Below are 57,284 nucleotides of genomic sequence, written 5' to 3'. Positions count from 1 at the left end.
TCCTAATCTTATTCCTAATCTGCATCAAAGAATTTACTCCTCTATCCAACTATAGGTATTATCTACTGCTGTCTAAAATACAGTTAGTATTTCTAATAGTATTCTGATTGAGATAAGGAAAAAAACACTGAAGGTTACTCATGAAAGCGCTTTTCCAATGCTCCTCATTGGTCAGAATTATAAGTTTTAGCAAATAAACTCACTGTTTCAAATTATAGGAGAACCTGTGCCAGCATTGTATGCGTTGATTAAAAAACATGCATTCACATGTGCATAGGAAGCTCCAAAAATGGATATATCCTAAACAAGAAACAGGAAATAATGTGACCTTCATGGCAACAAATATTCAACTGAACACAGAGATTTTAAGCTGTTTTAGGAAAATGCTTGTTTCACATTCACCAGTTTGGAGAGGGATTCCTCTTCAGCAAATGTAACTACATCAGCTCTCCAATGGCAGATGGCAGGAGTGATCATAAACAGAATGATTTTACTTTCTGGTCAACATCCAGTCGTCGGGATTATTATATAGGTTCCTTTTTCATTGAAATGAAGGAAGAGCTGCATCTATTTCTTCATTCACATACAAAATATTTAGGAAAAATTAGCAGGAAACTCTCATAGAAACACAGCATCTTCCCTCCCACTCCCTGCCTTAGCATCTTGTACAGCAGCCTGGGAAACCAAAACAGGTCACGCACTGAAAAACAGTTTTCAGAACAATTCATTAAGAACACTGAAGAGTGCTTGTTGCATTTATGTTCTCCCCAGATGATATGTTGACTGTACATCATATATGCAAGCCCTCATTCCTCACAGACCGAGTCCCCAGAGAGAGTTAAAAGTGAGAAGACACATTACTCATCCAAGTATGAGAAGTTAAAAACGTTCAGAGGGGATTACAAATGTCATTTTTCCCACTGAATCTGTTTCACGCTAAATCCTCTTCACTGCACACATTCTCACAACTATCCCCTTTGGCTGCACAATCACAGAACCATCTCAAACTCAGCTATCTTCCTTGAGGGAAATGCAGAACATTTCTCTTGTTTTCAGTGTGTTGGGAAAGACATGGAACTTATAAAGAAATTGTTTCTTCTCTCTCATATTTTTACTCTCACGTGAAATACCACTTTTACGTCCTGCATATATAGGAGTTGGGTAGAATTGTGATTTATAGCACTTGTTTCACCCACTTTCATTGTAGTTTTTTTTTTACTCTGAACAATTTTTTTGTTTGTTTTGTTCGACTTTGTATTTAAATTACTGTTTTTTCTCCTACAGTGTATGAATTTAAAGATGGAATTGTGTGACAGTATTTGTTGCAGAGGCCTGTTGCCAGTAGATGGCAGCATGTGGCTGCTTAGCACACAGACTGCAAAAATTCTTACAGGTGAAACAAATTCTTATACAAACAGCTGGGGTTTTGTAAACCCCTATCCCTACATATCTTTCCAGCAAAATACTGCAGCCATGTCTCTTACAAAATCCTTCAGGACCTGAGTCAAACTGTGAAGTTTTCTTTGATTTTTGGTTTGGCGTTTGGTTGAGATTATTTTTTTTCCCAAACAAAAGTGCAGCAGAAATTAAAACATTTCTGTAAAGCAGAGATAATCTGGACAAAGTCTCTTGGTACAGATACTCAGAAAGGTTTGTAAATTTGGAATTCCAGCCCTGTATCTGAAGTTCAACACATCCGTTCTAGCAACAAAACCAATTCTTGTATCCCTGCCTCTTCACAGTTCTTGACTACACAGCTACACTGCTATCAAACACCACACACACATATATAAATATTTTCCCTCTTTCCTACCTGTATAAAAGGATGCAGCACTGTATCCAGGAGTGTACACCTAACAAAATTTAAAATAATGAATTCCAAAAATTCACTCCTCTCTTCACAGGTTTTCATATAATAATTTAAATTGAAACAAATTCCAAGTTAGTACCATGTATGTATTTCATTCATTCTAAATTCCTAATTCTTTACATTCCCAAAACCAAAACGGGCTTGAGAAAATGTACATAGCTATTTGCACTTGCAATCTACAGTTTGCTTCTCTGAGTAAGTAATTATATTAAATGCTGTGGGCAACATAAAAAAAAAAAAAAGTGTATTTCTGTATGCAAGGTTTATTTCAATTTATATGATGTGGTTTTTTCAGGTTAGGAAGTTTAGGGTTTTTACAGAGGATAGAAACCTCCTCTCTCCTACCTGGATATATACCTTTTACTTTCTGACAATATAGAAGTTTAACAGTGTATTTTTCAGAAAATGTTATGAAAATGCTAAGAATCCACAAACAGCTCATGCATCTCCTGTGTCGTGTTGGTTCTACAGCCAGAATTACTTGGTCATTTCAAAATAAATGTGAAAGAAACAAGAACCTATTTTAGGTTGCTGTTGTGTTTTTCTTACCTGACATGATTTCATTAGCCTTATTCTGTCCCTCAGCAGCAGCAAAAATTCCACTTTTTCCTCATTGCAAGTAGGAGCTGCTTCAGCACTGTGGGGAAAGAAAACCCTTTTGTCAAACAACATAGTGCTTTTAAATTACAACATATCACACAATTGATCTTAATAAAAGCAGGCCTCAGAAGGGCCCTCTGACACGTGAAAGCTCATAGATGTTTTTAAAGCAGCAAGTGCATTTGTGTGGAGCCTGTGAGAGTAGTGGACACGGCTCCCATGCCAAGGCAGGATAGCTGGAGCGCACAGCAGCAATGGAAGCACTGCCTGCGAATCCTGGGCTCCTGGGGGGGTTCCATGTGCTTGAGCCACAGGCTCCTTCAAGCCTCTGAGCTCTGGGCACCCAGATCAGGGCCTCTCCCTACCCAGTGCTGCTGCTCCAGGACTCCCAGTGTCTGTCAGGAGGAGCATGTGCTCCCCCAAGCTTCCCCTGGCAGTTCCTCAGATTATCTAATCTCCAAAAGTCCATCTGTCAAGGAACAGAAGTTGAAACCAGCTGCTCATCCATGGGGAGCATCACTAGGCTATTATTGCCACAGACAATCTCAAAAAGTCCAAATTTCAATATGCCTTTGATATTCTGTGTGCTTTGAGTTGCAACAGATGAACTACAAAGAAGGCTGCACAAACCCTTTATATTGCTGAGCAGTATTAATGGAGTAAAATTATGATGGGATTTAAAGATCCCAAAGTAATGACAATTAAAATGGCATCAATTATAGAAAAGAATGGCAGTAAAAGGTCTGCATCAACCTAATACTGTAAATACAGGGAAACACAGGACATTTTCCACTTCTCCAGGTTCTAATGCTGCCACAATATATCCTACCTGCAACTATTCTTTGCAGTTTCTGAGCACACCTTACATACAATATGGCAACTGACAACACAATTCTTTACGTCTTTGATAAATATTCTTTCCATCCTTTGATTTCCTTTTTATGACCTCTTTTTCCTCATTACTTTGCCATTAATCTCTATTTCCTCTCTGACTTCTCTCTCCAGGTGTTTTCTCCTGTATTTCTTCAGGTCTTAATAAATTTGATGTAAAATAACACTGGGGGGAGGGAAGGATCTTCTCTGAAGCAGCATTTAACAAAGATAAGGTTAAAAGAGGGGCAACGGGATCTAATGTCATTATATATTTAAATAGTGCTAATAGTGCATGAGCAGGCATGCCAGAATCCACCAGCTGTCCCTAAAGGTACAAGCCAGCTTTCTGCCTCCTCACATGATAGCCCAGTTTAACCTCTGCTGGAACATAGCTCAGCACAAATAGATTGTAAAACCTCCTTCCCTACAACCAGTCTAATTTATCTGCATTCAGAAATGTTCAGAGTTTTTTCTGTAAAGTTAGAAATTACACTCAAAGATACAGAAAATTAACACAGCAGAAGTTTAATAGTAGAGCTAAAGCAGAGTGGATGAAGTAGCATAACAGAAGATTCTTCATAGATATCTATATGTACATGGAAGATATATCTGTATATTTATATATATAATCTAAATATTATATCTATACATATATATTATATAATAAAACTGATATGTAAATAATATTTCCTGTATGGACAAACTACGATACCATCATAATAAGCAGAATTTGGCATAAATTTGAATGTGAATTCATACATGGGAAATAGTTCTGGATATAGAAACATGCAAGTAATAAGACACAATTTAGCACAGGCAATAAGGTAATTGTGCTGTATCCAGCCAAAAGAACAGTCATTGAGTTGCAGGTAATGATATCTGATGTAGACAGTTTCAAATGTTTAGGTTAATTGGCAACTAAATGCAGCTAGAAAACATCAGATTTATGAGGAGTCACATTCTCACTCTCTGACCTCACTATTAAGAACCAAATATAGGACCTACAAATGAGAAAGAGAATAAATTTCCAGAAAAGTGTGTGAATAGGAAGAATATATTTAATTTTGGCAATGTTCATATGGATGTGCAGCTTCTAGTGTTTGCAATCAGCTTTTTCAGGCTACAACATGTAACACTTTTCTTGACTGAGTCTGTGTCTAGAAAGGATTTAGTGTTGTCTTGGATAACCTTCTGAGACAAAATGCTCCCTGGCAGCCTGTTGTGCCTGTATCTCCCAGTTTTCCTTCAGCAAAAGAAGTTTGGTATCATAAAAATTTCTCTTAAATTCTAGTCAGACAAGCTGGTATTTAAGAGAAATTACATGACTGCTCACTTATAAGCATCCTTTAGCTCCAGAGCCCTTATAATTTGTTTAGGTTAATAACATATATCATGTATCACACCTTCAGCAAGCTTCCATAGCTGTGCCAGATGCCATCAGTGGAAGATTTTGGCAATGAAGTATCTTCAGCTCAGCAATCCAACCAGACTCAGTAGTGAGTGCTGTACTGATGAAGTGTCTGTTACAGACACAGAAACTCCAGGCAAGATTTAACTTTGGAAAATTGTTGGAAACCTGGTTTGTGTGGCATTGCTGGAGGTGGAAATGAACTTTACACTTCATACACACTATAGCCAACATTATCACAGCTAGAAGGTTACAGCTGCTCCACATCAAGAACAAAATACTTCAGTCTTCTGTTTAAGCCTCCATAACTTTACTGTTAAATAAAATGTCTCAGGTTTCACCCAGTCTTTCATAGTGTATTTTCTGACACTGCCTGCATTAGGCAGCCCTTGTCCTTATGCAGGTACCTGTACCTACAAAACTATTACATTTAACTGTTTATTAAACAACTTATCAGTTCTGACACTGCCAGAAACGTTTCAAATACAGCATCTGTTCCCTCTTGTACTTTCCCTGCATTCACCAATGCTTTGGAAATGAAGCCACATCTCAAAAATCAGGCCTGGATTACAAAGAGGTAATGCAGCTGCAGAAGCCAGCAGTGATGCACTGAACTTCAAAAGCACAAAAGGTCTGAAGATTATTTTTAATAACCTGGACTAATCTTGAAGGAGAAGTAGGAATTAAAAAGGAGAAAAAAACATGAGGCATGAGATAATCAGCTTAGATAAACCAAAGGTATGATTTGATGCAGTTTGCTCTGAAGTAAAATTATTGGGTACGTAACACTCACACTCTGAGTCACTTTAGGCAACTTCTAACAGGCACAAAGAAATTCGGGAAGCAGGGGACAGACCATGTACAAACCAGTTCATTACTGTCCAATACACAAAAATGATTGCTAGGGATAATGAGCTACTAATCCAATCCTTGAGAAGTTCAGTGCTCCAGAGATGACTCCAGATGACTGCTCCAAACAACATTTGCCAGCCAGGAAGATCATATAAGGAGACTTTTGTCTATTTGTCCTTGGGACAGGTTGAACCTTGGTGCCGCAGAGCTGCCTTCTTAGCACTTGTTTTCTTCTTAGAGCTGTGTATTTTTCCATGTTTTTTTTTTCCTTTTGAATCCTTAAGCTGTCAATTATGCCCTTCTCACCAACCTTATCTCTGATGTTTCACCTTATTTCTTTGCACAGCTCTATTCTGTGTAGGTTTTTCCAGCTCTTGCCATAAGGCGAGCAGGTTTCCCAGAAGTCTTGGCTGGGGCTGCACAAACATTGCTGGATCTTGGGTCACAGACAGCTGAACCACTGGGAGAAGGGTTACAGGGACAATAGGCTATTCTGGAAAACTACTGGCATTCTCTTACGAAGAGCCATCACTTTTATTGTGCTAGGAGGGAGCAGAGAGCAGCAACACACACTTAATAAAATAAAAGAACCTCTTTGCATCTCATTCAACTCTGACACAGCAGTGAGAGCAGCAGAGGATTCACACAAAAGCAGACAGAAGTACATAACAGACCTCTTCATTTGCACTAAGAAGTTAAGCAACAATAAGCCTACTTAGGCCTGCAGATGGTTCAGTGCCTATAATGCTTGGCTTGGGTTTTAATGCAGAAATATCAAAAGCTGTTAGTGGCAATGCTGAATGACCTCCTGCCTACAGTCAGTGATTTGCTTTTAATACTGAACACGATCTACAGAGTGACTGATCATATTTTGAAGCTCATTAGGCAGTCACAAATGGAAGGGAAGAGGCACCAGCTAACTCTCTGCCCTGATGAGCAATAGCAGGATAAAAGGCTGCCAGCTCTCACAGATAAGAACTTGCACGCTCTGGGAATGCAGCAGCAAGAAAAGTTTGATGTGTGCAAACAGCCTAGGCAACATGTGCCAGATGTGGCACTGCAGGAAAAGCACAGGAAATAAAAAAAGTCATCATGGATATAACAACCTTATGTGTGGCACTTGGTCTCTCTTGTGAGATGAAAAAATTTCCATATCCTACCAGGCAATCACATCTAACTGCATGACCCCACTGCTTTGTTCAGTTGAAAAGATAAATAAGTGTTTTCCATCTTTTCTCAGGATAGAAGATGCTTAAAATGTCATAATATTCGAATACTGTAAATGTAAGTTAACTTATAAATAATATGTTATCCAAGCTATTCTTCTTGACTCCTGAAAAGAAACCAATAAACCTCTGGACAACAGGTCAGACAAATAGAGCAGATATAAACCTCCTCACTACAACTATTTTTTCTCTTTTTCATGTCCCAGCACCCATCTACTCCTTATAGTAAGGGTTGTCTTGCAAAACCTATTCTTTTAAGCACTTGTATCAATTGATTTTATCCTGAATATTGGTTGTCATAGAAGATTAACTATGGTAAGTGTCTCTAGCAAACTGTTACAAATGCTGTCAGCTTGTGGAAATTGCAATTACCAAACAAGGATCCCTGGTAACTTCAAAGCTTTTGGACATAACTTTGAAGAAATCTGTGTAGTTCAGATTTAACCTGTCTATATTTATGTCCACTATTCCCTGAAATGACTGGAGCATCACTACAGATGAGAAAGAACAGAGCACTACATGTTTATACCGATGGGTTTGACTCGAATGAAATTTGAAAAAACTATTGCAAATTTCTACTTGTTACACTTAAGTATTTGCAATCTGGCTACAACGTGCCTTATGCGATGTGAGAATAAGGAGGGAATTGAGTGATGGTACAAAATCCCAATCTTTTACAAATTACTTAATCCCACAGATTTTGTCTTGCTTAATTCATTATTTTATTGACAATATTAGCTGGCTGAAAAGTTACAGTAGCACTTGTCTCCTCTAATCATCAGATCAAAGTAGTCTGTTAAGGGTTTAATTTTGGGAACACTTCTGAAGAACGTCTTTTGATTTGAGAAAACTTTTCTCATCCATCTAGATATTTTCTTGTCTTCTTCCCTCCTGATTCCACTCAAAAGAAAAGAAAAATTGATCTGTCAAATCTTTCTTTCTATAACTCTGAAACTTTTAAAATTGGTGGAAGCTTTCATGGGTCTTTTCAACTTAGTTTTACAACCATAAAAAATTGACAGATCTCTGCAAGAAAAATGAGAGCATGATAGATTTGTCAAAGACTCAGTGGATAAAAATGAATGCAATAAGACATATATATGCCTCTTTCTGCTGTAAGTGAAAGAAAAGCTCTTCAGAGTCACCAGCAGCAACACTCTGCTCCTCATCCCCCAGTCACACCCAGTTTACAGCTTTGTCTCCCATGAGCAGAGGGATGATGTCTCCTGTTCAGTCCAGCAGCACCAGGCCTGATGATATTGATGATACCCCAAGCTGCAATTTTGGACTCCTGTACTCTCAAGGCCAACTCAGGCTGATTTCTACCACACTTTCCACAACTGAGGAAACTTGCTCCATACCACTTCTCTCAAAGCTTACATAACATTCCCTGCTGAACTACAATTTTCATACAGGTATCTATGCCCTGAGCTGGATGGTAAATCTGAGGTCAACACAGAACAAACTGTGGTGTGACCTCATACAGGAATTCAATAGGTTCCTTAAAAATCACTGCTGCCCTCCTTAGATAATCCAACTGGTCTCACTGCACCATTTTTAGACATCTTGCCCTTATTGAGATGGGTTTCAGAGCATAAAGCAAAGCTAAACAGCATTGACTGCATACATGGCAAACTTAATTACAAACCCATGCCCCTGTCCTGAGTTTCTGATCAAATAAAAAAACCAAAACAATTTCTCTATGCCAAGATTCTTCAAACCCACATTTTAATTTTTTTTTCCAAGTACCTGGTCTCCAGAGACCACAGACTTAAAAAAAATATCCCAGCAAATGAAAACCAAAAAAAACAACATAAACTACCTTGTTTCATTGAAGACTCCTGAGGCCCTCTGATTTATTCCAATGCTGAACAGAGCACCTTTGCAGCAGCTTTGCCAGTCCTCCAAAACAACTGTGCCAGAAATGAAAGTCTGCCTCTCTCACACTCTTCATCCTCAGAGGGAAGCTGTTTCTCCAGAGGGTCAAAGCATTGCTTCCAAGTTCCAAGCTCCTCAGCGATTCTGGTCTGGATTCTAAAGAAAAAGAGGCTTGTGTTGGTTTCCTCACTCCTGAACAAACCTTCCAAAGATAATTCCCTCCTCTCCCAACAGCCCTGACCCCACCTGGGCCACAACTGAAAGGGAAGGTGGAAGGAATTGTGCTTACTCTCCAGCTCAGCTTGCTGGTAACAAGGTTACAGGTAGCATCTGGGAAACGTAAATTTCTTCAAAGTGGCCCGACATGAGGAAGGCTCGAAAAATTCCCTGTTTGTCTGGGATACAAAAACACCTTGTGAATAATTGCTTTGGCTTTGTGGAAGATGATAAGGAAAATAAAGAATTTGTGACAGTTTTCAATATTAACCAATTACGTATTTACATAAGAGCTCTTGCATTTGTCAACCTGCTCTAATTGTTCTGATAACAGAAGGCACGTTCTGAATGTTTTATGAACAATTTTATCTCTGAAGGCACCAAAGGCCACTGGGACATGTGCTGGGCTGTAGCCTGGGTAGATTTAGAACAATAAAAAAAGAGTAACACAATCTGACATCTGCTGATAAACAATGTGAAAAGAGATGCAGAGCACAACGTCTTCATCGGAGATTCAAGTCACTTATGTTGGAAATTATGTAAATAAAGGCATTCTTATTTTGGCCAATTTGGCCAGAAAAAAATGATGGGTTTAAAAACCACATGGGGCCTCTTTAAGGCATAATGTGATACATTTCTCTCTGCCTCTGAAAAAGTTCACTTAGGCATGTTATTATCCCTTTAAGCTATTTATGTCCATACCTTGCTGAAACTCTATTAAAAATATTATATTGGAGTTGTCTTTTAGAACTAGACAGAGTTCACCTTGATATTAGTAATTGTACATGTTTTATACAGATATTTTCTTATCGCTCCTTATATGAAAAGTGACAATAAAAAAATGCATCTTTTAATATAAAGATTATGACTTAGAAATGTAATAACATGAAAGGGAAGTGGATTTGGAAGCATCTGCTGAACACTATTTTTTTCAGTACTAAATGAATGCAGCAGCAAATTTAATCTCTCAAGTCACAGACAAAATTTTAGCACAGCTCTGGGACTTTTTTGTCCCATATTATAAAGTCGGATATTTTTAATAGAATTACACTGCAAATTTTTTTTGTCATAATGCAGATTTGCATCTTTTGTCTGTTGGGTTAAATATAAAACACATGGTACACGTTTACAAATATATTCTATGAGAAAAGAAATAGTTAAAAAATTAGATTCTTAAAAAAAACCCCTGAAAACAGAAACAAAACTTAAAACTAAAGCAATTTTAGAGCTCAGAACCTTAGAGGTAAATTAAACAGGGTAGCCACAGCATAAATGAATCTCACATGAGGGTTCATTATAAATGAGAAAATGTTCCTTTGCAAGAAATTAACTGATTAAATAATGTATCAATTTCTGATGAGCAAAACATATTAAAAATTTTGAAGGTAGGGAAAAACCCCCGAGGGTGTTAATGCAGTCACTCTGCCCTCAAATGCCGTGATTGCTTTCTTTGAATATTTAGTTCTGCAATAACTCTAGCTGGTATGACTTTAAAAAACAATTTTATTTAATAGCTCTCTTTAACCCATTTTCCTTGAAAGCAGATTCCCATCATTACTTCTTTTCTTTAATGTTCCTTCCAAAATCTTTCCCATTTTCCTGTTTTGACATTTCTAAAATAGTTTCTAAAATTTGGAAGTTTAACTTGGGTTCTTAATGTCCCAGTGCTGAGTGTGTTGGGACTATCTAGATAAAAAATAGCTTAGCATTTAAAGATAAGCACAGACAACCAAAATAAGGCAAAATATTGACAATCAAAGTTAATTTATTTTTTAGAGGTCAGAAAGTGTAACAAACTGAGAGTCATAAAAGATCACTTGAAAAAGTAGCCAGGACTCCTCAGCCTCATTTAAAAGTACATGGAAAGGAAAAAGCCCAAGGCATTCTCTCTTTGGAAGGAAATCAATCTCCCTCAAATTAATCTCCTACTTTAGCTTTCAATATGAATGAATATTCTGAATCTTAGAGCAAATATTACTAATCAAAGGGCAGGAGAAAATGGAAGTTGCAACACCCTGGGTAAAATGGAATTCCAAAGGCTGACGTGCTCAGACAAGTGGAGAGATGGAAGTGGACACTTCTCACTTCTGAACTCTGAAATGACCAACTTGGGAAACTGCAAGTCAGAGAGAGGAGATCAGCAATAAAGCTATGAAATCAGGAATGTTATAAATGTAGAATAGCAAATGCAAACCTAATTCCTAAGAATATGAAGAGAAACACAGCATCAGCAAATATGAGCTTTAGAAATATGCAAAGCTGCTGAAAGCAACCTGAAGGAGAAAAAAAGGCTTGGAAACACTGAGAAATAGAATATGGGATAAATTAATCTGTGTTTTGGTTTGTTTTAAGGTCTTTTTTTCAGAAAGGTAGATTATTCTAGGATGACAAATATTTCATTACCTGCCTTTGATTAGGTTACTAATTTTATAGACAAAAGAAACAGAATCATTTATCAGCACTTCAGTCAAAATATGATTGGATGTCATGGAGGGAAACAAATAGGCTGGAGAGGGTGGTTAGGAAAAAGTTGTGAAGAGGGTAAGGTATGGTTTAAGAGACTGTGTTCAAAGTCTGGGAGGAAATAACTAATAGGGTTCCTCAAAGATTGATCTTTGGGACCACTGGTATTCAATAAATTAATTAGCTATTCAATAAATTAATTAGCAATTCCAGCAAGGTAGGACCTTGCTATTGAAATATGCTGCTCACACAGAAGCAGCAGGCACTCAGTAGTGTGAAGGATCTGGATAATACTTCGGAATGACTGGAACAATCCAGAGAAAATATAATGGGGATGCATTCTAGACAAGGAAAATACAGTACATCATGTATCAAAGACTCTCTTTTCAACAGAGATAAATCAGGCATTAATAACATTCCACAAGACTCCAGCATCTAGATTTGAATGTTCACCCACACTTAAAAAAAATTAAAAAAAAAATATATAGATGTTTATTCCAATGGGAACAAATAAAAGAAAAGTTTTACTAGATTAATATAGGAAATGGAGTGCTATTTCCTGAGAGAGACTGCCTGGCTCACATGATTAATAAAATTTGAGTGGGAATCTGTACCTTATAAATTTTTTGGGCTACACATTATTATAATTAGGAAGAAGACCTAATTAACATAAAGCAGTTGATTGTAAAAGGATCCAGCTATCAAATACAGTAAACTTAAAAATTAGAGGTTAGAAAGAGGTTTTCAAATGCCAGAGGTGTGAATTTTTGGAGCGTGAAACTCCGCTACTCCAAACTAGCTAATTTAAAGGCAGATCTTGAAGAGTCTCCAAAAAAACCCCACACTTTACTGTCTGCAGTTAAGGGAGATGGACAGAATGACACAGGCAGCTCTTTCCAGTCCACTGTTCCCAGTAGCTGGAAACAGAGTGAGGAGTGTTAGGACTAAGAGAAATTAAAGTTGACGTCAATGCTTTAACTTAACTCAGAGGAATGAGATTTGAAACTTGAATTGGGGTTGAAAACGGATGGGTTTGTTGCTAACTACAGGCATCAAACTTGTTTGTGTGGACAAATTACTTGATAAAGGAACAAAAATTACTACTGACTTTTTGCACAAGCATTAGAGATCATGTATTAATCAGGTATTTTTCACTGCCTTGTAGCAGCCAAGATGGTTTAGCAGGATCCTGAGCTTTTAGTTTGTTTTTTTTTCCACAGCTGGCTCATCAATCCATTTCTAAGGAAATTAGGATTACTTCCTGCAATATACAACCATTATTTCCTGAGATGAACCAACTATCAGTTATTGTGCCTTAAAATTAGACCAGGAAATTTGCCCATCCCTGTTTAAATGATGTTTGAAGATCATGCTAACACGGCAAAGCAAGGGAATGCAAAGCACAGGCCTTCTATTCTGAGCCACCACTACTGTGACTTTTCTGGCAAGTAATGCAAATAACAATAATTCTTAGCACTTACTGTGCATGATGCTTCTTATCTTCAAAGCGCTTTACAATTATTTACTGCTACTTAATCTGGAAAAAGTATGATTTCAGGCTGGCTTCTGGGATCTTGTGTGACAAAGTTAATGTCATTTGCATTGACTCGGTATTTAATAGGATAGAACTGCAGTACTTTAGTTTCAACGCTATTGTTCCATTAAAAGCCAATTACAGAAATTCAGCTTTCCCCTGAATTTATAGAGCGCTTTTTTTTTTTTTTTTTTTTTTTTTTTTTAAATACAGACCAGATCTACCTAAATACTTATCCGAATTGAGCATTCCCAATTCTGACTAGAGCCTTAGGAGCCTTTGGAGAAGCGACTCTCCACGAGCGGGGCCGCGGTACCGCCTGCGGGCGGCAGAGGGCGCCCGAGATGTGTCCATTCGCCACGGGGCCCCGAATATCGAGCGCAAAAAAAAAAAACAATTTCGGCACCACACAAAGTGCCGCTGCTCAGCATTAAACACACGCATAGCAGCGTTTGACTGTTTTCCGTCCACGCAACTTTTCGGGTTTAAATTCTAATACGGGTAAATCCTAACGTATTTTATTCTGATCGTTCTGCATTAAACAGGATATCAAATGGTGGCACTAAAATGACGTCGGGGCAATCCCAAGCTTAAGTGCGGTCTGAGTGGAGAGAGGTATACCCAAGAAGAAGGTTGATGTAAAGCTCAACACGACCAAGCAATGAGCTCTGACAGCCCGGAAATTCTCCCGTGTCCCAGGCTGTCTCAAAAGCAGCATGGGCAGCAGGTCGAGCGAAGGGATCCTGTCCCCTTCCACTCTGATGACACCTCACCTGCAGCACCACATCAGCTCCGTGCTTACTTCAAAGATACAAAGGACATGGACCTGTTGGAGCAAGTCCAGAGAAGGTCACAGAGATGTTCTGAGAACTGCAGCAGCTCTGCTCTGCAGCCAGGCTGAGAGAGCTGAGGGTATGCGGTCTGGAGAACAGAGGAGAGGCTCTGGGGAGACCTCAGAGCCCCTGCCAGTGCCGAAAGGGGCACCAGGAGAGCTGGAGAGAAACTGGGGACAAGGGATGGAGTGACAGGACAAGGGGGAATGGCTTCAAACTGACAGTGAGCAGAGTTAGAGCAAAGATTAGTTGTTCAGAGAAAATGTGGCTGCCCCATCCCTGGAAGTGTTCAAGGCCAGGTTGGATGAGGCTTGGAGCAACCTGGGATAGTGGGCAGTGTCCCTGCCCCAGGCAGGGGATGGAACAAGATGAACTTTAGATCCCTTCCAACACAAATAATTCTGAGAGTCTTTGATTCTATGAAAAAGAACATTTGAATACTGCTACAAAAAGTAACTACCTGAATTCCATTATAATGCATTGACTTGGTGACCATCACTATTTCAGTTTTCTCTGAATCTTTGAATCTACTGCAAATGAACTAATTTTAAGTTGCTCCCTTTATAAGTAAATTCTTTTGCTATAGATAAAGCATTTTGTCTAAACTCAAATGAGTGATTGTGACTTATGGCTCTTCACATGCACCTGATAGTTTTTACAAGACACCTTGCAGCAGAGCTAGGAAGGGAACCAGTGGGATGTGACCAAACAACCACAATCACTATCTGGTAAAATCGTGGCTGCTCTCATGTGCCACAAGAGGGATTGCAAAGCTGTTTCCACTGACAAGGATTTTAGCAGTTGAACATACAAGGACTGTCAAAATGTAACCTGAACATAGACCTAGTGAGAAGATGAGGCTGAGAATTAAAAGGAAAGTAATTGACAAATGAAAGGCAGGGTTTGGAAACTGAAACCACTCCTTGTACTTCAGCCTGGTGGCAGAGAGCTCACATATCGCACCATGGAATTACTGATGAGCAAACATAGGCACTGTCAGGCCTGACACAGGTGTCACTGCTATGGTGGCACTGCTTCAGCCCAGGCTGTGTGTGTGGTACACGTGTGCCAAACCTGGCTAAATAAGGTCACCATTCCACCCAGCCTCCTGCACCCAAAACTTTATTTCCCCTCTCGAAGTTGCCACCTTACACGGTTGTCACTCCTGCAGCTCAAAAACACAGGGTTCAGTCTGCTCATGGCTATCTCAACAATGGATCTAGAGAGTATTCATTAAGTTATGTTAGTAAATTGATCTGACCCCAGTGACTTATTGGGAGAAGAGGCTCAGTGTCCCCGGGACAGTCTGGGTGTCCCCGGACCGTCCCACCGTGTCTGCTCACAGCCGCGAAGCAGAAACACGTCGGGTTTCCCCACACGGACCGTGGCGGCCCAGCCGTCTGCGGGTGCCGGGAGGCAGATCCCCATAAAGAAAGAAGTTGTGACAGAGCGCCCTATAAAGCCGGGACCGCGGCATGGCCGTCGAGTCTCTTCCCCCTGTCTGTGCTTGCCCACAGCGGCACGGCCGGGCATTCCAGCGCGGCTCGCAGAGCGCACCCAGGCTCGGCGGGGCGGAGGAGGGGCCGCCGCCGCTTTAAACTTGCCGTGAGGGCCGGGCCGCCCCGCCCGGGGCAGCGGGGTCCGCTCAGCGCCCCCGGCACCGCCCCCGGCACCGCTCCCCTCAGCCGCGGCTCCGTGCTGCACGGAGGGCGGCGGAGCGGCGGGCCCGGCCGCGGGCTGTGAGGGGACCCCGCCGTGCCCCGCGGGGGGAGCCGGGCAGCGCCGCCGCCTCCCGCCCGCCTCAGCCCGCCTCCCGCCCGCCATGGCCGCCCGCCGAGCCGAGCGGCGCCGAGCCGAGCTCCGCGGCAGTGCCGGGCTCTGGCCGCTGCCTGGCAGCGCCCCGTGAGCGGGGACAGCGGGCGGCGTGTCCCTGCGCTCGGTCCTGCCCCCCGTCCTCCTCCCGGAGCGGCGATGAGCGAGACCCGCGCCGGGGGAGTCGCCGCCTAGACCGGCAGCCAGGATGGTGCCCCTGCAGCCCCTGCCCCTCGTCGTGGTCCAGGGCGTCCTCCAGCTCGTAAGTCTCCGTCCCTGCGGCTCCCGGACTCTCACGGAGGGTTTGGGGACACCGGTGCCTTCCTCCGGGGAGAACGGCGGGCGCGGTCCCTTCTGCAGCCCGGTTCCGAGCAGCTCCCCAAACCTGCCTCCCACAGCCCCTAACATATTCTTGGTTTTCTCTCTTTTTTTTTTTTTTTCCTCTCTTTTTTTTTCTTTAATTTTTTTTTTCTTATTTTATTTTAATGAAGCGGTTTTGTCTCTGCTCGCCCCGTTTGGGGATGCGGGATGCTCGCGTTCCCGAGCCCAGCGCGGCCCCGGGGGCCGGGATGCGCCGGGAGCTGGAAAATACCGCGGGCAGGGATGGGAGGGATGTGTGTGTGTGTGTGTGTGTGCCGAGCATCACCGAGACTGCCCGCTCCCGGAAAGTTTTCTGCTGGCCTCAAGCGCCTTTTTTTTCGCGTGCAAGACATAGCTGGGTGTGCAGGTAGAGTCACCTGCGCTCGGGAAGCTGCCCCGTTAATTTCGTCTTGCTGCGGCGAAACACCCCAGGCGTTTCATTAATTTTTATCAGAAACTGTGGGACACGCCGGTGTTGTGCTGAATATTCCGCTGCATGCGGTGGGGGAATGCGGGGACTGACGTGGTGGCAAGGTGAGATGTGCGGACTGCGAAATTGGGAGCTGTGAAGGGAGGGAGGCGAAGCGAGGTGCGCGGCTGGGGACGGGCGAGGAGCTCAACTTCTCCCACGCCCAGTGCCTCGTTCGTGGGGCGCTGATGGTAGGAAGCAAATGGACTGATGCTCGTGTTCATAAAGAGGAAAAAAACGCATTTGCCAAAGAGTTTGGCCATCTTCGCTTTTATTTCGAAAAGATTTTAACTTCACTAGCTGCTTTGGGGGGAGTTTTGATGTTACTCTCATAAACACCTCTGCTGCAAAAGTTATGCCTCTCTTCCCCAGCTGCCTTGGACGTGAAAGTTTGTCACGCAGTAGTCAATAGGGAGTGTGTAATAAACCTTGAAGGGATTAAACACCCTCCTTAAGAGCTGGAGTCTAGTATTACAGCGTGAGGTGATTGATTAGTTTTTGAGGAAGCTTATGTCAAATTCTAATCCGGTTTTGGATTGTGCTTGTCGTGTAATGTTTTTTGCTCCAGCACTTTATCATAGCAGTGAAGTAGCGAGCTGCAGCCCTGCGATAAGGCGCACATTTCTTTCACACTCCCATCCTTTTGGACAATAAAAGGCTGTTTACATTCTTCACATTCTTGCAGCCCAGTTTCCAACTAAACAACGCGCAGGGGTGAGAGATGGGAAAGGAGAACAGCAAATGGATTACAAAGTTGCTGAGCAGGAGGGAACTAAATAAAAACTCCTTCCTCACACCTACAACCTCACTCACTCACACCCTCCTTTTTTCTTCTTTTTTTGTTTTCTTTTTTTTTTAAGAGCTATCAAAGGGATCAATTGAAACTTGTACCGTGGGGATAGGGTTTGTTATGCGATGTTTTATGGATGATGTTGGGAAGTTGCTTGCTGTGAGTGAAGACTGACTAAATGAAGCAAAGTTGCTGCCTTGAATCAAACAAGAATCATAAATAGCCAATGCAGGTTCTCAGGTGGATGTGGCACTGAGCTCACCCAGGAGGATTCATTTTTTCTGCATTCTTTAGATACAAACCAACGAGATTTTAGAGTCAATTAGTTTCATAGCTTAGGTAAGTTAGTTTAAATAATAAAGCAAAATGAGAATGTGTAAGATTTGTGAGGCATTTTAGGTGTACCTTTTAATGCTAATCTACTACTAAAAAGGTATGTAAATGCATTTTGGCATGCTCTTACCAGAACATCCAGTTAAAGTTAAAGCTTATAAATTAAGAAATATCTGATGTTGGTGGTAATGCACTGCATGCAAGTCTGCTATTCTTTGTTCTCCAGCCAGAATTTGGAGGGACTGGTGGCTTCCTGGAATCTGATTAGCAGGTTTAGAAGGGAGGCATTGGTGTTACTGATTCTTGACTTTTTCTTTCCTTTTTTAATCAAAAATCAATGTAGATAATATTAGTAATACAGTGAAGGCTCAGCATTTCAGCCTTCAGAAAAAAAAAAATAAAAATCCTGGGTTTCAGTGATGCAATACAGCAGCCTTTTAGTAAGCCAGGAATGCTACCATCAACCCCTTCCTGATGGGGCAGTCTTAATTTTTTATAAAATCGGAGGTGTTAGAATGGGAAATATTTTGGCACTGCCTTTCAGTGAAGGGAGAAGTGCTTTTTATTTTAATAGATTGAACTTCAAATACTGTCTTTCAGATATCAAAGTGCGCTGTCTACTTACCCACCTCTTAAAGATGCATAAATTAGGATGAAATCCATGTGAAACTTCACAAATTTGAGGAGATTATGGCAGTGTCTCACTGAGTTTCTGAAGGCAGTATTAGGTGATTCTTTTTAGGCTGTATCTAACATAGTCCAGTCAGAAGTTAGTGTTTAGTACTTTAAATGCAGCATATATGTATTTTTGCAGCATGTTTCTAGATTATTATTTGGATTAATAGATAGGGTACCAGTATGCATGCAGCAATAGCACATACATATTTCCTAAAATATTTTGCATATTTGGAGATATTAAGCAGTAAGGAAGACTGCTGTTGAGTCAGGTTAAGGTGCTAACTTGCTCCCGTATAAATACATTAATTTTTAAAGCCAGTTTTACCTTCTGTTGACAATATGGAACAAAACAACAATTTGGAATGCACAGTCTGTGCATGTCTGGGCTGTTATTGATAAGAAGATGAAAAATTACTGTGTTGTGTTATCATTAATAGGTGTGCTTGCTTTACTATTAATTTTCAGTAAGCTTTTCCAATTGTCACATAATTGCTGAATGCCCTGTTAGTTATCTCTTTGGAAGTAATGGAGTTCTACATGTTGAGAATTGAAGTAAGTGAAGCATTAGGATAATGCAGTTTATAGAATCCCTGCTAGTGTTTTGTTAAATGCTAATTCCCTTCCTATAGGGAATCTTCTTGTGGGCTGGTGTTCTGTGTCGGCTCTAAGCTCAGCTGCAGTTAACAGAGAGGTTCAAGGAAACAAATTAGGAGTGGGGAGGAAATGAAGGGCTATGAAGTTGGGCCAGCAGTTGTCTGAGTCGTTTTGTCTTTGCAGCAGGGATTTCAGTGTTGGCGTGATGCTCTGCTCTCCCTGGAATGGCAGTGCTTACTGTAAATATAGATTTGGAACAATTGACTATCATTTAAGGTAGATTTAAAGAGCTGTAGTTCTTGAGATAGGTTTTCTCTTTGTTCCAAGTGATTGGTAGTAATAGAAGCTATTATTAGCTGGGAAGTGAAAATGAAAGAATAGGGAGAAATAAAAAAATAAAGTGAAGAATCTAACGTCTCTAAAATCAGGTTTTTATGTGCATTGGGGCCAATTATGGTTATTGTATCATTACAGTACAGATTTGAGACTACTTCAAAACCCTCATTCTGCTTCTCCTCCAGATCCAGCATGTTTGGTTTTATGTTTATGATCAGTTGCAAATTTCTTGACATTGTGGTACTTGTTTTAGGTGATGACCAGATACTTCTAACAAAATCAATCACCAGTATAAACACAACCTTAATTTCATCTTACTTTAACCATTGTCTAGGAAAATAAAACACTGTGCATAGAAGTGCTCCTATATTTGTTCTGCTGTTAAGTAGATTTAAGGGGTTTTAATGGAGAAGGAACTGGCTGTGCTTGAGGCTGACCTGGAGGAAAAAAAGCCCTGGGACTTTGCTGAGGGAATAATAGGTGAATATGAGAGAGAGAAAGATGATGGATGTAAAACAGCCCCATGGGCAGGTGGAGTGAGCCTGAGAGTTTACTGCAGGCAGAGGACAGACAGACTGACAGTAAATAGGAATATTCCCACAATAACAGAGTTCTACTTGTGCATGAAACGAAGGTGGATGAAATATCCGATCTTGAAGTTTTTTGTCCTTCAAGGCTGCCTGTGTCTCTTCTCCTTGCAAGCACCTGCTTGTTGATTCTGTTGTTCCTAACGTGTTTGGAAAGTTGGAATTCCTGTTCCAGTGGGAATTTAAGGGTCTCATTGGCAGTGGTTTGTTCTCAGTTCTTTGGTTGTAGCTGTTACTAGTATGTGTCTCTGCCATTGGGAGTCTAAATCCAGGCAAGGTGTTCCCAAGTTGAATTTTCTCCTTACTCCAGGCAGTTGGGTGGTTCCTAGAAGAAAACTTCTGAAATTGTAGTACAGGAATAGGCACATAACAGTAATGTTATAGTGCACTGTAATTAGAGTTCATGGCACTTTATAGTCAAGATGTGTTACATTTGTGTCATCATTATTTTGGGAAACTAAAGAAATAAAACAGAGCCTAGAGGCAAATTTCTTCTTTTCACTCAGGTAGACCAGAGGAATATTCTTCATAACTGACTCTGTCCTTCCCTGGCTCATCTCCATACAAAGGCAAAGAGCTGCTGAATCTGATCTTGACTGGCTGACGACAGAGGCATTTTTGGAGTGATGTTATTTGGAGCAAGGCAGGAGTGAAGCCTGGTCCTTCAGTTTCTGGAGCAGAGTGCTAGGGAGAGAGCTAAAGCCCGTGTTGTTTTTCACTCATTAAACTAACAAAATGCTAATCAGCTTTGTGGAAAGATTCTCAGGCGATAATGTTACTGTAGCACCGCTGACTTATCGGGTATATTAGCCTGGGCCACTTGAAAATTAGGTGATTGAAACTCCTCAGTCTTTTCGAAACCGATTCAATTTTGCCCACTGACTACTTTCAGTTCTGTCACCACCCCAGGCAAGGAAAAGACCGATGCTAAACTCCTTGTGGGGCTGGGACAAACCCTGTGGTACAGCTGCTGTTGTGTGCCAGCCTTTGCTGCCGCCCTCTGCTGAGCTGCTGTGTCGATTTCCAGGCATTGAATTACTCTTCCAGTGCTGGAAACTTCCATTTTTGAGTTAATTCTGAGTCAAACTGCACTGTCTTCTGTGCTGAATGACAAATCCATCAGTCTTCTTCGCCTTCCCCGGCTTGGTTCTGCTCACTGCTGTGAAGAAGTTTCTGGCCCTCCAGGGAGCTTTTTCTAAGCTGCGTTCTGCTGTGAGCTGCCTGCTTGCTCCCTCTGTTTCCCTGTCCCTCTGTGCTCCATGTTCCCGAAGTTTTTTTTTTTTCCAAGCAGAGGATGCTCAGTTCCTCTGGGAGAACCAGCAGCTTCCTTGCTTTCCTCTTCCTCCTGCAGATGCCCCTCTATCCAAAGTACATCAGCCCAAGAGCAGGTAGAAAGACTGCCTTCCTTTCTACTACTCAGCTTCAATTTTTTTTTAATTTAAATTTTAAAAAAATATTTTTAGAAACATCCAATTGAATATTTTTTGCAGGTAACATTGTTAGAGCTCCCTTTCCGGAATCTATTAGTGGTCATCTGTTCACCTCTCACTGATGGCTTCTGTCCAAGCTCTCTGGTAGCAAATCAATCAAGGGTTTATCAGCTTTGGTCCTAGGCTGTATAATGTATTTCCAGAGTGTTTCCATTTCAAATTGTCCATTTTTTAAATTCATTTATCACGATTCTAAGTCTGCGTGGATATCCACTTTGAAAGCACATAATTGGAATATGATGTGAAGATTGTTTTTTAAGGAGCAAGTTTTATAGAATTGTAGATGTAGATTCCGCCCTAAAAAACCATTTGTTTCTAAAAAGTTTATTTTTTCCCCTCTGTGTAGGGACACGCTCTACCTGTGAAGATGTTACTGTGGCAGTGAGCTGTGTTTTGTAAAACTTAGATCCAGGTTGCATTCTGAGATGCAACAAACTGCATTTCCACCACATTGCCTTCCTGGGGCACAGAATGTTTTGAGGTTTTTTCTGCTTTCTTTTCTTCCCCCTAGAACCCATAATCCCAGTTTTGTTGGTTTTTTTTTTTTTTTTTTTTTTTTTTTTACATCAGTTTTGGTGAAATCACAGTTAATGCCTTTCCTTAAAATTCTTAAAGAGTGGGAAAGCCATTCTCATCTATCTCACTATTCAAATCTTTTCTTATTTTTCTTCTGACAAGAATTCAGTATCCAGTTTCTGGCACTAAGCTAAGCTAGCTTAAAATAATACCAGTGTGTTGAGTTTCTGACAGGGGAATAAATGCATTGTTGAGTTAGGACCTATTTGATTTAAATTAAATAAAATGTCTCTAAATGTAAGGATGAACAAACATGACATACCTCATACTCAGATCCATTTTATGGTGTTCACCCCATTATCCTTTTATTCAGGCACGTGTGACCTATGTGTTATCAGCAATGGGCAGCCTAGCGCTGCAGTATCCAGGGAATTTAAACTCCATCTTTTATTCAACAAAACCTTTCTGTGGGTATTGGATGGGATCTGTTACTCTGCTTGCATAGACTGAGGGTTCAGTGTTGCTGTTTTTAATACTTGATGTTGAACAATGGAGAAAAGAATTAATTTAAAACAGCAAACTTTGTATTTATGCTGACTAAGGACACCATTCTGCAGAAATTTGCCTTCTGGTGAGTTTTCAATATTCTTTCAAGGAACAGCACAGTTATATTTTTGGTGGAATAATAAGATTAATATAGGGTAAAATATAAATATAATGGCTATTGTGTCTTTCTTGTGTTTTGATAGGTTGGATTGTCTTATCCATCCAGAGTAGCTACTAGATTTATTTTTAATTTTTTTCAATAACGCCAGTTACTGTGAGGGAGATGGGACTTTGTTAAGATGTTGAAACCATAGTCCTGATGATACAATTCAGTAGTCACTGACTGACTTGTCCTACCCCACTGAAATCCTTCTGTGCTTTCAGAGAGTATTGGGATGAACTCAGTCTGTGATCAGTTATTAATAAAGCCTGCTGAACATGTGCCCTGTGTCCCTATTCCTGTCTCATCCACTACAATTATCTAACAGAAATTTAATTATCCTTGGGGTCACCAGCTCTGGTCCAACTGAAGTGCACAGAATGGCTGAACAGTTCTTTCAGTGATGGGCAACAGCATCACGAGAAGCTTGATTTTTCTTAGGAAATGGGCTAAAATAGTATTTGAAACAGAAACAAGTTTGGAAGCCAAAACACAACTACATTGCAATCAGAAGTCCAACAGGATTCCCTGGGTGCCACATTTTGGTGTTTTGGACAGGCATGTAGAGGCTGCAAAAGAGCTTTAAATCTTTCCTTGGCTGTAATGGAAACATGGGCTGTTGTATAATTTGTGTGGTTCTGACTCCCCCTCAAAATACTCACCTGGAAAAGGAGTAGTGATCAATTTTAGTGGGGTAAGAAAACCTACATAAATTCAGTTGGTTTGTTTGGGTTATTTTCCTTGTTTTTTCAATTTGACAATAACATCGTGGCTAAATGTGGTCAGGAGTTTTCTACACACACTTCTGGAAAATTCATTAAAAGATAATACAGAGGTTATCAATATGACTTTGAATTAAACAGCTGCAGATTGTGTGTGGTACCTGAGAATGAGATTCAGCCAGCTCCCCACACAGAAGAAAACGTCCAGAACAGGGACCTCCATTCTCTCTGCACAAAGAAGCCAGTGCTTATCCCCTGGTTAGGATGGCAGAAGGGAAAATGAGCTTGGATCTCTCAAGACAGTATCAAATTTATCAGGGGAGACAGTATTCTACAGCAGAGTGCTCAGTCCCTGCCCTCAACAGGACTGAAACCTGCTTGGATCTACCTTGAAGAGACACAATGGGTACAAATGTGTTCATTTACTTTGGTGGGGTGGAATATGTACAAATGCAGTGAGAGCAGGAAAGTGACTTTTTCTGCACCTACCTGAGGATGTTCTTGCTCCTGCAAAGAGACAATGTGGTAGAAGCATCACTGGAAAGCATTTTTTTCCTCTTTTTGCAACCTTTGTCAAAAGTGTGTGAAAACCACATCGTGGATTGGATCCTTCAAAAGAAATCAAGGAAGGAATGGCTGGGTTGTATCCTGGGAGAGCCCATCCATGGATTAGCAGCTTGGGGGTGCTTGGTGAGGTGTGCCCTTAAACTAAAAGGAATTTGCAGTCTTAAAATGTAAGGACCACTTGGTCATGTGTCTTACTGTGTGATTTTTAGGGATTATAAATTTAGGCACCAGTTATGAAACTGGGGGGGAACTGGATTTTCTGTCAAACTCTCCCTGCTTTTGTTGTTCTCCAAATCTAATGGATACATGGAAAACTACCCAATACCTTCCTGTGATGTAGGATTGCTGATGCTAAACACTTCCTAGTATTCTTCCTTAGTGTTTTTTTAGAAAGTCCCATGATAATCCCTAGGAAATATCACAGCTGATGTTTCCTAATACTGTGCACAAAGTTTTCATAATTCTTTCCCTTTATGCTTAGCTATCTTCTTTTCTCTCACTCTTGAGACACTTTGTTCAGGCTGCACTATTTGCCTGTTCCTGGGCACCTTTTCCTCAAAGATCTGCATCATTAACACTGAGGCACAGGAAGTTTGGCCTTTTTATTGGTCTTTTCTTCTGATTGTTTGGAGTAATTTACTTTTTTTTCCCCCCCTTTCCTGTTTTCACAGAACATCTTACTGGAAAGATATGTGCTGACCCAATTTGCTTAGACAGTATATTTTAACCCTAACACAGAGGAGTCGTGGAGAATATGGCAATTTCTCAGATTTAGAAAATGGGATAGATTCAGGAGTAAGACATTATATTCTGAATAATTCTCTTGGAATATTTTTTCTGCTTCAAACTGTGATGCTTTCACTGTTTTGGTTTTTTTTGTTGTTGTTTTGGGTTTTTTGGGGTTTTTTTTGTTTTTTTTTTTAATGGGCATTTGATGTAGACAGGTTGGGTTTTTCCTGGACATCTTCAGCCAGTCCATGAGGATGGGACACTGTGTGTGCTCTGTGGATATTCTGAAGATGTGAACTACGTGACTGGATTAGCACCATGCATGAGCTCCCAGGCACAGCCACAAAAAGGAGGATGAATACAGCTGGGAAATTTTGGTCAGCTCAGAGCTTAGGGAGAACATTCTTATATCACCCAGAAACATTACCAGTCTCTCCAATGAAGTATTTCCATTGCAAGCTCTTGAGAGGTGTCAGTGCACTGAGTAAAATTGATAGTGCCTGAAAAGAAAAATACCAGCAGGAAATACAGATAAACAGATTGTATATCTAAATGGGTTTTTTTGCTCAGTCCTTAATTTCCTATTAAAGAAATATCCCGTGAATTCCCAAGGGACACATTTCTTTGCAAGCAGTGACAACCTTTGTAGCTGTCAGTGTGTAAGAAAAGCTTCTGTTGAAAGATGCTATTAAAGAATCGTGTTCTGTTGATATAAACCTGATATTGCTTCAAATTTCCTATTACTGAAAGAAATACATTTAGAGTAGTCTGTAAAATAGTCCTTTTGCCTGGAACCACCACCTTTTCTCATACAAGTCATCATCTTTAATAGATAAGCTTTCCATTAAGAGCTAGAGAAGGTGCTAGTTTTTCTTTCAGCAGTTAGAAATAAGAACAATAAATGTGTGGGGGAAATGCATCAATTTGGTTAGGAGCATCAGAGTGTGTTCCTATCTGAAATATAGACAAATCAGTTCAGAGAAGGCTCCAAGTGTAGAATTATTGACCCTGGAGGATAAGATACAGAATAACCTTCCTAGGCATAACCTTCCTTTGTCAATTTTAAGTAGCGTTTGCAAGGTGAATCGTTTAACAGTCTCATCCCCCCTCAGCAAAATATTAATAGTAGATTGCATCACATCTTTTCCTGAAAGTTTTTTTTTCCCTTTATAAATTACACTGCTGTAGAAGTGTATTAATGTTCTATATATCTATTAATCTTCTGTAAGATAATATGAATAAATCCAAGTGATTGATGTAACTCATAAAAGCCCATAATTGTCTCTTTCTTTCTGATCTGGTTGCTAATTTCATGATGTGGTCTCAATTCCGGGGCTAACTGGTTGAGCCCTCTCTGAGGTGTGTCAGAATCCTGAAAGCAGTGGGGTCTGCAGGTACTACATCCAAGTGAAGGGTGAAAGATTAAACCAGGAGCTCACAGAGTTAAAATCATTTTTTTAATCTCCTTAAATACAAATCTCATAAATTAACATTTGAGATTAAATTCTCCTTTCACATTGCTGCTAAGTGTATGTCTGCTCCATGATATTTTGAAACCTACCAGGCAAAAAAAAAAAAAAAAATTCTGTTTTATTCAAAATGCTTTTGAGTCATCTGTTCAAGAAATACACTGTCTTCCTGACAACTCAAATAGGAAGCAGTCCTGGATGTATTGCAAAGCAAGGAAGAACATCTCATCCTGTGACATACTCAGTATGTATAGATAAGACAATATCCCAGGAATTTTGCAGTCCTTTAAGTTTACCACATAATACATATATGACTTGTTTCAAGGAATGTGTACATTAGAAACAAGGGGGGAAATTGCTAAATTCAATTGAATGCTGCCAATCAAGCCTAGAATTCATATAATCACCTTTGGTCTAAGATCAACAAATGTCAACAATATATTTTGAAAATAACTTTTTAATGAAATCTGAAGCATACAAGATTGTTTAAATCATCTTTGGGAAGATTAGTTTCCAGGGGGAGTTATTCTGTTATACTGTGATTTCCAGTAACTACGTCAAATCTCTTCAGTAGTGATAGTGATTATGGACAGAGTGATTCAAAGTCCATCTGTGAATTCAGTCTGCAGTCTTACAGGAGAACACGACCCCCTCCTTGCTCCTGATGTCTGCTTAGAGTGTGATTCACTAACCACTGCCTTCTGAGCCTCAGTCCAGCTGCTTTTCACTCTGTTGTCCCTTCATCAAGGCAGCAATATCCCAGCTTGGAGGCAGAAGTGCTTGGGAGGCTGTGTAAAAAACCTGGACAAAGTAGGTGACATTCCTCTGCTTCCTCATCCACACATCTAGTTTTTTGATAAATATTTGGCAACCAGTTTAGTCAATCATGGTAAATTTAGTAAAGCCGTGGTAAATCTATGCTGTCTATTCCCAGTCATCATCTTCCCCTTCCTTACCACATCAGACTTTAGAAAGGATGTGCTCCATGATTTCCCAGGGGGCTGAAGTGAGTCTGAGCAGCTGGTAATCTCACAGACTGTTTTTAGCCTTTTTGAAAACAGTTGCTGTATTTGGGGTCTTTCCTGGTTGTCAGGGCCCTCTCCCAGTCTTCAAAACCTTTCAAACCTGATAGTGAACAGCCTCACAATAACATCAGCTGGCTCTTTCAGCACACTTGAATGACATCCACCCTCTGGGCCACGTTTGGGTTCAGACTGCTCAGGGACCCCAATTCCCTGCTCTCTCTGACTGATAGTAGGGAATAGAATAAAACTTCACGGGACTTGAATTAGTTGTGCAAGAGCCAAATGGAGTTCAGTGTGATATCACTGAGACAGGCACCATTGTTTTTGTTTAGTGATGGATGCGAAATGATCATCAACCCAAAATTTAAATAATATCTGCAAAGGAATAGTTTTCATTCACAATTTTGTCTTTCATTTAGGTAGAAGGACATGGATGGTTCACTTCAGGAGATTTAAGCAGGTCTTGAGTTTGGTCTTTCAATATCAACAGAGAATTGCCCCACAGAGGCAGAAGGAAATGTTCCTTGTGGACAAGGATGCCAGGGTGGCACAGAAATGGGCACTTGCTTAGTGACTCTGGAGCAGTCCTGTAGGAGCTGCTTCATTCCCCACCTTTCTCTCCAGTTGGAACTGGGGTGGGATACTTTCTACGTTAGCATTGTATGAGATTAAACAAACATTTGGAGAACAGCATTAGTGTGGGTTCACCCCATTTTTTTCTGATTGAAAACTCAAGAATGGTTTTCTTAAAATACTGATTATTAGATTGTTTGCTCTGTTACATTTTAACAATGCCTAGAGATACAGAATAATACATGCTTAAGGCAGGCATAGGAAGAAAATGTGTAATTCTTTGTAAGTCTCATCTTTCTGAATTCAGTCAGAGTTTATGGAGAGCAAGCACAGAGGTAAAACTCCAGCCTGATCTTTGACTCAGACTAACTTTTGCTCCTGCAAAAATGACTCACATTTTTAATGTTACTTTGTGTCCTACACATTGAGGCTTGTAGAATTATAATTTGAGAAATTCTAGCTAGGCAAATGAACCTCAAAGCAGTTATAACACCTGAAAATTTTATCAAATGTGGAGATATTTTTCAGCTGCAGAAAGAAATTACCATTAACCACAGTTGAGCACTTGCAGTTTTCACCATACAGAAACTTCATTCTCCCCTCAGTCTGTGAGCTGATGTAGTGACAAGCTGCAGAGAGATGACAGATTCCACTAAGGATTTGGAGTCTGAACACCTGTGCAGTGTCATGCATTTAAAAATAGAATGTGACAGCAAAACACATCAACCTTCCAATGTCCAAATGGAAACCACAGGGGCTTTTTCTTCAGCTTTTATCCAGAGAAATCACTTTCAATCATCACTGGCCCAGTGAAAGTACAAAGCAAGGCTGTTTTGTTGTGGTCCAAAATGAACAGGAACAAGTCAGAATGGTAAGCAGAGGTGCACAGAAAATATTCAGTAATGCCCATTTCTTTCTCCTCCGTGCTGTTGTGCATCTCTGAGGGTGCAGGTTATTAATGGTCCAGAGCGATTTCTTCAAGAAACCCTCGGAGGTGTGTTAGGAGAGGGCTGCCAACCAAAGCTGCTTTGCATACCTTGAATTCTGCGTGAGTCACTCAACCCTCCAATGAATGCATCAGAGAAAACAACCAACACGGGTTTTTTGTTTCCTACAATCTTCTCTCTGGGAGAAAATGAAGCATTAACCAAGGGCAAAAAGATAAAAAGAGGCAGGGTTAGATGTGTGCATCCTGCTCTCCTCTGGAGGAACCTGCGTCACTGGCAGTGTTGGAAGGGAACATCTCTGCTGCCCATCTCCCTTAACAGTATCCTTGGAACGTTAATCAAATCGAAAGCACATAATCTTGTTGGGGTTTTTTGAGAGGGAATGAGGTTTCCCAGTCTGCCAGAGACTCTGAGCTGTCTGTCAGGCTGCTCTGCTCTGCTCTAAGGTTGAACATAATTATTGCACAGCACCATGGGCTGCCCAGGAACCCAGTCCATCTCATTTTCCCCATTATGCAATGCTAACCTTTCAGCAAGGGCTCTTCTGCAAAACCTTTGTTTTCAGAGATCAGATTTTTTTTTTCATATTGGATACAATAATTTTGAGAAGTGGTTTTGGCCTCTTTTCTATTGCAATCCTATTAGCTGTGTTTAAAAGGACATTTATTCAGTGTTTTGGGACAAGATTTTTATGTGATTGTATGACAGGGAATTAAAGAGGGTCCATATTTAGCTCTTCTGTGCTCTCATTTAAGGATGAGAAAGACAGAAATCTACTTTAAACTCAGACAAGAATTAGCATTTTGGATGACAAAAGCTATCACACATGAATGGGTTGCTTCTTAAAATCAACGAAATAAATTAGACTCCCTGTTTAGGAGCATCTGGCACCCTTAGAACCTAGTTCATATAATGATGTCTCTGTTTGTTAAAAAGAATTATGTAACAATATGGTTGATTTATTTCAAGATGATTGGCTTAGCAACTTAATTGGACTATGCAGTATACCAGAGCACAAAAAAAAAAATAAATTTAATTAGCTCATTTGTTTGTGGATGACTGCAAGCACTGCACATCAGGCTCGGCTCCTTTAGAGGTGAGCAGCCATTTGATCCTGTGAGGAACCAACCCATGTCAGCTTCCACAGAAACCATGCTCACAGCCAGGGAACAACAGCACCACACTGGTGTTCAGGTGTTGTCAAAGCCCACAGAAACCTTCCTTGGAATCCAAGGAGCGCTCTGTGACTCCTGGCAGGCTCAGGAACCTTCCTGGAGAAAGATCAAGGCAAAAATGTGCCTTGAAGAATAAAACCTCTTTTCTCCCTCTGTGGCCTCTCTTTTCTCTTGAGCTGATATTCCACCTTCCAGCTCCCAAATACTATTAATATCCCAGAAAACTAGCATGCTGGACCCAGGTTTTATATTCATCCTGGTGCAAAGTTTTATGTCCTCTGTTTCCAGGATGGCTACTCATACATGAAAAACAGGCATTTGCAACATCATTTGACTCCTTCATGAAATCACCACTTGAGACAGAACAGTGCTCCTATTATTATTATTTTCACTGTGACTATTATTTTTGCTATAAGAATAAAAATAAACCTCTTAGTAACATAAGAGTAATATTTATTGTAATGTGTTCAAATTACTTAATATCCCAGTAGTATTTTAGAATAGCACTTGACATTGGTTCAAAAAACTTTCAAGATCTCTCTGTTTTATTTCAGCTCCAGATGCAGCCAAGAGATTGCTGACTTGTGGGCAAATTTCACTTAATTGTTTATTAAGTTGTTTCTATACTCTAATTTTACACCAATTTAAATAAAACTAGAGGTGTGGATGTTGATTTCTCTTGAGTTGTTAAGTTAAAACACTATGTGTCCCATGGGATTTCCTTTTTCCATTTCTATAATTGAACAGCAAATTCCCCACTTCTCTCCCACCCCACAAAGCGCATGAAAAGCAAGAAAAAACCTACATTAAAATAAGAATAAAGATTTGATTTAAAACATTAAAGAAGAAATAGGGCTGAAATTCCATACTTATCGCACCCTGTAGTTCCTGGATACAGCTGCACATCTGGTGTGTGAGATAATGTGCTGTTTAGAGACCATGGTAGAACACAGAAAACTGGAAATGAGTTTCAAGTCTTAGCACTACATTTCTTCACTACTGGGAGCAAGTAAGGCCCTGCTTTTCACTCTTTTTGTAGGTTGTGTGATTTGATTCCCTCTGGTTTTTTGCTCTGTAAATAATATACGAATGAAGGAAATCAGGAAAGGAATGGTTTTGTAAGAAGCATTTTGTGCAGAACAGCTGAGAAGGTTTTTTATCAATTCTCAGACCATATACCAAAGTTTAGTTGTGATGTTAGCCACAGGATAAAAAAAAAAGAAATGCTCAGTTGAGGACAGAGTGGAGCAATATAAACAGCATTTATCTTGTTCATTCACTTACCACATCATATAAATCATTAAAGCCAAAGGCAAAGGTGGTTTACCATTCTCTGCAACAGAGGAGATTCTCTCAGGACTAGCTGGTGCTACAATTCACTTTTGCCACAATCACACCTTTCAGTTATTTGCATGTTCCTAGTCTGTAACTATCAGGCAAAATTAAGCCTGCAGCCAACGTGTTTCCCTGTTACCTCCTACTGAAACTCGTGGGTGTCTGCATGGGTCTGACTTCTGGTAAGGAATATTTTCCTTGTACAGTCATGCAAAATGCAAGAATGACCCAGGTATAGTGCATTAACTTTGGACTTACTGTACAGGAAATCAAGTATGTCTCTAAATGTAGAACATCAGACCTGATCTGAGCTTTTCCACGCAGTGCTGGGAGTATCACTGCCTGGCTAGAGGCCAGGGAAGCAGCATCCCAAACCAGAGAGAGGAGCAAACTGGGAGTGTAGTGACCCTTCCTCTTCCTCCAGCCTCTTTATCCCACGTAGTGACCATGGAGATGGAGAAAAGCAGCCAAGTGAAGCAGGTTGTTGGCACTCCAGAAAAGACATCTCCTCCCAAGTATTGAGCAGCAATGAACTGCACATCAGAAGTTTTTGGACATTTTGATCCATACTCAGCTGTCAGAATTTTTGTAGAATTTCAAGCAAGTCGAACCAGAGCTTATCTTGTAAGGCATACAACTTATCTGCACTAGTGAGGTGTTGCATTTTGCTGGCTGGACAGAGATCTGCTGAGATCCTTCTCTGGATCATGATATGGAAATGCTAACTCTGTTCAGTACAGTAACATAATCAAGCTCCTTGTTCCCTGAGGGTGGGTGATAACAATCCTTGTTTCTCCCTGAGTGCAGCCATCCTGCTCTCCTCCATGCATGGCTTGTGGACAGCAGAAGCTGCTATGCCTCGAACAGGAGCTGGAAGGTTCCCAGCCTCAAACCCAGCCAAGGAGAACGGGGAAACCAGATTTATTTACCAATTTCTGAGCCAAAATCTGTAGCAGTCTGCCTTGCATATACTCTGGTGAATTTGATGGCTGTAATTGGTCTGGATTAGGTTTGTACCAGTGGGTGATCCAGGCACACAAGGCTGTGCTCCATTTATCCTTTTCCTGCAACTTCACAGGCAGGTAGGACAGGCAAACAAGCCCTTCCTGAAATGGTTCATCACAAGAACTGACACTCCTGTAGGTATCAGAAGCTGCAATGTAATTTGTTGTAACAAGTTTATTGGCCTGATCATGGAGACTCAGAGACTTATAAAATCACATTTTTATTACTGATTCATTCATGCACATACATATTTATAGCTTTGTAATTGATCACATAGGGCAACACATTAACTTTTAATACAGGGAATTACTTCCTGTCCCTGTAGGACCACCTTTGGTATCCACAAGAGACAGTTTAAAACATTTACAGCGGACTTGCTTTTATGTCTGTCATACACTTATTACCAGCTTTGGTCTAGGCAGTTACATTTAGATTTGTTTCTTTCTTTGATCTCCACAATCTGTGGGAAAACATGCATTAGGAACAAGAAAGATTGCGTGACTTTTGAAGCCTGGCACCACTTAAACATCACCAGTTCTTGTAGCTTCCCTTTATCAGCTCACATCATGCATCTCTTGCTCTAAAAACCTGCTCTTCCTAACCCCTGAATGTTTGGGGTTTGAGATTACTCAGGGCACTTGTTGACACTGCCAAACCAATTCATGACCAGTGCTTAGATTTCTTATACAGACTTAGAATTTGACAATTTAATGAAAAACATATCATTTTGTCCTGTTCAGTCAGTGTGTGAATTAAGCAGTAAGTATAAATCTTATTAGCAATTTTGGGTCTTTCTGAACTGGTTTATTCAACTTTTTAAATAGTAGTGAGAACTGACAACTGCAAATTGGTAATTTTCAGAGTAAATCTTAAATTAGCGAAGTCTGTTTTGGAAGCAAATTCATTATTTGCCAGGGAAGTCAAAACTGCAGTCAGCTGAAAAAAAGAATAACCCCTAAAGAAATCTGAAAACTGAGGTGTTTAAGGAGCACTTTGGTTTTGTTACCCTGCATGGTCGAGTCCTGGAGCAGGGAATAGTCAAAGGGTTGTTATGGGAATGTGGATAGGAGTATCCATGGAGCCTTCCTGGCTGAAGGATCTCTGCCCCTCGCTGGGGGTTGGAATAAGATGATCTTTAAGATCCCTTCCAATCCAAACCATTCTGTGATTCTTTTATTATCTAAACTTTTGAAGAGGGGAAAGAAAAGTCTGCTGTAAGTGAAGACAGACAAGCCAACAGAGCTGAGATTTCTCACTGAGGGCTTATTTAAACGGACCTCAAATTCAGGCCTTTGGAGGTTTTGCAGGTTTGGGGTCCACCTGGCTGAATCCCCTGATCCACTGATATTTGCATTCCAGTTTGCATTATTTGTGCTAATACAGGAAAGATTTTTTCAGGTCATGCTTTTATGCAGCTTTTCCTGTAAAATACCACTGAGCACTTCCCCCTGCCCTGTTTCTAGGATTGTACATTTCCTGGGGTATGTGTTTCAGACACGTATGCCTTAAAAGCCACATGCTAAAGTGCCATTCCCCTCACCCCCAGCCCTCCTGGATGATTTATCTGCTGTCAGGGCTTGTTTCACCAACTGCAAGCACCCTGCTAGTACTGTTCTTTTACACAACCTGGAAATGTTACTCTTTATATGCCAATTGGAATACATCAAATGCATAGTGAAATGAGACCAAATTAACACTTGGGGTTATGTGCACTGTAATTCACAGTAAAGAAAGATTGGAAGATGTAAAGATGCGTTGAATGTGCTCCCTTCTTGTTTGATACAGATGTGGAGCAAATAGGTTTGAAATTATATTTTTGCATGCAAATGACAGCAATTTGTATTAACTCCTATTGTGCTAGAATGTAACATTTTCATCTGATCTAAGCCTTTCTGTCTTCAGATCCTCTTTCTGTTCTTACAGTGCATTTACAAAGATCTTAGATATTAATTATCTTGATAAATTCCCTCAAGGGAACAAACCAGGCACATGTTGTGCCATTCTTGCAGGCAATCTAGGTGTCAAACTCATCTCCCCTTGTTAAACAAAAGTCATGGATTTATTATATCAGGGCAGATGACTGACCAACTTCTAATTAAGCCCTGTTAAAACTTACATGGTGACTGGATTTCACATTTGAACCTTGTCATTTTCAAAGTGTCTTAAACCTGTCATTTTGGGTTTTTTTGAAAAGGAATTCTGATTTTCCTGTTCTTGGGGACATAAAAAATGGCTGAATAAATTAAAAGGGATTAAAATTGGGTTTAAATAGGACCTTACAGTATGAAGTCACTGTTAGTACACCATTATGAAGAACACAATGACGGCAGGCGTGGCTGGCCCATGCCAGGCAAAAGCTAATGTTGTTTCACCTTAAAACTTAATAATCAGGCAGCCGCAGTCAATGATTTTCTCTTCTTTTAAAAACGTATTTTATTTAGGAAAGCAGCAGGCATGCGTGTGTGTAGGCAGCAGTGAAATACCTCCAAGTGCCCCAGTGTGCTACCTCAAGCTAAGTGCTTTGAAAAGGAAAAATAATTTTAATTTAATTTAGAAAACTGCTGTGGCCTTCCACGCATTCAGCAGGGTGGACACAAGCTGTGAGCAGGCGTGGGGACAGGCAGCTCCAGCACAGCCCCAGCTTCCACCCTGGCTGCATGGTGGGGAGGAGGACAACCCTCAGCCTGGCCTTCATCCCAAACCTGTGCTGTCATCGGGAGCACGTGGGGAAAGGCAGTGACCAAGGGCTTGTCCAGCAAGCGACAGGTTTTGGTGCAGTCCTGGCGCTCACCACCAGGCTTTTCCCGGGTGTCCATCTTAGCGAATAGATGTCAGTGGAGGAGCTTCTCCCCAGTGTGACCCTCACATCCCTGCGCTGCGTTTCCAAAGCAGCCTCAGCCCTGTGGTTTGCTCTGCTGTGCTTCCTGGGCAGCCTGATCCACATCACCAGGCACTGTTAGAGCAGCAGCGGGTCCCTGTGCCTCTGTGCCAGTACCAGTCCAGCCTGCTCCTGCACTTCCCACGTGTTTCTCTCACAAAACTTTGGAGCACAAATACATTTCTTAGGAAGATGCCACGAATGCACTGAGCAGCTCCCAGAGCCTGGGTCTGACCGTGCTGCTCAGGGTTTCCAGGAAGAAACATCATCCCTGAAGAAAACAAAAGTGTTCTCTGGAAGAGAGCTTTTAACCTGAGAGTATTAGACAATTTCCTCTGTCCCTGCCCAGCTGATGGATACATTCACACACTTCCTTCAAACAGCAGGAGGATTCAGGAGGAATTCAAGAGTCACTGGATATCCCCAGTTAACTGGTTCTGTAGCAGGAGCCTGTACAGGTACTTGGGGTGACCACAGCTTTACTGAGATGTCAGTGCTGAAAGCACTTAGGGCCGCTCTTTTCCACTGGGAGCTTTCCACTCTGAGCTCTGTGGTGACCCTGCCTGAGCCAAGAGTGGTGCCAGAAAAACACCTTTTAATGCTTTAAACAGAGCATTTCCTTCCTAACCCAGCCGAGAGTTAGGAAGGAAGTGCACACTCTGACAAGACGCACTGTAAAAGCTGGGGCAAAGTCCACAAACATGGGATTTGTTTCTGGTCGCTCTCCCCTGCCTACAGTTGTTTCCCATTAAAGGCATTGGAAGCACACACGCTGTTCTTCAGGATCTTTATCTCCATCACGTCACCAGCAGGTTGTTAAAAAATCCAGCCTGCAGTGAAGGAACACAAAAATCTTATGCTTGATTTAAATAATAGTGTTCACTGCCTATTAAAATGTAACTTCTTGCTTTAAAAAAAAGATTAATTAAAATGTACAAGAATGCAATTCGGTTATATTTAATGCTTCAGCCCAGTGCTCACTTTTCATCACTCATTCCCAGAAGTAGTATTCAGGGAAGCACGGCATTCTCAGTTCTGCCATTAAAAGCACAAATGACTATCAAACCTGTTCTTTTCAAAAGCCTGGCTCAAGTATCACCATTGTTAGATTTTTCATAACATATTACTTTGGTCATTACTGTTTTGCAAGATAATTGTATCAGTGATCTAACTTTTGACAGGATCCAAAGTGGCTGAAAATAGTTCACTGCAGCACCTTTGTCTTTTAAAGGCCGTTTGGGGCTTGTTATTTTAATCCTTGTGCAGCCTGATTTATCACTTCAAACATCTGTCAGCTGTGCTTTGTCTTGAAATTGATAGTGATAGTGTTACTGATTTTTCAAGAGCAGCTGGTAGAGGTTCATTAGTTAAGCTCTCAAAGGGAGTAGATAACTGTAATATTTTTCTTTGTTAATCATCTCTTACGCGTTGTAATAATACAGAGCTTGAAATCTGCTAGAAATGCACAGCTTCTCTCTGTTTCTAACTCATCAGAAGCATCCTTTCATTCTTTTAATCTGGTTCGATTATTAAAACTCTCCTCTTCATAATGCAGTAAAAAATTGAATAATTGCACATGAGTGGGAAGAGAGAAAAGGCAGCCTTTGCTATGTCGCATTTAGCACTGAGGGAGGTCACCGGGGTCTCACAGTTCACATCCAAACATGAAACAACTCCAGAGAGGAGATTAAGGGCTCTTCCATAATTGATTTTTAATTTAAACTTTACAAGGCATGAAAAACCCTCATGACAACTTCAGTGAAGTCAGGTTCATTTCTAACAGACACAGCAGTTTTCTGTTCACGCACCTTCCCTGCCACACCAGACAGCTTTCACACTTAACTACGATTCTTAAAACATTTCCTTGCCAGAAATCTTTGCCAGCCAGGCTCCAGCTGAGCACCAGGGTGACTCCTGCCCAGAGCTTCCAGGGACTTCAGCATCTGGGCAGCCTCCTGCAGCCCAGAGCGTATCAGCACAGCCCCGGTTCCACCGGCAGCGCTCACACACAGATAATTACCGCCTGAAATTAGTATTTTAATGAACTGATCCCGGCACACTAAAGAGAAAGCTCCCAGGCATTAAGGAAATAAGCAGGAGGGGAAATTATTAACTGTAAAGTTCAGCAGACTGCAGGTGCTGGCTTGGCAGAGGGGCCGGGTGTCCCTGCTTCCCTTTGCAGGAACAGGAGGCTGGGTTGGGGTTTGGTCCTGCAAGCTGCTGTGGTTTTTAGGGACAGGGTTTAGTGGGACTTGGCAGTGCCGGGTCAATGGTTGGACTCGATGTTTTTTCGTCTTTTCCATCCTAAATGACTCCACGAGCTGCACCTGCAAGCCGCACAACTTCAGTGTAGATTGAAAACACCTGGCACATCTCACAGGATTTCCAGGGGAACAGGATTGTCTTCTAAATGTCTGCTGAAAAGAACTAAACGCCAGATCTCCACCCTAAAAGCACATCTCAGTCTGGTAAGACAGTACATGTGCCCACAGTACCAGTGAAGCTCAGTGCAAAATAGAGTGTGAGAATTCAGCCTGAATTTCAAGAACATGCACAAAGTGACTGAAAAAGCCATTTGAGAATCACTGGGGGTTATTTGGTGCTAATATAATAATAATCTAAGTTTTCTGTATCTTCTGTATCTCAATTTGATATTTTTATACAAGACTTGTTCAGACCCTTCACAAAAAGGTTTACATTTCCAGAATGCCTTATATATAGTGAAAAACTGAAACAACTTAGTGATATCTAAGACAAAATTTTAAAAGTTGTTCCCCAACAAACATACAAATAAGAGACCTAATTTTCATCTCAAAGATCTTTAATTTAGATTTAAGGTGGGGAGAGAGGAATCCAAACAGTCAAAGTCTTCAAGAAGAGAATTGGTGCACATTTTTTGGCAAGAAACATTTCTCAGAACAAATTTTCTGTTCTCTCAGCAAAAAGGTAGATCAGTTCAATGCATGAATATAATTTAAAAGCAATCTATGCTCTAAGCAATTTATCCGATTGTGGCTGGAGGGAATACTTCAGATAACCTAAAACTACTTGTCAGGGTTGTGAAGAAGACATTTTTGAAATAGGAAATCTTTGCAGGCTCTATTTTTAATTTTCACTCTTTTCTTTTGCTGCTTCTCCCTCCCAGTTTTGTTTCTTTACTGAAGTGCTGTTTTAGTAAAATAGTATTTTGCTTGCTTGCACAAATTGGAGAATTTTAAAGTGGGTTTTTTTTTCCCTGTAAAATATGATACTGAGTTTGAAGCGTCAATTTTGCTTAAAAAACATGCAATGAAATTGTATCTGAGATTGGAAATTTCTCCCAACATACTCCTTTTAGATCTGTATCTTTGTCTGTGGATTATTTGGATGTTATCATCTCATATTCTCATTAAAGATTTCAACCTGTACCTTCACTGGCCCTTAGGTAGATGCAGGTGTAGACAGAGATCTTTCTCCCTCAGATGGTGTGAGGAGGAATGGCAATGCCCCTTTCAGTGGTCCTGTCTGGCTGAATGTGAGCCCAGATGTGGCCAGGTGGCCAAGAAGGCCAGTGGCAGCTGGCCTGTGTCAGCAAGGTGTGGCCAGCAGGAGCAGGGCAGTGATTCTGGCAGTGATTCCCTGGACCAGGCACTGGTGAGGCCACACCTCGAGTGCTGTGTCCAGTTCTGGGCTCCTCAGTTCGGGAAGGACAGCAAGGGGATGAAACGTGTCCAGAGAAGGGAACAGAGCTGGGGAAAGATCTGGAGCACCAGGAGTGGCTGAGGGAGCTCAGCTGGAGAAAAGGAGGCTCTGGGGCTCAGGCACTGCTCCCAGGACATCAGCAACAGGACGAGAGCTCATGGTCTCAGCTGTGCCAGAGGAGCTTTAGGTTGGGCATTCCTCCTAAGGAATTTCTTGACAGAAATGGTGATTAGGCACTGGAGTGGGCTGCCCAGGGAGGTGGTGGAGTTACCACCCTTGCAAGTGTTTAAGGAAACCTGGATGTGGCACTCAGTGCCATGGTCTGACTGAAGTGGTGGTGTTCTGGCAAAGGTTCTCATGATCTCAGAGGGCTTTTCCAGCCTTAATGATTCAGTGATTGTGTCTACAAGCAGAAAATGTAATGGGCTGCAAGGTTCAATCGTGAAGGCTTTCTTTTCTGCTGAAGCATCTTCTTATTGTATTTTTAACTGCACAAGGCTGGGTAAAATTGTTAAAATAGTCCAGTTCTGTTAGTTATTGAACAGGGATTTCTAACTACCTTCCTGGAGTAAAAGAAAATTGCAATAGCATTTAAAGATTTCTAAGTTGTAACCTCCCTAACTTCTCTGGGAGACTTTGAGAAATCTGAGTACTCTGCCACTGTCCAGCTAGAGATCAGCACCCCTGACTCCCAGCTCTGCAGTTTCCCCCCAGAATGGATATCTTTGCTGGATTTGGCACACCAGACCAAGGTGTGCTCCAAGACACATCCAACTTGATCTTTTTGCATCTTTGCAAAGCAGCTCCACAGCGTCCTGGAAAATAAGGCTGTGACTGGATGGAACACTCTCATACAGTCCTGCTGAAAGATGTTGCTTAACTCCCAAATTCCTCGCAGCATTCCTGACAGCAGTCACATCTGCAGCCATAAAACCCTCCACAGCCTCTCTCTTTGAAAAAAAAAATTTAATAATCAGTAAAGTTCAAGCTCAGCTTGTTCTGATGAATTATTAGAGCCCGTCATCATTTTCTTGGGGGGGAAAAAAGACTAAAAGACTATAATGGAACACAGTTTTATGTTTTTTTTCCATTTAATTGATGATGGGCTGAGTTTTTATTAATATTTCTGGACTCCAGTGTAAGATGCTGAAAAAGCTAATATGAGATCATTGTATCTGGTTAATGTGTGTGCTTTGCAAAATTGATAAGCCCTGTCAAGACATAAATTATTTAAAATTTGATAAATGTGTTGAAATCACTGAATTTTCAAACCGATAAAGCAGAGTTATTTCTCTTCCCCGCCACACACCACCCTTCAAACTGGGGCTTTTGTGCAGCCACTCAATGGGGCCACGTTACCTCATGGCCTGTGAGGTTCCAGAATTAGCACAGGGAACCCAGAGAGGTGTCCTGTGCTGCTGCAGAGGGGACATGAGTGTAAACCCATGGGACACTTGGGCATGGAAGCAGCAGAGAGTGAGGAGATCACTGGAATCTTCCCCCAGTATGAGTTTTTCACTGGTGAAACTGGGGGCTAGGGGACTGGTGGTACTCCTCCTCACCAGCAGTGGGATAAAAGGCTCCCAGTGAGCAGCACAATGGTGCTTCAGAGCTGTTTATTCCAACAGACCAATTCATTTCAGCTAATTGCCAAGAGTTTTTAAATGATTCCTGGCAGGGGTGAAGCTAAAGGAATGATTGCTGGTGATTGATGAATAACCTGGATAAAATTCCCAAAGCACCAGAACTATTAACTCTTGCATGGGGACACCTGCTTTTATTTAGTGCCTTGCCCACAGAGAAAGGCACAGAGTGAGTTCCAAATGAACCCAAATTTGGGCAAATAAAAAGAATAGAGCATTTACTGATACCAGTGTCTCGTCAGTGTCAGCTCATTTCTCAAAAATAGTTCACAGGGAATGTTATTTAACCCTGTGCTGCTCTGTTGTGGTCAGGATCGTGCATGGAAGGGAGAGATTTTGAAGAGCAGTTACCATCTTTTAGAGAAGGGCACGGGAAGAATCAAAGGTATGAAGTTTCTAACTCCACAAATATAAATACACCACACTGATTTGAGCTGTTCTTGCCTTTTACATGGTGAAAGAAAACAGCGAGATGCACTGTGGATGGGGCCAAGATTGTGTTTCTCACTGGAAAATATCTACAGGCACATAGACATTTTAGGGTAACTGGGTGCCATTTTACAGCCTCTGTAATAGGGAAAAAGATAAGGTGATTTCTGTTTGGAAATTGATGGTTTGGAGGGAATGGGAAAACACTGGTGCAGCGGAGGAGAACTCCAGCAATAGCCATCTGTTTAAATGGATACACTAACTTCCCTAAGCTGGTATTTTTCAAATACCCTACCAGCAATATTTTTCACTATAGCAATGTATTCTAGTGAAATGGAAAGATGCTGAGGAAGTAGTTTTTTTCCAGCATGTGCTGCATTCTTTTAATACAGATTTTTTTATTGCCCGGAAATTGCTAACCAATGTGAATAAACAGCTGAACAAAGCCCTCGGCCCTTCCTCACTAACAGCAAAATGCAGCCAGTGAGGGAAGGGCCTTGGGAAAACCGAGTGTTAGAGTTGGGTTCTCTTATATTGCAGAAAGCTTTATTCAAAACAGGAAAAAAATCTGCATGCCACAAAGGTTTTATATTACAAAAGCACAAACATTTTTCACATCTCTGAACAGTGTCCCCTCGTTCCTGCTTCTGTGGCGGGCACTGAGCAGAACCAAGCAGTTCTTTGTTAAGCACCTTTTTTACTGAATATTTGCAAAGCACAACCAATTTACCACCCCGAGCCACGAGGTCCCTTCCCTGCAGCCCTGTGAGCTGACAGAGCTCCTGAATCTCATCCCTCTAGTGAAATCAGTGGAACAAGACAGCACTAGGATGGAGCAGAGTCAAGAATTAAGGCTCTGCAAGACTGGAGAATCCCACAGCCTTGCAAAATGATTCAAAAAAGAAGAGGGAAAAAATACTCAAGCAAAGTGTAAGGTACAGCTTTCTGCAGTGCCTAGGGATTGCTGCCTGGGCCTTAAACAGGAGTATTACATCCTTATAATTCAATTTATCAGTGATTTCACGTTCCTGTGTTATGAAAGCTGTTTTGTTGCCACATGAAATAGCCCAGGTCACTGTAGCTTCAGGGGTGTATTTCATTATCCCATGAGTAAACGTCATTTGGTGTAACACATACATAAATAAAAGTAGCAGTAGTCTAGCAAGGTGCAATTCTGTGATTTCACCATCATGATCTTGAAATACTTGTGCCCTGATATGTTATTGATGTGGCAAAGCTGCCTGGCTTTAGCATGTGTTAATGTTTCCCACCCTTCAGCCATCCCCAACCCTATACCCACATATTTCTTCTTTTCCTATCAGAGCCTTCAGCCAGGCGCCCCTGGGAAAGCAGCACTCTGCCATCTCATCTGGTGTGAGAGCCCCCAGAAGAGACATACACTGAGCACATGGCTCAGTGTCCTCTGCATCTCCTCATAAAAGGCGAGGGGAGAAAAGCCAAAGAGCCATTGCACAGATTTCAATAAGCATTGCAGAACACAAGTAGCCCAGAAGGATATTTGAGGTGTTCCTGTGCCCTTGCCAGAGGACAGTCAGAGCTGGGTGCAGACACCAGCAAAGCCAGAGTCCCCTGTGAACTAAACAGCTTCCTTTCCATATATTTCACCTGAAAATATCCAACCACTTGTCCCCCTGACTCAGTTACTAACAGCAGTACCAGCTGTAGGTGCCCATGGTTTGAGCGGTCATTAGCATTTTAAATAGCATTTCATTTAACCATGCAAATGAGGAAAGTTTCTGGCATTCCAGCACTTCCAGGCCCCTGGGCCCAGCTGTAATCTAGAAATGCAGCAGAAAAGCCTCTTTTTTGTGCCTCTGAAGGCCTCAGGTCATCTTTGGGATAGGTGAATGTGTGCTGCACTTCTTGCTTCATGTGAGCAGAGTCACTTCTCTGCAGCAGGGGAGTGATTTCCCTGGCAGTGGGGGTGGCCAGCGTTCTCAGCATCACACAGCTGATCCTGGGCTGGTGACAGGCTTAAGAGTGGCTGAAGAACCACACGTAAACATGACAGAGCTTCACCAGGCACTTTACATCACAGCAAAAGTGATGTTTCCCCCAGCATCATTATGGCAGTGCTATTTGGGCTGGTACAGATCAGCATCTGTCACTGTTTCCATTAGAATCTCCTATTTCCCCGGGTTCGTAGCTCAGCCATAAAAAAAATATAAGATAGAGGCAGAAAGTTGACACACAAGGTCTTGGGCTGAGAGTGATCACTGTTGTCTTTTCTTCCCCCGCTTTTAATCTGAAGAAGGAAATAAAGTATTTCTGCAGAGACACACCTGGCCCACTGCATTTCCACCCAGCCATGGATTTATTTCCAGTGAAAAATAACTGATAGGACAATTGGAATGGCCTTAAGCTGAAGGAGAGCAGGTTTAGATTAGTTATTAGGAAGAAATTCTTCACTGTGAGGGCAATGAGCACTGGAACAGGTCCCTGGAAGTATTCGAAGCCAGGTTGGAAGATGTCCCTGCCTATGGCAGGGGGTTTGGAACTGAATGATCTTTAAGATCCCTTCCAACTCAAACCATTCTGTGATTTTATGATTTAGCAATAGTGATGGTCACCTTTCAACATTCAAGCTGTGAATGTAGCTGCTGTTCCACATTTCATCTTAATTACTGCATTAGGGGTGATCAAGAAGGACATGTGGTAGTGGGTTGGGGCTCTGGTTTGGAGCCTATTGCTGCCCCAGTGAAGATTAAGGACTTTGGAGTTTATAATCTTTGCCAGATGATGAAATGAAAAATTGCAATATATAGAAATAACAGCTGGATATTGTAAAAACAGAACCCTGTGAGGAACCAGAGGTGTAGGAGACCCTTTAGGATTAGAGGTAACAGAAGGAAAAGCAAGCCCAGCATTGAGGTTTCCCTCATGAGACAAGAAGCAAAAAATTCCACCCCACACATTCCAAGTCTGCACTCTGTGTTTTGGCTGCTTTAGGCAAATTTCCACCCTGTAATGTTGCTGCTAGAGAGTGAAAACCCTATCCCTGCCTTAGTTCTGCTGAGATCCAGCATCTGGATCCTGGCACCGTCGGGTCGGTGATGAAGCAAGAGCAGCATTTTGGCAGGAGGAAAGGCCAGCAGCAGTTTGTCACTGGGGACACAGGCAGGACAACAAGAAAGTGTCCTTTCTTCTTCCCATTTTAAGCATCTCTTTGTTCTGTTCACACATGTTGTAGAAAAAGTTGCAGCTGAAAAAGCTTTTCTTTTATACATTAGGACGATGATGTGAGGCAGTTCTAAACAGAACAGACCCCAAAAATGCCTTCTCCAAAGTTTCTACTCAAAATTTAAAGGACCTAAAAAAATCAGATGATCATTTCTATCCTGTTGAAATGCAGATCTTGCTTCTGACCTCTGGATCATACATTCAAGTTCTTCATTTCCAACAGGACTTCTCTGCCAGAGAGAACAGGAAGAACACACCTGGGAAATGTGTGTCTGCATTGAGTCAGGGATTTTACTGAGACCTGTGTGTTTGACTCTGCAATCTTAAGGCCATTCTGTCACTACCAGAAGAAGTTTTGCTTTCTGATTGCAGACTCAGCTTGGCCTTGTCACAGATCTTAAAATTGAGCTGTGCTGTGTGGCTGGGAATGCTCAGCACTTCTGGAAGGTTGGGCCTTGCTAAGCACAGGCAGCTGAGCAGCTGAAACCAGCACACCAAAATAGGGCCATGTTCACTGTATCAAACTAAACGTGCAGACTAAGTTTGGATCAAATGGAAAAAGCAACACCAGAAAAGACAAATGTACAATAAATGGTTTAGGAGACAAGTACACCAACAGAACAGGATTTTAAGCCTAAACCAGCTGGGAGGTGGTGGGGAGAAAAAGGAAGGGACTGGAAAATCATGCTGTTCTATTTCACTCCATCTTTTAGCAGAGAGGCCACTTCATTTTCCTCAGTCAGGAATTCATCTAACAAATCTGTGAGCATGGGGCACCTGCCTGCTCTTGCACATCACAGCCATCCACCTGTCCAGAGGTTTATCCATCTGTCTCCGTGGATGGCTCCTGTTGAGTTTTTTTGCATCTTCCATAAGCTGTTTTGAGTAAAATCCTTGAACTTTCATAGGGCAGTGGAAATTACTCATTATGGTGGTGCAGGTGACCAATTCAGACCCTATGGGTATAAAAATAAATACTAATGGCTCCTCCTGTGTCTTGGCTGTTTGATTCCCACCCTTCACACTGCTCTCCCTTTCTGTTTTGGAGCAGGTGTTCTGTGACACCAGTCGGGTCGTACAGGCTGGGGACGTGCTGGACTGGGAAGACAAGGATGCTGCAGAGACACTGGTTGACAACGTGGTCCATTCCAGGATCATCAACCCTTTACGCCTCTTTGTTAAGCCATCTCCAGTGCTGAAACACGGCCAGGTGTCCTACTCGGACAGCATAGAAAACTTTTGGGATTGGTTGTCCAACATCACGGAGGTTCAGGAATCTCTGGCACGAACTAAACGCAGACCTATAGTAAAAACTGGGAAATTCAAGAAAATGTTTGGATGGGGCGACTTCCACTCCAACATCAAAACTGTAAAGCTGAACCTCCTGATCACGGGGAAAATCGTCGATCACGGCAATGGAACCTTCAGCGTTTATTTCCGACATAACTCCACAGGTCTGGGGAATGTTTCTGTCAGCCTGGTGCCGCCTTCCAAAGTGGTGGAGTTTGAACCATCCCCACAGTCCATGCTGGAGACCAAGGAGTCCAAGTCCTTCAACTGCCGCATCGAGTACGAGAAAACAGACCGCGCTAAAAAAACTGCCTTGTGCAACTTTGACCCTTCCAAGATCTGCTACCAAGAGCAGACCCAAAGCCATGTGTCCTGGTTGTGTTCCAAACCCTTCAAAGTCATCTGCATTTACATCGCTTTCTACAGCGTAGATTACAAACTGGTGCAGAAGGTCTGTCCCGACTACAACTACCACAGTGAGACGCCGTACCTGTCCTCCGGCTGACCCAGCCATAAACACGAGCATTCCCATTCACCTTTTGGAGAAGAATATGTTTTCCTATCAGGTTAAAAAGTCTCTAAAAACTGTAGCTGTGTTCGTGCTGTACCGTAACTAATCCAGCTGTTTATGTAACAATCGTTTTCATTTGAGGCCGTTGCATTTTAGCTCTCTTATCATTCGTAAGGGAACTGCCAGGCAGGCACTAAAATCAAACAAAGTTATGTCAGTAATGAACATTGATCTTAAAAATCACTTTTTCAAACAACTCCATGGCAGAGAGGTTGTCTTTTACTTAAACTGGACAGCACTTAGCAGTTCCTATTTCTCATTGGGAACTTCAGGTGACAGTAGAAAGAACAAATGATGAAGGAGCCTCAAGGACGTTCATACTTCAAATAAACAGCTCTCCCACTGATTTCATAAAGAATGTTACACAGAGGACTCAAGTAGTCAAGTCCAAATACTGAGGAAGTGCTAATTTTTTGGAAAAAAAGGGAAGAAATCTGCATTTTTATGAGTTGTAGTAGCTGTAGGTGTTCATTGAAGAGTGAGTAGTTCTTCCTTCAGACTTCCTACCCACAGATATGCAATGATGTAATTAGACCTTGATGAGCTTTAGTTTATTAGATCCCACAGGTGTGCACATGTGGTGTACATTCCATCCTCCTGTGCCCACCACTGGGTTTAATTCCTCTCACACATTCACACAAGCACACCCCAGTATTAGTTTTGCAACTAATTAGCAACAGAGAATCTATAAATACCTGGGGAAAAGATAATCTCTGTTTAAGTCAACCTGGTCTAGTGGAAGGTGCCCCTGTCCATGGCAGCAGGGGTTGGAACTTTGGATGATCTTTAAGATTCGGTCCAACCCAAACCATTCTGTGATTCTCTGAAGTCTGAACTGTAACAAGGTCTGGCTTCCAGGCTAAGGAAGCAATTATTTTGCTATCCAGCCTCTGAGCATTAAAGTGCAGCAAGGAAAACACAGCACAGCACAAGGATGACACCTGAACAAGCAGCTTTCTCCTTCTTGGCACCCGTGGTTCCCTTAGCACTGCACTGCACACCTTAAGTCAAAGTATCAGCCATGACAAAGAGAGAGAACAACAAAAATCTATGCACCTTCACCTCAACAAAGCAGGTTTGAAACTGTTAATACAGAGACTCAGCCAGGCTTTCCCCGAGTGCAGAACCAGCTCCATGCACTGTAGTTATGGCCAGGGAAGGGTCCAGCTCTGGTTGTGCTTCACCAGGTGTTGTCCCACTGCAGTCAGGAGTGCTTGGCTCTGGCCATGCAGGTTCCAGCACCATCCCCTGTGCTTTCACTGGGTATTGATCTGCTGCTGCTGCCAATTTGCTCTCCTGCTCCTTGATGACAGTTTGATGTCACAGGTCCAGTGGAAGGAGCTGGCTGAGGAGGTGCTGATTGCCTCCAACCAGACTCACATGCAGGGTTCACAAAGTTACACACAGCTTGAATAAAGCACTAGTGAAATACTGTTTGGTGATGTGCACACAGACAAGTGACTATGGCAGCTCAGAAGGACTCACTCATGAGATTCTGATTTCCTTGGTAAAGACTCACACAAAAATTTACTCTGTTAAAAATATACGAGTAACTGGGTGATTTTTCTCTTTAGGTGACAAATTTAAATGTGTGGTTTAGTTTGATCAATAATCTAAATGTTTTCCTTCATCTTATTTCATACAGAGTCTCTCCTGGTCTATAATGATGTTTTTTAGTTTGCCTATTCCTGTCAATTCCTACAAGTTGGTCTACTTTGTATTCTGTATAGCGTGTCCTTGCCCCAGCTGTACATGAGCTTGGATTTATTGCTACGAGTTCAGTGGTTGGTGCTTTTGTAATTTAGCTGTAAGCCATGATTTTATTGCCATGTGTTTTTAATCAGCACTGTAGGCAATTAAAAGAAAACCCTACATGCTATTTATTGTAGAGTATGTGGAAACCATGTATGTATATACACCTAAATATGTGTACATATACAGAACATGTGTACATGTATTTGTATGTAAATAAAGAGAGTTTATTAAATCTGGCACTTGCTTGTGGCCTATTTGATTTTTGGTTTTAAATTTTGCATGCATGAAGACACAAAATAAAACTAAGGCACAGCAACATCTCACTGAACATTTTTGCCCAGCTGGAATTTGTTTTTCTAGGAGATATGTAAATTTGTGCTATAGTGAACTGTGCACAAGCCCAGGCAGAGTAGATTCAGCAGCATTCCATGATATTTGAGAAATGAAGCACATGTTTTGACGAAGACAATTATTAACTGTTTAATAATTGCACCAGGTACATTAAAAGTGAAGAGGAAAGTTTAAATTGGACAACATTCCCAAGCAGGAACATGCTGGGAGAGAAGGCAGCTGATTCAGCCTTTGTTCAGTTCCTCATCAAAAGAGGAGCTGGGTTTTCCTCCTCCCTGGCTGTGGCACTTCCCAGGCTGAGGTTTCCAGGGAAAACTCAAACAAACCATGGGAGAAGCTCACCCCAGTCTCCTCCCATCCAGCCATGGCACAAGGAGACAGACTGGCAGCTGGAGCAGAGGGAAGGAGTTGTGATAACCAACAAGTCCCCCACCACTCTTCCAACCACAACACTTTAAGAATCAGCTTAAAAGCAGGAGAGCAGGTGGCTGTTTTTTCTTTCAGATTTTGCAAACATCATGGCAAAAAAAACCTGCTACATTCTTACTGCAGTCAAAATCTGATTAAGAAGAAATCATTTACACCCAGCAGGGTAAGCAAAATACAATGCAATGATGACAGGCTTGATTAGGTCAGATGTCACACTGCCCATGTAAACAAAACTAAATGTGATTTTATTTCACACAGAACAGGCCGTGGTTTTTTTTAAAACATTTTCCTGTGTAATAGGTGACTGTTTCGGACAAGCTTCAAATTCTTATTATTATGGCCTTTATTCAAAGGATTTTGAAACAAAAACTTGAAAGATTAAATACCATTTCTAAAACGTGTCTTGAGTGGGCAATGACAATTTATGACCACAGCAACTTAATCTAGAAGTTTTTAATATACAGCCTTTATTTAATCCCAATCTCCACAGGATGGTTTTGGACACGTTTATATCAATGTAAATGACATAGAAGCATGGAACATCCTGAGGTGGAAGGGTCCCACAGGGATCATTTAATCCAGTTCCTGGACCTGCACAGGGCACCCCAAAAATTCCACCCTGTCCTGAAGCAGTTCATATTAAATATATAAACTTCTTGCCGAATACATTTCCTATTGTTCTCCCCATCCAATGGATATACATTTAAAAATTGCAATAAAAAGCTCATTCATGACAAACAGATAAAGCCTCAGCTTCTTTCTTCAGCCAGCACTCTGTGCAGAGCTGCAGGAACCATACAAATCGATGCTTTTTTAATCATTCTAACTTAAAGAAAGCAGTAACAGTTTGGAGTTTTTCTTCTGTTCCCCCTGAAGAATTTTGTCCTCTGGCTCCCTGTAGCCCTCACCAGTGGTCACATCCTGCTGGCAGTTTTTCAGCCTCGCCCTCAGCTCCCCCCTGCCAGGGGCTCTCTGGCATGGGGACCACATGGCAGTGCCAGGCCCTGACAAGGAGCAGCTGTGCCACAGGGGCCAGCAGGGCACAGAACAGCAGAGAGCTGAGCACTGTGTGCCATGAGCTCCCTGGGGTTGTACGTTTGTTTTTTAGGGTGAATTCACCAAGTATTTGCAAATGAACAAACCTCTGGATGATCCTGAGGGAACTGGAAAAACTCTCACAGCAACCAAGCAAGGGTGTTCTGTGCAGATCAGCATCCTGGGCTGCTTTTCCTTTTAAATTGTAATTCAAGGACATTAGAATTTGCTATTTGTTTTATGCTCTGTTGACCAGCATAATCTGGATAATGTTTTATTTATAGTATAATAATGATTCGTCATTAGCACTGTCTCTATTCAAATTTGCACAGTCAAAAAGACAATAACAAGCTGCACTACACTAAGTAGCTCAATGAAACACACATCAATCAAGTAGATTTGTAGCTGTAGGGTGTCTAGTTTGAAAAACCAGACTTTGCCATTCCAATCTCTCCCTTGTGAGCACCTCCTGCGCATGTCCATCAGGAGCAGCATCCTTTGTTTTGGAACTAACAAATCAAGTGGATTTACAGAAGAGGAGTTGAATTATGATGAAATACCGTACTTGGTGTCAAACTATGCCTCCCTTGGGGGGTTTTTGTGCTTAGGGCTGCAAAACCTGTTCAGATCTGCAGCCAGGAATGATGGGAACTGAAGAGAGTCCACAGGACACAGCTGAGGCTGCTGCCACCAACTCCATGGCACAGCTCTCCAGCCCCAAATACCAGGGGGTTGTCAGTCAGAAGCAAGGTCAGAGCTGTTGGTACACTCAAGCAAGAACCTCAGCTATCCTGACTGAATTTTGAAAGGAATAAAAAAAAAAATCACGAAATAATGCTTTTTCCAAACTTGTAATTCAGTCTCCAACTCAGCACAAATCCGGCATCAGCTGCAGCCCAATTAAAAAGCAGTCACAGTCATGGGAAAACAGTTTAGTTGGAGAAGAAAAAATCTTACCTGCATTAACAGTGGTGAGGCTCTAAAATAGAAGAAATACCAGCATCTTCCTATTCAACAGTAATGGAACAACCAACCAGGTCAAATAGAGTCTCTTGCAGCGCTCTCTGCTTTTGTCCTCAAGCCAGAGGGGAAAAAATCTCCACTGCTTCAGGGACTTTTTAATGTATTTTCTTCATTTTGTGGAAAATGCACACTGAGATCAGCCCAGCTGGTCAGAGCACAGTGCTGGTAACACCAAGGTCATGGGTTAGACCCCATAGGCACCATTCACTTAAGAGCTGGACTCAGTGATCCTTCTGGCTCACCTCCAACTCAGAATGTTCTGTCATTCCTCACCCAGCCACTGAAGCTGAGCTACACCAAGGGTTCAGAGCATCCCCCTGAGCAAACCCAAAGCTCAACTGCATTGCCAGCTGCCAGAAAAGGAGTGATGTGGGAAGCACATGGGGAGACCATGGCGTGTTTTGGCTTGTCAGGAGGCCAGACTTGGAACTCCCACGCAGAGTTGGGCCATGGGAGCAGGGCAGGGGCCCCAGAGGACATGGCCTGATGGCAGGAGTCGAGATGATGGAGGAGCCCCTGTGCAACAGCTGCCCCTGGAACACCTTCCCAGACACACCAGCGTTCTCCTTGCCTCTCATGTTTAACCATCCTTGGAAAACAAGGCAGCCTGATCCCAGACCAGCACCTCACATTCCGCCCTCACCCTGCTCATCTGCCCTTGGCAGCCCTACATTTATTTCAGCCCCCTCGGATGCAAATCCCATTTCGTTGTTCTCTTGCCTCATTCCCAGACAGAGTGTGGCTCTTTCATCATTACAAGCCAATTAAGCCTAGGCTACCTTATCTTAACAGCTCCAAATAAGCTGGTGATCTTCCTGAAAGGTGATACATTATAATTGGTTTCAAATTGGCTGCAAAAAGACTAGTGAAACATGAGACTTGGAGGTTATTTGAAGTAGCCCTGAAGTTAAAAATTGTCAAAAAACCCACCCCTACCTAAAGCTATCAAGGTGTTTGCTTTGAACTTCTAGTGTTGCTTCCCAGGAGCAAGACTTGGCGTCTTTTGTGCTAGAGATCCTGCTTGGAGCAACCTGGTCTCGGAAGGTGTGTCTGCCCATAGCAGGGTTGAAATGAGAGAATCCTGAAGGTTCCTTCCAACCCAAACCATCCCATGACTGAAATGATAAACACCTAAACAGCCACAAGAGAAACATCACAATTGTGAGGTTTTAGAGGGGTGAAGAGCACTTACACTCCCACCCACATCTTAAAAGCCCCTGATGAAATGCAGCTCACACTGAGCTGTTCTAGAGGATGACAAAAAAAAAAAAAAAAAAAAAAAAATCAGTTCAGGTTTTCAAAACGCATCAAGTTCATTTAACTTGGACAGGAGAACATGTTCTGGCTTAGCAGGAGAACTGCTCTGAGAGGAGCTGTCAGTCCCTTCTAAGCCAGCAGAACTCCTTAAAGAAGAAGTGGTGGAAGAGTGTCTGAAGCAGGTGATGCTGAGCACTGTTAACCTGGGAGCACAGAGTATTTAACACAGATTTCTGAGCAGGTAAACTAAAGGATTAAAAACTATTTCAAGTTGCCATATTGAAGATGATAAGCAAGCCTATTTATTATATAGTACTTAGAGCTACTTAATTCCAATCCACTTCTCATGTCAGATATATTTAACTGAGGCGTTTCTGACTTCAATCGGGGAAGATTTGGATTAGCCAAAGTACCCGGGGAAAACAAGATGCCTGCTCACCCCAGCTGCTTGAAGGCAATGCCACACAGGGAGATTGATCTGCCCCGAGGGAATTACCTCTCTCTTCCACTTCCATCACTTGGTTTTAAAGTAAAAATACTACAAATACCAGGCCTGCAGTCTTTTGTCACAGCCAAGCACAACCTGACTGCTCCAAGCAGAAACAGCAGCACAGATGAATGGGGTGCAAGGCTGCCCAGATCCTGGAGGCCAGCCGGGCTCGTCAGTGTCCAGACACTAAGGGATACTTATATTTGGCAAAAAGAGGGGAGAGAGATACCTATTTTGATTTACCACCCCAGTTATCTTTAAAATAAGCACAGCCCCTTATTTAAAATATGACTGTTGAATTGTGTTACCAGAAGCAGATTAACTGCAGCTTCCAGGAAAAAACTCTGAGCTTGTTTCACACTGACTTTATTCCCACTTGAATTAAGTTCCTTATGCTACACCAAGTAATTTGAATTTTTTGAATTGGTTTTGCATAGTATCATTTACTGATGTACTATCTTTAATTACATAACACACATACACTCTCCAACTGCATTATTAATGAAAGTGTTTTTAATTAAATGTCTCTCAGCATAATATTCAGTCATTAATTTCACATGCTCAGGATGTGGAGAGATTCTACTCTGATGGTCTGGGGAAGCTCTGTACTTTAGATGAGGGATACTTGCAAAGTGATAGTTTTTGAGAGAAGTTGGAATCATTATGAGCACAGAATTACCTCCTCAGCAGCTGCTGCTGCAATTCTGCTCTGCTGGGCATTATCTGCTCTTCAGCTCAAGTGCTCCTTTTGCTCTGCCACACTTCACCACTGGTAATTTGAAAATGCCTCTCCCTGGACTGGAGATTCCAGGGTGAATAATCTCAGAGTTATATTTTAGGAACAATTTGCACTTAGACAATGGCACTAAGGCTGCACCCACTGCAATAAAAAGCTTCACACCCTCCTCCCTAATTATGGTCACCCACCTGTCTCCACTCTTAACCTTTCAGTGCTCTCAGAAGTGACAAAGAACATTCACACTCCTGGGACAGGATTTTTTTTTTTGCCCATCCACCACACGGAGACAGGCACACTGGCACATCATGCAGTCATTTCTGTGAGCATCCTTCACACTCACCTGCTGCAAAAGTTGCCAATTATGGCCAAGAGGCACAAAACCAGCATTTTTTTCCCCTGAAAACTAGCACAAATTTACCATTGCTTCATGCAGAGACAGCAGGAAGATCTCTTTTCCAGTGCAGCTTGGAAAAGAAGGCCCACCAAGGCAGTCCTGCACAAACTTTTCCTTTCCTCAAAGTCTGCAGGAAGGATTAATTTTCACCTCAGTTTATGCCTTCTATTTATTGATGAAAAATAAATTCCATTTAAAATAAAAATAATTCCTAAGAGGCCATTTTCCAGGAAGACTTTGGAGGTCTTGGAATTACTTTTTTTCTTTTTCTAGAAGAGTTCAATGGGACTTAAGAGGAACAAGACTGCACACTATAGTACCTGTTTCATCTGTGAATTACATGGTAAATTCTGTCCATCCTCCACAAAGGCAACTGCATAAAAAACTGCTTTTGGATAAGATTCTTCCTGGGACTCACCACTTGGTTAGTCTCTAGTCTAGATAGTCCTGGACCTTTGTTTTTGACTAACAAAGTCTTTCTCTTTGAAAAATACTGTAATTTCTTAGGTTAAAGGCCTTTTCCTCAGTGCTAATGCACACGAGGAGGGGAGTGGCTCTTGCCCAGCCCGTTCTCCCAAAAGCAGAACATCCTGGGTCACATCTCACTCACAGCCCCGTCTCCTGCTGTCACTCACTCTCTGGACTCCTCTCTCTGCTCTGCTGCCCTACAGCTCTGTCCTCCCTGAGCTCAAGGCTGGCCCTTCCAGCCCTGCTCCTTCAAAAGAAAAAGGAGTAATTTAAAGTTGAAAAACTTTACGCTGTCAAAAAGATACTAAACATGGACCGTCAGCACATTTGGATTTTTGAGAAATTACTAATATTTTTATATGACAAGATTAATGATAATATATGCCCACATTCCCAGCACTTCATGTCTACATAAAACATTGTGCCATAATGAAGATAATTGAAAGTATGACTTCCATCAATATTTAATTAGCATTTGGTGCTAACTCATTATTTCGGTGCAATTAATTTGACATCTTGCTGTATGGCCTGCACAGATTTCCTGCTAGAGGGTTGTTTTATTGGTGGGACATAAGTACCCTAAGACATGTGCACCTTCCCCAGGGATTAAGGGGACTCTGGAATGTGGAGAATATGACTGACATTTTAATCTACTGCAGGATACAAAAGCACGTTAAAGCTCACAACATGCACGAGCATTTGGCTAAGGCATTTCTGCAATAAGGGCAATATTCTGTTAAAACAACATTTTCAGAAAACAAATTGTACCACCATACACCAGGCTCTTCCATGTGTCTTTGTTCAAATCCCTTTTCCAGGCTGCAGAAGGACACACGTGATGTCAGCACACAGCTCTGGGAGCAAGGACCAAAGAAAGATTCTCTTCCCTTCCAAATCATTTCTGCAGTTCTTCCCAAGAGCAGTGAGAGTAGCTCTGCCCCCCACCCACTCAGGAACAGGTTACTGAGCCCAGCACTCACAGCACAGCCAGAATCTCTCCCTTACTGTCATTTCCCTTGACCTACTCCCAGCAGCTGATATCCAGGAGAGGGGGACAAAATAAATTCTGCAAGGTACAAATGGGAAAGAATACTTGGCCTACCACGTGAAAGGAACACCAAGTCCTTCTAGCCCAAATTCACTGGAAATAAAAGCACTCCTCACCCTCTGCTTATTATTTGATGAATCTTCTGTTCTGAATATTTGACAAAGGTGTAAAAGAAAAAAATCACATCAACAAACTGCAATTGCCCCATTGTTCCTCTGGCTGCTCGCCCCTACTGCCCTGCTGGAAGGCACTGCTGTAGGTAACACAAGTGCTCTTCTTCGCTTCATCCCCACCTGCATTATTCAAGCCAAACTTGCTGAATAAAGAGCTTTTGACAACCCCATACTCGAGCATCAGTTGTGGGCAGGTGGTGCCTTGGCTGCACCCATTCTCCCGGGCAGCATTTCCTACCAGCTCTTCAAACCCTGTGGAGCTGCAGGAGCAGAAGCCAATCCTCACCTGGTTCTGTGGTCAGAATCTCTACATACAGCTAAATAAAGCTGATTTTTATTACTGATACTGTCCCAGTGGCACTGAACATGGCTGAGCCAGCCTTAGGTTCCCTTCTCACTTCTAAAGAATGAAGAAAAGTATTCACACCAGGAAAAACTTCTTTTCATCTTTGTAATTAATGCAAAAACACAAACCAGGTTTATTTGTTAAAGACAGTCTCAGTGCAGTAGCACCTTCCCATACACATTTTTATCCAGGGGAATCAGGAACAAATGTTTAGTTTGCTCTCTGCAGACAAGCAACAAGATTACAGATTCTTTTGACAGCAGTGACAAAGTAAATACAACAACTGTTCATGGTATGACTATGACCAAGAGTATAGATGTGAGCATTTATTAACACAGTGGGCCCAACTTCAACATACTCTTAGTTTTATACCACATGGAGCACCCTCAACAGCTGATTATTAAAAAAACCCAACAAACTGGTCCTTTAAACCTTTCTCCTTTAAAGTCATAAAATACCTGCACTTTTTACCTCTGCTTATTTTTCTAACTGCCCAGAATATTCCAATAGCTTATTGGGAAACTGCAGCCTCCTGCTGAGTGTGTACCTTGGTTACCAAATCAACACATTCTGAACACCCATACTATTATTTCTCAGGGCAATTCTTCCATAAAGCCAGTTTTTGTACTCTGCTAAAGTACTTTAATTACAATTGTAATTGAATTACAATTGCACAGAATATTCAGAGGTGAATCTAACTGAGGCACACTGCCCCAGTAAACATCACATATTTGAATGTGTGGCAAAACAACTAGAATGAAGTATTTATTGATTTAAAAAGTAGCTGAAACTTCCAGCACTCCATTTCTCTGATGAAGTGTATCTAAAGAAAAAGGATTTCTAGGGATGCCCAAAGAGATGCTAATTTCAGACATACAGACCCCACCACTCCTGCAGGCTCCCAGGGCTGACACAGGTTCTGGGTTTGTTTTAATGAGTCAAATGTTGGATGCCTGCAGAGCAGCATGGAAAGCCTGAACTCCTATGCAGACGAAAACCCAGTGGCTTTCAAAATCTCATGCTACTGATTTTAAACACAAAATTCACATGATTATGTATATGGATAAACCCCTCCATGTGCACATGTAAGGGGTAAAATAAAATTAATGACAATATAAAGGAGGCATATAGAGACTCTAAAATTAAAATGAAATAAAACCAACCTCTGAAGAGCAGATACCCTCCAGGATTTACCCAGTTTTGCCAAATTGCAGCTGTAAACGTTTCCCAAAGCTGATGCAGGATGAGTTGAGCTCCTGACAGTAACGCTGTACCCCTACACTCCCCACCTACCCCCTAGAGAACAAACATCTCTACAGGAAAGACTGAAAACCTGGGTTATGTCCAAATTATTTATGTGGAAAGAGCATATTAAACTCCCTAATGTATCCATCTTATTCTCTGTTCAACTGGAAATGCAAAGCTGAAAATCTGAAAACCCCCAGCACCTCAAAGAAATAACAGACAAACCAGCCCTGCCCACATATACAAATGTGTATTTTTTTTTAGAAACACTGGAGATTGAATATGCAAATTAAAAGAATGTATTAATTATCATTAATCATTCCTTCACAAAGACTAGAACTAATTGGAGAAATAATTTGAGAAAATTGAAGTACATGACAGAAAGCATTAAGATTCATTAAGTTTCAATTCTCTGGTCTGTCAGCTTGTCAGAAGTAGATGTCTGCTATTCTAGCACTACTGGTAAAATACTGAGTATTTTCCTAATCTAGTACACAATTTAACCCCTTTTATACTTTGTTCTGAGATTAACTATATCTGACACATTTTTTGCTAGAAGGCACTCACAAGGAAATTTGCATCTCCATTTCTTAAAATCAGCAAAATTGAATTTGCTCAAATTTCATGATAAAGCATTTGCAGGTTCTCTGGGTATTTTGTATTTATTTACATTATTTGAGAGGTGCCAGCACACAATCAAAAAACCCACAAGAGATGAACAGCAAGGCATTTGAAGAAAAAACTGCATTCAAAAAATATCCACCCTGCTCCACACCCATGCCTCAAATTCATCTTGACCAGAACAGTCAATAAATATGCAAATATTTGATGTCCCTCTATTTGTGGTCCTGCAACAATCCCCTTCAT

The 57,284-nt window shown here is 41.6% G+C and overlaps 1 protein-coding gene across 1 annotated transcript; it reads left to right on the top strand.

Moving 5' to 3' along the window:
• Positions 1 to 15,718: 15,718 nt before the first annotated feature.
• NXPH2 (neurexophilin 2) lies at positions 15,719 to 47,658 on the top strand. The gene is made up of 2 exons (XM_014870841.2): positions 15,719 to 15,827; positions 44,855 to 47,658. Exons 1-2 carry the CDS (start codon positions 15,774 to 15,776, stop codon positions 45,596 to 45,598), a joined length of 798 nt encoding a protein of 265 aa, XP_014726327.2. The 5' UTR covers positions 15,719 to 15,773; the 3' UTR covers positions 45,599 to 47,658.
• Positions 47,659 to 57,284: the final 9,626 nt, after the last annotated feature.

The sequence above is a fragment of the Sturnus vulgaris genome, chromosome 7 (assembly GCF_052056855.1).
Source record: "Sturnus vulgaris isolate bStuVul1 chromosome 7, bStuVul1.hap1, whole genome shotgun sequence".
In the NCBI taxonomy this organism is placed as follows: Eukaryota; Metazoa; Chordata; class Aves; order Passeriformes; family Sturnidae; genus Sturnus; species Sturnus vulgaris.
This window is presented reverse-complemented; position numbering and strand designations above follow the sequence as displayed.

Coding starts and splice junctions, on each gene's coding strand:
- NXPH2 (XM_014870841.2), top strand. CDS start 15,774: ATGGTGCCCCTGCAGCCCCTGCCCCTCGTCGTGGTCCAGGGCGTCCTC. Junction 15,828..44,854: donor TCCAGGGCGTCCTCCAGCTC/GTAAGTCTCCGT, acceptor GTTTTGGAGCAG/GTGTTCTGTGACACCAGTCG.